This window comes from Vanellus vanellus (genome assembly GCF_965231255.1).
Source record: "Vanellus vanellus genome assembly, chromosome: 19".
Classification (NCBI taxonomy): domain Eukaryota; kingdom Metazoa; phylum Chordata; class Aves; order Charadriiformes; family Charadriidae; genus Vanellus; species Vanellus vanellus.
In genome coordinates, this window is record NC_138924.1 from 3,195,393 (window position 1) to 3,267,481 (window position 72,089).

Consider the following 72,089-nt stretch of genomic DNA (forward strand, 5'->3'; position numbering starts at 1 on the left):
TCAAAAATACTTAAGGGTTAACTGAGATAGAAAGCCTTTAACATTTTGAACTATTTAAATAAAGATGCAAAAAGGAAGAGGGAGACAGGTTTTGCAACTTCCGAAGAATTCTCCACATCTTCTGGTGACTATCTATCTACTTTTACAAGTCTTGCTCTACATTCCCCATTTGCCAGCTACTTGAGGATGTAAGCATCTCCCATTCCAGATGCATTTTGGGGGATGAAGTGCAAAGCAATCAGATATGAGAGCGATGAGGAACATGACTGCCCAAGACATCACAGAAGAGTACTTGCTCAGCAGAGCACCTAAAACGACTGCTTCATATGAACAGACACAGACTGCCCCGAAATATCTTTCTTGATCTCCAAATTGATGCATTATCATTAAAATACTGTTGCCTCTCCTGAGCCCTCTGGGAGCACACAGAGCACAGCAGCACTCAGCCCCATACGGATTGAATGGCACATAGCTTGCCGCCATCAAGGCCTGCACTTCAGCCACCGCTGGGAAGCTGGGAGACCTTCACAGCTGAAGTCCACTCCTGTCTTTTTAGAACTGAATGTCAGAGAAGCCCAAATCACTCACTGCCCCTCAGTCTTCTCCTCAGCTGTCACAGGGGCCTTAGGCTCAAGTTAACAGTGACACAGTTGAACAAGGGCATGCCTGAAGCAGTTTGCATTAGCAACAGAACACTGAACTCCCATCCAACTCTACCTACAGGTCAGCGGTGTTAAAATATGATGCAATCACTAAAAAGCAGAGTGCTATACTTCCAGTAGTGAGATCGCAAATCAGATCATCATTTAGCAACAGAAATTCTTGAATGAGGCAACCACTAGCATCTATTTCTGGATAGTGTGATGCACACAACCCAGCAAGGCTCCAGGTCACCGACTGCTGAATCTGCTAGGGCATACCCAGGAAAGGACCATTCTTTACATCTGCCTCATTTCTTATGCTCCTTCCCTAAGCATCTGCTACTTACCACTCCTGAAGAGATCCTGGGACTTCTGTCTAACCTAACAGAGATACCTGCATGTTCTAAACCAGACCTAGGACAAGAGGGCTGTTGGATTTTTCCATAGGCTCTCAAGCACAAAGATTGAGGACAAATTAGGCAAACCGAGCCAAATACTTTTATTCTGCCTCATACAAAATCTCTTTACACATGATCCAACAACAGAAAACGGCACTTTAAGCTGTTTCACAAAGGAAACTCTTGTAAAATCTCTCTTTCAATATCTTGTCAAAATCAGCATGCTCTGTGACTAGACGACTGTCAGGGTGATCTATAGCCCCTAGCTAGCACTGTAATATAAGCTAAATTGCCCGAGTCACAAGCAATGATAGAGTCATTCCACAGGAAATTGGAAATCAATTCTTGTCATCACTGTACATAACTCCTTTATCAGAGTTCCAGTTCACCAGTGTAATGCAAGGGAAAGAAGCTGGGAACTGACAATCATGACAAGTCGAACAGTCACACACATACATACAAGTGCAGAAGTTCTGTTTCTGGAATAGCACTTTGCATATGGTACGTGAGAGGTGTGAGCAGCCTGACTGGGTAAAATATCAAAGGTTAATGGTGGTCACACACCAGTAAGCAGAAAACCTGTAGGTGTGTTGCATCATGTTACATTAGGAGGATGTACGTACCTAGGGCTCGAGCCTGAAAATTGAGGCCATAGCCAGTAGAGTATTCTTTCTGCGATGGATGAGGTCTGGCAGAAGAGAAGGGACAACCTTCTTCTAAATCTCACACTGGAAGTCTTTCAGACTGGTACTGGGAGATTCCTTCATAACCACAATCAAAATGTTTCAGAAAACAGGGCAGCAATATCAGCATTGGCAAGCTTCTTCACAAGTTTTGCTATCTATAACGCTTTTGGTCAGGAATCAGTTGTTGGAATCGAGTAGTTAAATCAGCTTTTGTTACCAAGAAGGAGATTCTAAAACTAAGGGAGGAACCATTAACTTGATTTTAATAGCCAAGAAGAAAAAAAAAGAAAGAAATCCAACATGCTGTTATTCTTAGAGCATCCAATCACCTTTCTGGCAATGTTGTTATTCTGCATAGATGCTCTACGATGTCTCATTTTACCTAGACTCACCATCTAAACTCATTAAATGAAGTACTAAACTCACACATATTTTGAAGCAAATTAAGAAAATTCTCTGTAAAAACAACACAAACATTTTCTATTTCCACTTCTTAAACTATCCTGAAAAAAGCAAACTTATCAAGCTTCCAAGTACATACAACAAAACTACAGCCATTTCCTTACACAAACTCACTTCCAACTACTTAACACTGAAAATCCAGGATGCAGGAATCCAAGCAGCACATGCAGGGTCCAGCACAGCATGTTTCTCATATTAATGCAAAAGTCCTAACCTAAAATAACAACTCCTTTCAAAATATAAACGCAAATAAAATCTAATACAGAGTGGTCTCTGTAAGTGTCAAGAAATTTTCTTTCTTACTTTCTGACCTATTTGGGAGAAAGTAGTTTCTTCACACAACAAACATTTGTTATTAGACAAACACTGAAGATTCCTTTCCTTGAGAGTTATAGAGCAGCACTCTCCTACTAAGCAGAGCACAGACCATGAAGCAAACCACCCAACCACACCAGCAAGCGACGCACCCATCCCCACCAGAACCCGCAAAGCCTGGAACAGGCACAAAGAGGGGCTGTTCATGCTCTGAAAGCTCTGGTTCAGCGCTGCCTGCAACAGTGTCTGGCATCAATCAGGCAAGTGGTGAGCCAACAGGCTATCAGAAGACAACTGAAAAACTAAATGCAAATAAAACATCATCTTGTGTTAATTAGCTGAATTTAGTTTACATAAGACTGATCTTTTTATCCTTGCAGCCCTACAATTCTGAGTATGATATTGTTTATATTCTTGTAACTGTCTGGACAAAAACTCATTCATAATCAACTTTTGAAGTGTACAAATACTTTTCAGCTCTTCTGTTCCACTATTCAGAAATATGGTTGTTCCGTGCTCATTCTTATATTTTATGTAGACAGTAGATGGGAAATGAATGCATTTTTTGTGGTGGAATAGTTGCAAAATTTAAATAATTTGTGAAGAAAAATACACCCTTTTTTTCTTTTTCTTTAGAAGAAAGTTAAAATCCCCAATATCCCAGAAAGACACCCACTTCCACTGACAAAGTCTTACTTGGGTTTAAATACATTACCCACCCTTAATGATATCCCATTATTCACTAAACTACTAAAAAAATTAATCTGGTAGATAGAAATTTAGTCAGATGTTTGTTTGTTTAACATCATTACACAGTTTTGAACCCATGAACCAAAGGAAAGGGGCTTTTAATTAAAGGCATGCTGAATAAGAAGGGCATGAAAGCGTAACATTTAATTTGCAGAGTATAGTTACACAATGTGTACTCCTTGGTGGCAAAGCCAGCATGAGAAATTCCTGCTCCTTCTTGTCCCCATTAAGATGCTGCAGTTTTCTGCTCTTCCCTTCAGTTGTGCCGATATAACTGAATGTTGTGACAGAAGTTTATCACTGCAATAATCTGGGATACCTTTCACTATCCCTGCAATAGTATTGGAATTCTTGTAATTGCTTCCAGCCCCATAAACATCCCGCTGTGAAGGCAGCAAACGCTGACCTGGAAACAGAAGTGACTTGATATGCATAAAACATAACTCAGTGGTCAGTGTCCATAATGTACCATTGCACTAATGTTGTACTGGTTCATTATGGGCTGGCACATGGTTCTAACAAATTAATCCAATATGATGCAGCTTGTTCACCAGCATTGCACGAGCCACTGGCTTCCTAAAGTTCACATTTGAATACACTGGCTTTGAAAGGGCAAACACAAGTTCGCGCTAGTCCATTACCAGGGTGACACTCCCAGGTTAGAAAGTGTGGGCTGTCATTTTCTCTGATGGTTCACACCTTTTCTTTTGACAGTCTCTGAGTCCGCCTGGAATTCCCAACGAAGATTTCAATCATCAGAGGAACATGTGCAACTTTCACACCACTGAGGAAGAGTGGCAAGTTCAACCTAGAGATTTTGCACCAGCAGATGTTTCATTCTTGACCTGAGCTCTTACACACACAGAAAGAACATCCTCAGGTACCAAAAAGCACCAAGGTTAAAGAATCTGTAAGTGGCGACGACCACAAATGGATTCTGGAAAACCTGCAGAGGTCCATGAAGAATGAAAAATTAGATGCCAACAGCACAAGTAGGTAGAACTGCAATGTTGCAAGCGCCATTACTTAGACTGAATACTTTATTTGCAGAGTCCTTCAAAGTCCACATCATCCTGCAGTATGAAGCCCACCTAGTGTGAATTCATAACAGAAAGGCATCGGCGTATGAGCCAGTGGTACTGACTCAACTGAGAATGCAAAGATTAGCCTCTACCCACTGAGCAAACATACCAGTTGTGCCAGCCAGCAGTTGCAAGCTTATAACCATCTTGCAATAAGACAAAGGCAGAACCGTATTGCTTGCTAGTATGTATTATGCACACAGACGGAAGGTAAGAAGGGATCCAAAAAGCCTAACAGTGTTCGAAACAGCTCAAGCAATAGGGGGTTATTGCTTATGAAAAACTAACTGGAAAAGAAGCCAGTGATCTTAATTATATTCATTATTGGATCCAATCCTCTCTCTTCCTTTCCCTCTCCAAACTGAGCCTTACTTTACAGTATCAGCTAAAGAACCCAGGAGTGAACTATGCCCAACAAAAGTTTTGCAAGTCATGAATCTTTTCCATAGCTGCCATCATAACCATGGGAAAATATTTTACAGCTGCAATAATCCCCTTTAAAGGAGATTACCAAAGTTAACAGCCATGATTGAACAGTAACTGGTCCCAGCTTTGTTTCAGTCCTTAATTTAGACACTTTGTTAACTGCTAGTTATTGCTGAAGAACAGTGAATTTTGCTTGGTAAATCATTTTAAAGAGTGTTTCTCCATATATTAAAAGGCCTGAAAGAGAGGTTAGGAAAACCAATAAACTTAAGAGTATGGAAAAGCTACAGACAGAGAAATCTTTTATCAATGCACAGCATTGTAGTGAGACGCATCCTGACATGAAAAAGTAATTTGCATGTTTACTGATGCATTGTGGATATTTGTTCAAAGCCTTTAACATAAGCTGTTAGTTACGCAGCACTGATTCATTTAAGTTCTGATGATTTCTCAAAGTTTTAATTAGTTCTGAGAAAATGTTTTATGTAGAAGTCACAAGTCACCGTGAAGTAGACCTTCCCCTCCCTTCTTCCTGCGATTCAAAACCTCATGGGAAAAGTCCTGCGTATTAGACTTGGGCAGAGAACAATAACACTCCTTAAACAGAAAGCTGCAGCACTTCCCTGGCTGCCACGCAGCACCCTGCAGTTTTTAGCACCCAAAGTACTTTACAAAGACAGCACATTTATCCGCATTTTACAGATGAACCCAAGCTGCAAAAGAAATAAAGTCATTTCCGTGGACCGATAGCCATGGTAGCATCAAGGAAAAAAAAAAAAAAGGGGGGGGGGGGGCAATCTGCGGCAGAGGTTTCCTGAACAGCTTCCAGAACATCAGAGCAGCATGGCTGTGGCAGTACAGAGTCCGGCAAGATGAACAGGCAAGCTTGCAGGGCCCCTGCTCAAACCTGCACTCCACAGTTCCATCAGCATGGATCCCTGCTACGCAGAAGCAAAGCGGCTCCCGTTCATCCACACACATTGGTACTAACACCTCTAGCGCAGCTGGTTTGCTGCCTGCCTCCATCTCTTTGCGCCTCCCACCCAGAATGCTGAATGCTAATTCTGTGTTCAGTCCCGTGGGATGACTAAGAAAACCCCTGTCTGCTGGAAGTGGACAATTTCCTCTGAAGTTCTACAGTACAGAATCATGGCTGTAGCTTCCTATTTTTTTTTTGCCATCTCACTGCCTTCATTCCAGTGCAGTTCTATGGATGACATTGAAAGCTGGCTTCGGCATGCGTGATTTGCTGCGAAGGTGGACATTTTGCAAGTTTCAGTGTGTTAGTTGTTTTCTTATTCTTTTATTTTGCAAAATAAAGAAATTGGAGTGCATTCTTGTGGCGATTCAAAAGTAAGATAACTTTTGTGAAAATTGCACCTACCAGATGAATTAAGTAGAGCAAACCACTCTCAAATGTTTAAAAGTCTGATAAGTGCACTTTGTACATATGCTTCTATAATCTTCTACAAGACCTCTGACATTTGAGTTACATCTAATTCTTGTTTCTCCATTTGCTTTTGTATTTCCAGTTTCCATTGCCAGATTGTGTTTAAGACTAGAGCAGCAGAAGCAAAGAAAATAGCTCATGTCTTGTTGCCTGTAGCCTGGTGAGAGGGAAACACAGGATCACCTGGCAAGAAAATGCAGTTCTGCAAGAATTCAATTTCTGCATCAAAACAACTAAAATACTGTAAATCTGTATAAGCAAGCACCCACGTTTTCAGACACTTATCCAAGCTGAACTAAACCTCTGTGTTGTGCCTTACTGTTAAAGATGACTATTCTAATAATTCATACATTTTCACAGCTTGGATATTTAATGATATTAGAAAGCTCTGAACAGAAGAAGAGGGTATCCCATGACAGACAGAAAGAGAAAATTGAAGGCTTCTTTAATAAGTGTCTTTAAAACGTTTTTTTTTTGTCTGAAAATGTGCATCTTATGTCAGCCACGGTAGCAATTATTTACAGAGAATTTGCACACTAACTGCATCACTAAATGTATTAGAAAGCTTAGTACACAGGATCAAAACAGAATTCCCCCTTCACCCTCTCTTTTCCCATCCCAGTGCAAAGTTTCTTCAGTTTTTCTTGGGTCTGTCCTGACATGTCTTATTGACTGCTATATAAGATAATTATTACCAATACAATTCTGGTTTTATTTAAACCACCTGCTCTGTAGTTTATTAGGTGATTTGTGGATACTGCATACTAACCAAATATAGATTAGACAAGGCATTTCTGTGGTCCTATTTATTCTTATTACACTATAATAAACAATTTTCTTTGTTTACCAATACTTACACACCACAACAGTGGCACACTTCTTTCATACAGTGATTTCAAGTATGCCATTTAAATGGTGAAAGTCCTTTTTTTTCCTCCCCAGTAAGTGACATAACCCTATGATCACAATGTAATTTTTCTACACATTGTAATCTGAATTAAGTTTTAGTCTATCCTACAATAATCACATCAGTTCAGTCTTTGTTTGGCATATTACTCTTTAGGAACCTGGCATCCCTATGTCTGTCTAAAACAAGACACTACAGTGCTCATAGCCTTTTATAACCAAGCTAAATCAGCATGACTACGCAGACATCTCTTAGCAGGTATCAACTATTGGTTCAAAAGTTTTCTGTAGGTTTTTACCTTAAACCAAATTCTCTTTGCACATTTCCATCATCAGGAAATCATTGCTATGACTTCCAGTATGGAATCACATAAAATATCAATACATTGGTAATATTATTAAAAGTGCTACTGATGTTAAGCATTAGCGGTTTATCCTTTAGGCCTACTCATATGATTGCCAACAGACTAATTATTGTACTTGTTAGTCCTAGGGCTCCAGCAACCACAATGAACTCCAGCTTTGAGGAACATTTCAGCTTATGTTTCTGAAGCTCTGCCAATTTCCACCCAGATTCCACAGGCAATGTATGAACGTAGCAGAGCAGGCTCTCTATCTACTGATACAGAGTGACACTTGTAAAATCATACTCAGCAAATACTGTTTGACTTGCAATGCACTTGCATATATATACGTGTCTTTTTAATCTTAAAGATCACTATTATAATCTGGACTTCATAATTATTTACAGCCCTGCTACTTCTTGGCTGAATCTATGCAAAGAGCCTGCCCTTGGGTTTGTATTCACTAATTTGCATGTGCGCTCAGTGCCATCCTATCTATCTGTTTTCAATAAGACAAGCAACCAAAATAGCGAAAGTCCTAAATCAAAGCGAAAGACAGCAAAGGTATGAAAGACATCACCAGTTTGAAAGAAAACCAGAGAAAACTTCACGTGATGCTTCTTTGTTACCATAAACCACCCAAAATTTCCACAGCTGTACTGTAACTGAGGAAAACCTACCTGGATGAAGCAACTTTTGTCCAAGCCCTGAACTCATTAAGACCGATAGCAAACATGCTCTTAACAGCATGAACTGATAAACCAAAAAGCTAAGCATTCAATAGTTACCCTCTTGGCAGCCTTTCCCTCAGCTATCATAAAGAAAACCCAATTGAACAAAACCATTTGATGGCATACTTAAATGACTGCTACAGTGATACTATGTCTCAAAGAAGAGACTGAAAGTCATTCTGCAACTGTTAAACTATAACCTTCTTAACAATTCCCTGAGCACCAGTTGATTCTTTACAGTCAACTTTGGTTGTGATGTTTTAAACAAGCACTGACTGCTCACAAGTAAACCCCTGAAGACAGTTAAAAGATTTCAGTGGGGATGCAAAAAAAGCTTACTGGGAAATTTAAGTTGCCACTGAGATACCCAAGCACAGTACACAGGGAGACTGCAATATCCTTAATTTATATTCCTCTATCACTGCTCTGTGCTTAAGAATCACCAAAAAGTTAAAAAAAAATAAAATGAAAAAGCCACATGTGTAACTAAGCCTCACCTGCCTGTATATATCAAGTAAAAACAGTTATTTAGGATCTCAGACTGCTTATTCAGCTTTTCACACTGCTCTGCAAAAAGCAATATGATGGCAATTACTGAATGCCATCACAGGGCTCACAAACCACTGAAAAAAATACTATCTACTACAATATAATGACACATGATGGCAGTTAAACCACCCACATTTACCAAGTAGGAGCACACAGATGGTCAATTGTTGAAGTCTGGCTGATGAGTTGCTTGCTAAGCCACTGTAACATAGTCATATAGAGCCCCCACTGGAAAAAAAAAAAAAAAAAAAAAAAAAATCTCGAAGAGGCTCGTGTTCCTAATTGCTTTGGATGCTTTTGATTATCAAGCCTCAGTATGAACTGTGTTGCCCTGTGATGCTTCAAAGAAAAGGTACGGTGTCTTTTCCTAATGCTTCTACACACACTCTTTGACACCATGTGTTACATCCCATTGCCATGCCACAACCATGTTGTGATGTTTATCTACTTCTGTGGTATTTATTAGTATCTGACTTGGACACAGCACACTGAGGTTTGCAGAGATTAAAGAAAGAGTACCAAACTGTTTTACAGGACACTTTCCCTCTCCCTGTACTGGAGCTGACTGCATGCGTACACCACAGTAGGACAGAGCACTCAAAAGGTTGAGATTATCCCAAATTTCCCCAAAGAACTGAAGCTGCAGCGCCAGCCATTCTTCTCTGTGGGTCTCGCTCTGTGGAGCGGGAAGCAGTTTTCTTTCCACATCACTGCAAGTCCCAGCCAGGAGTCCCAAGTGACACAGCACTGCAGGGCTAACATTGCTGATGTATCTGGCTAGAACGAAAGCTCAATAATAGCCACGTCAAAAAATTTTATTTACTACAGTAGTGACAATTTTTGTGAAACCACAGCACCATCATCTGGTAGAATGCCTGCACTGCTTTTTGCCCTTACATTAACACCAGATTATTTTGAGCATAAACATTTTAATACCTGTCTCACAGGGTTTTGCACTATATTATAACACATTTCATGTAATTATGTTTAGAATGAAAAAAGTAATTCTCTCAGTATTCTCTTTACCATTTCACCACTGTTTTCCCCATCTTTCTAGTGCCAGTTCCATTAATTCTTCCTTTTCCTTAAGTCTCACAGGAGGGGATTTTCAAAAGCAATAGATCTTCAAGGGAGTTCTGGAAAAATCCCTCATCCAGAAAAATACAAATAAATCCCTAACCAGCTTTGCTAGTACAGTGAGAAAGATAAGCATAAATCCGACTATGGCTCAAATTCAGTCTTTTTACAACCTAAGAAGTCTATTGGAAAGGAAGACTGATGGTTGCTTTACTGCACGTTACCTGTACTATTATTTTAAAATATTTCTTAACTGTTAAATTAGAGAGACATTCCTGCCCAGTGAAGGTTTAACTCTGCCTCCCTTGCAATCAAGTAGGATGTGATGACTCCATCTACTACCTCATTCTCTGAGGCACCCTGTAAGCCTGCTACGGGAGAACAGCAGAACAGAGCTCCTGCCAAAGAGGAGAGAGCTGAAAGCAGGCATTGTTAGCTAGAAGCTGGGAAATCAGATGATGAAACCCCTCAAGACCCGTTGCCCTGAGCACCCTGAGGGACGGGACACAGCACTCTACTTACAAATTCTACTGCTTGATCTGCCACTCCAGCCCCTCAGCCCTCCCTCCCCTCTTTCCCATCCCAACATACAACGGTTCCCATATCCATATCACGGGACAGAGAAGCAACCAGGGAATTTTCTCATCCTGCACTAACAGAACTCAGAGGAACTACTACAACCCACCCTCCTATCCTCAGCTTTAATACCACTTATTCACACTGTATATTCATCATACCCTTACGCTGGCATTGAAGAGTTAATCTAGATCAGAGCTGACTGCACCAGGCACAGTGCATACAGCTACTGGTAATCACTCACAGTCCTTTACAGTTTGGAACCCAAATACACAAGAGAGGGAGAGAAACACCTGCACAGGCAGCATGTCCGGGTCTCCCACATGCATCGCGAAGGCTGCCTCCTGCTTCCATTCTTGACATCCACCAGGTTGCCCAGCTGCTCCCAGCACTGAAGTGCAGAATGTGCTGGATGGATTTAGTAGCCCAGGTCACCACTAGCTTAATGACCTCCTTACAATGCTGAATTCAGTATACACTTACTGTGCAGTACCCTTATGATTCACATAAAGCACTGGGGCCCAAAACAGGCACACATGAAACAAGACCACCAACAGTACTAAGTCCCCTCCGCTGATATCAAAAAAAACAAATAACACAACCCTTTGAAACTGTGCAATCTGACACAGGCTTTTTAAAGTCATCCAAAGGATTTAGACATAAGCGTCATTTAAGTTAAACTTACTAGCTACTAAACAGGTAGTACTTTTAACAGGGCAAAATACAATTTTAGTGCTGAACAATAGCAAGATTCAGACTTTAGAACATCCTTGTAACCACATTTAAAAAAAAATAAAACTATTCACATTTTCAAGAGTTTGGCAATAGCATTCATTTTGAACTGCAAGTCCACCTAGATGCATCCATTCTCTGACTAAAGCACATGAACTAAACGATGCGTCTTCTGTACTCATGACTTCCGTTGCCACCCACCACCACTCCACCTAAAAAAAGTTAGGTTAGCCAATACCTGAACTTTGCATGCTACTGCGCAAAAGAAGGGGATACACAGGGTCAGCACTGTACAGAGCTGGAGACAACATGAGAGGAAGTAATTTTTATACACGTGGGGCAGGTTAGAAGTAGTCTGGCCTTTCAGTTGTCCAGCAGCCCAGAAGCAATTGAACAACCTGCAATACAACGAATCCAAACCACGCAGCAGGCTTTTGCTATCCGTCTGTTGAAATATCAGATCATCCTACTTCATGTGTGCTTCTAAAGGCCTGATGAGGACTTTAACCTGTTCAAACTTCCTTTGCTTCCTTACTTGTCATGCTACCAGAACTCCTGCAGAGCAGGGGACGCAGCACGGTGCAGTATACCTTGCTGTACTGAATTGCTGGAAAACTCAGTCCAGGCATCAGAGTTTGATGAGCCTTAATCACAGAGGACTTGGACTAATGAGCAGGGACTGCATAGCTTTGAGTGGCTAATGAAGTTGCAGTGGGGCATTTACCAAGTGATTTTTAAAGTAAACATTATTGATTTCCTTGCTGCAAAATGTAGCACTTCAACGACAAATTCAGAAGTGGCTCAGCTGCCTGGTCCCTGGGGAGCAGGGAGGTGCTGAGCACAGTAGCCTTGTCAGTCACTGCAAGCACTGCTGTCTCTGTTGTCCATCCAGCTGTTGCCTCCAGCTGGATTTTAAGGACCATTTAAATGAAGCAAAGCAAGGACTTGAGGATGTCAGTCTTCCATCCTGGGTGAGTGCTCTACAACCAGGCTTTTGAACTGTTACAGGGGTGCATCTCTCATGTTCAGAAGACTCATACTAGGAACCCGCCTTAAAAGTTTTAAATAAAGCCAGTATGTTTAAGACAACATTTTTCTCATTTTGAGAAGCCAGCATTTTCTAGTTAAAAAAAAGTAACTGAAAAGTTCACAACCAGCTCAGATTATTATCCTAAATTATTTATCCTATCCCTCTTGACACCTCGGGGGAAAGTAATTTCATTGTGTTTTGCAAACACGTTCAAACAAACTCGTTCTACCCTTTCTTTTACCTGGCCGCTCTGCTTTTACGCAGCCTGCTCAGTCGGCAGCAGCTCAGTTCTTCCATGGCAAAGGAAGGAGAGAACTGGCTGTATTTGCTAACTGTGGGAGGTAACACACGCTCCCCTGCCTTGGGAGACTGCGCTGCTCTCAGCAACTGAAGACAGTTTGCAGTTCCCCAGCCACAGTAAGTGTTTGCAGCCATTTACAAACTCACTCCCTTTTCTCAACGGAAACGAGCTACAGAACTGTTTCTCCCTGCAACTGCCAAATGGTTCAGTCTCTTCTGAACCCTTGCACAAGTGGGACACAAAGGCCAGCCTACGCAGCAGTTTTTCAGTATGGGTTTTCTATTACTTCTCGTCTCACCTGAAATTATGTCAAAACGGTCTCAACTGAATTATGGCAGTCACAAATGGGGCCAGTGGAAACAAACAATAGCTGCACGGAAATCACACCCAAACCAGACCCAGAACACAGGCTAAGGTTACAAAAGACAAATTGCTGCAGACCATTAGCTTAAAAACTAGAAGTTGCACAATAACAAAGTCAGTTAAGCCCCTTGAGAGTAAACCCACTGATGGAAAAGACCATAAAAATACAGTGCCAAAACGTAACAGCTGCATGCGCGGGTATTTCAATAGATGAACACTCTACAGTATCTCAAAGATTTGTTACTGCTATTCAGTAACCAAAACACATTTAGTAATTGAACACAGTTAGCAATGCAGCTAGGAACATGCACACAGAAGACTATGCTGGCACTGCACAGCTCATTGTTTTAGGTCACAATTGACAAGACTCCACTGATGCAGATTAAATGCAGCTGCAAGACCCAAGTGGACAAGATGGACAAAGTGCTGGGGAAAAGAAACAGAAGAATGTGAAATTCAGCAGTCATATGTTATTCATGAAAGGCTATTCAGTGAATATTTCAACATGCGTCTTTGGTTATTAAAGGAAAAACAGAAAGTACGTCTAAGATTTAAATAAAAATTCATTAAAAATAAAGAAAGTTTTGCAAAAGAGGAGCTACATATCTGCACTAATGGCTACTAAGAGACCGTCTGTATCAGGCACTTGTATTAAGAAACAGCCACAGTCACGATACTTTGACAATAAACAAAGGATCACTGAAAACTCTGAGTTGCAGTGCTTCTCCTAGACAGATTTTGGAGTCTGCAGGCATTTATCTCAACTCACTAAAGCAAGTACAACTGTCTTTTGCTGTATCAAAAACTGAAAAGCTGCCAGCAACACTTATGCATACTACAGAAAACATTCTGCATGACTTCCATCTGGTATTCATCAGTCTAACTGGATGTAAGGATGGCATGTTAGTGTTCTCCCACAGTCTAGAGAAAGTAATCATCTTGCCCTCCTTGATGCAAACATCACACTTTTTTGCATCAAATAGATATTTTTATTTAGTAGTTTTTAACATGCTGCAGAGACTTCTATCTAGGAGAAGGCTTTCTGGCATTCCCACTGGAAGTACCAGACCACTGGATGGTGTTTCATGTAGTTTTTCCAAAGCAGAAGTTTATCTATAAGCAAATCAAGGAATCAAGCTACAGAGAAAGCACCAGGTGGTTTGCACCACTGAAAGCACAAGTGGGGCTGTTGCTTTGCCCACAGAGTAGAAGTTACCTTCTATCTGAACAAAAACCAAAATTCAAACACACTTTGTTTTCCATCATTAGCAATGTTAAATTTGCTGCAAGCCTTAAAACTACATGGACAGCTAAATTTTTCAAAGATTAAGGTAATAAAATCCCAAGCAGATTTTTATGTCTCTTTGTTAACCAATATTTTCTGCTATTGCTGATGGTATAGACCTTCCAGCCAGCTTTGTTACAGAAGGAAACTAGTTCTATCTGTGAAGTTAACTGCAGAGATGTATTACTTGCTAAAATATGGACCGAAGGTTTAAAGAATTAACACGGTTGCATTTCTAAGTGCAAAGCAAATGGATGAGCTAGCAGAACTCTTAAAAAAAAAAAATAAATAATTCCCACAAGGGTTCAAATTTCTGACTGGTAAACCACTGCTACAGACACAGTGTGAAGTAAAGCCCAGTAAACTCATGGCAAGATTCTCTTCCACGTAAATGGACACCAGATCAAGTCCCAGGCTTGGAGTATGAACACAGAGCCTGCTCAAGTTTCAGCTAACAGATGTGTAGCAGAGCGCTCTCTGCCAAAGAGGCACAAGCTTGGGTTTGGGGGTTGTTTTTTCTCATTTCTTATTGATTTTGAAACTATTGCTATTAAATAAATTAAACAACAAGAAACCCCAGACAATGTTGGGGGAATAGACAAAGGAATTCATCAGCTATTAAAAACCAAAACCAGCAAAAAACTTCTCAGTATTTTAGATTCTATTGAAAACAGTCTTTTTTTCCCCTCACTACTATTTTCTTTGAATCTAATGTCACAATCCCGCTTCTCTACATTCCATGGTATTAAACTCCTTGAAATGAATGAGAAACACACAAACCCGAATAGCAAGCTGGCAGCAAAATTCTACCAACTACAGGGAAATATAATAAAGCTTTCAACATCACCAGCCAAGAACAATCCGGTAAGGATTACTTCTAGTGCTTTGAATTTCACAAGGAAGAATAATTTTTCACCAGCATGGCCAGAAAGCATGGTGTGGAGGGGGCACTGGTGTGGAGGGGGCACTGGTGTGGAGGGGGCACTGGTGTGGAGGGGGCACTGGTGTGGAGGGGGCACTGGTGTGGAGGGGGCACTGGTGTGGAAAACTGGTCCAAATAGCCTTTTCTGGCCTTTCCTGCTTTCCCAGAGTTAGTGGTGTATTTGTCACCGTAGGATATGCTTCAGACACTTAAACACAAATATGGTTTTGAGAAATATGAACTCTGCTGAGAGACTAGACTGGCAAGATAGAAACCAATTTATCTAAGAGTATGCCTACAGAGCACAAGGAAGTGCCACACAGCAGACACCTGAGCTGGCTCATTCTGTCTCCTGTTACAAGCTCCTCTTTCCCCATATCACTCCCATAGCCCTTCTCCCCAGTCCCAGAGTGAATTCATCTTAAATGGCAGCTCAATTTTCCGACTATGTTTCAGATAAGGTCCTACCAGCATGATGGACAATAGTATTATTATGACTGATCTTTGTCCAAGTTCTAAATAACATACAGGAAAAATGTTAAGTATCGGAGTCTTTTCAACAAACAATACAATTGTTTAACAGAAAGTTCTCATACCAAGGGACAAAAGTTGCAGTCAACTCACTGCTTCATTTGGACACAACAAGCCTGCTATCAGCAGATGAAGGTGCTATGCCTCCCAGGAAGAAAAAGCAGAGAAAATGACCTTCAGGCTCCCACCCTCCAGTCTACTCCTTGCTGAAACCATCACTGTAACGGGGGGGGACGGGGGGAATACAGAGCCAGATTTTAAGGACATGACAGAACATAAAGTCCTATCACTTGAAGTGTGACACAGCTTCAGTACTGTATTCCTGCACCAGTAGCATAACTTCTGATTGACCGTGACTCTTTCTTTTCGAAATAAAGTAACTTAAACTCCTCAGTGAAGGCTCTCCCTTGTCTACAGGGATGTTGTTCTAAGGGTTAACTACTTTCAGTGACAAAATGTTACACCAAATTCACAGTTTCAATACAGCAAGGTTCAGATTCTATAGCACTGAAAAGCACAAGATAACAGTGAAAGTTATTTTAGGATAACTGTGGCCATATTAATTACCAGCACCCATATTTTCCTCAGAGGTTTTTTTTTTTTTTTTCCTGTTTTTTTGGTTTGTGGTGGTGTTTGTTGTTTTTTAAAACAGCAAAATCTTCAACCACCTTCAAAAAGCACAGTTATCAAACTGCTGGTTCAGCTCAAAGCAATGCCTCTGAGGGAAGAGCACAACCATCCGCAGAGGTGGGGCTGCACTGCTCAAGTACCCCCCCTCACCTGACCCAGATGATGCAAATCTCAGCTCACCACACTCTCAGGTCCCCAGGAAGTCTTCCTACACGTTCTCGTTTTCTGCATTCTTAAAGACTTACATGCATACGAACTTGAGATAGGGGGTCAAAAGGTATTTAATACCAAGGTAGGAGTCTTTCATACACAGACATCTTCTATAACTGACTTCTCTCATAATTCTGAGAGGAAATCTATATTGTCTATGTTTAGTTTTACTATATTAATGCTTTGGAACAGAAGAAACAATAGCTATTGATTTCAGTTATAACTGCCCATTATTCTGTTTTCAGCAGGACATAGTTCATTAAGATGAAGAGAAATGGAAGCAATGTTTTATAGCAGTATCATATTAATGATTTGGAGACTTATATCTTATCGAGCTGTGAGCATCAGCAAGCCAAAACCAAAAAGTGGAAGATATGTCCCTCAAGCTGCATATTTAGTCGGTCTATTTAACATGTACTTTATTTTCATATTGTAGCACTGTACATGTTCAGTTGTGTACTCTCTAGAAGCAATTAAGTCTTAATAACTTGACACCTCACCGTTACTATCTCCATTTTTGCCATCTACATTTTACATCAAGCAAGTAATATAAAAGTGAATAAAAATCTGTGAAGGTCCTTTTAACCTTGACAGTCTGTCATACTGTGAAAATCAGAGTAGATCAAGAATTGCTCTTCTTTTTCCAGTCTCGCCTCTCATCCAAACACATGGATTTAAACATTTACATGCCTATTCATAATTTATTGGAGCATTTGCAGCTCATATCATAAATACAGGTCTAGCCTGCAGGAAAAACAATGACTAATAGTTGAAAGAAAGCATTCCAATTAGTCATCGTCAAGTACATCCATGCTCACTGCTTGGTCCTCAGGTGCCTGTAAAGTCCAATAGGGAAGCCTGACATCAAATATGTCATCCAGAAAAATATATCACTTTCAAATAGCAGTTAGATCAGAGACCGATTTTTCTCTCCTGGTACATACCAGTAGGAAGACTTATCTTTAGAGAAGTTCCCAAAGATTTGAACCCCATAAGGAGGCTGATGGGGAAAAGCTGTGCTCCGCATTGTGTTTCCACTGCTGGCACATGCTGCATTCTGCTTCAGGGGACCTGTGCCAGCCTATATTTTCTCTTTGTAATTTCAGTCTTAAGCACCAGAGCCAGGAGATGCTGCCTCTCAGAGGAAAGTTGTTGCTTAGCTACCACCTCTTGCTTATGTAAGATGGGGACCCCGCTCTGGCCATGTTTGCAACTCAACAAGACATTGCAATGAGAAGACCCTGTCTCTCAGCTATTTCTCCTGTCACAACATGGCAGCCTTGGCAAATGCCATTCAGAATTTGCTCAGGTGTCATCTTTGGCATCCCTGGCCCAGACTGTTAATCCCTAGATTACCAGGCTAGAAAACACAGGCATCTCCTCACTCAATCAGGAACAGTTTCCAAGTCTCCAAATCAGGCTTACTGAAAAAACCCTTTTGCTCCAAGGTTGTATTCATCTCCATGGTCCTCCTTCCAAGACACTGTGCACCTCTAGCCTAAATCCAGACTTTAGAGATAAATAAAAGACTACAGTTTGCTTACGCTCTGTAGACTTACAGCAACATAAAGCATTTTGCAAATAAAAAAATGCAGAGCCAAACCACAGTGGATGTCGATTTATCTGAGAGCTACAGGAGCCATGATGTCTTTTCTTTCCACTTCCTCCCCCTCATTATTAATAGCTGGCTTAGCGTGTGCTATGTCATGTGCTCCAGCCATTGGCGGAGGCTGTGCAATCATGCTGTTCAGATGAGGACTGCGCCTGCTTCAGTTTCCACTTGCATATGGTTACAATTAACAGCTTGCTTTGGAAAGGCACAGGGACCCCGGAACAGCACCTCTGGAAAGGGTTCCTCATATTAAACCATCTTTCTATTGCATTGAATGAGTTTCACATTAAGAGTTTTGAGTGTCCTCTCTAGTAGTCCAGGTGACATTTTTCTAGGATTTTACTACAGAATTTTTTTACCCTCTTCTGGAGGATCAGGAATTCATGGGATTTGAAATACGGCCCGGTCAGTTTTTAAGTCAAGTCCCTTCCCTCCGGACAAGTGGTTAAGAACAAGGTAAGAGCAGAGAGATTTGATGAATACCAACAGCCGCTTCCGTTCAAATAAAAAGCATGTTGTCTTCCTGAATACATTATGCTAAATTTGCATGTAAATGAGAAATGTATAAATAGAATTGGGCATTAACTGACATTAGATTTTTTTTAAATGGGGAGGAGGCAGGGGATGTTGTTATTAAAGGAGTTAAATTCTAACATCTGTTTTTAATTCTACCAGCTTATTTGTCTGTTTATACCTACAGGCTTTCAAGACATCATTCAACACTGCTAATTAAAGCTGACAAGTTTTGTTCACTGCGATGCTTTCCTGTATCCCTGCAAGCCACTTACTCATGTCAGTGCTGTCATTGCAGGTGACACTGCTTCTTGATGGAGAGATGACAAGGGGCCAGAGTGCCCCCACAAGGGATGAGAAGAGGTTCACCTTGTCCTTTGTCAGACAGAGGAGGGAAGAAGTGATAGATGGCAGCAACTATCGCTCTGTCCGCAAGCCTTTGTCTCATCTCCAGGCTGGGTCAGAATCCTCCAGTTTTCTACTATGGCTGACTTAAAACACAAATCCATGGCAATATTCTCTAGCATTTTTCTAAAATGCCACAGAAATGGGGCTCCAATTTAATAATATGATCCCAATTATATTTGGAGAAGACATGCCATGTTATAGATGCACACAAACACACATTCTGGTTTTCTTAGCAGTAAGGACCCCATCTGCAGTCATGCCCTAAGGAAACTTGCTATTTGTGCTTCAGTAAAAACAGCACAACGCTGATTCAAGAGAGTAGCAGTGCATATGCAAGTAGCCCGTGCCTATGAAAGCATTTGCAGAAGTGGCTGATTTGATTCAGATAAAATGATGCACCTTATGCAAGAAGCCACAAGGACAAATGCCAACAAGCTTATTCATTGCTTCATATTCTGGAATTCAGACTTCATAGATCCAGACATAGATATTATTAGTTAGCCATTTACATGCATTTTTCTTTAAAGTAAACAAACTCTGTGCCACCCAGAGAACACCAGTGGAAGGTCAAGCAAGCAGGCCAGGGACAGCCCGTTATAAAATCCCAGCCTCTGAACTCTTTGCATTGTATGTACTTTCCATTGTCCTAAGCTTGCTATCACTGATGCAACAGGCATATATGCGATTGCTGTGACCCACACCAGACTGAACAGGCTGCGAGACGTGCAAGGAGAAAACCCAGAGAGGTAATCAGTCAATCAGTAGTTGTGCACATCGTGACTCATTCACTTTTTGCCACAGAGATTTTTCTCATTTTTCCCCACATAGGAGTTTCACAATCAGAAGAGACCTTTTTTTTTTTTTTTCTTTTCTCCTTTTTGGAACAACCAACATGCTTTCAAGTGTATTTTTAAAGCTGTTTCAGTCAGAGAGGCCTTTTGTTACATAGACACACACTGTTTAGTACCTGGGGGCCTGGCTCCCTGGGTGAGGTGTCTAGACATCTCTGCAGTGGAAATAACTGCACAGCCTAGCACTGTATTGAATCCACTAGTTTTAGCATTAGGAGTAATTTCATGCCCCAGGTTGCCATAATCAAACACATCTGTTGCATGAAAATTATCCACTGCCAACTTGAATGCAAAGCACAATATGCCCAAATTATCTGTGTTCTCAAGATCAACTTTACCTCCTAAAAGCCTGCATTAAATACCACACATCGCAACATCATCAGCACTGCTTTACTTGCTCCAAAACTCACATGAAATTCAAACAGATATGAAAACCCACTTTGAGGAGAGATGGACTTAAATCAGGAATGGTACCTTTGACAAGTAATATTCCAACAACTACAGCACATCATGCTAGGAATACAAAAATTACGTATTCCAAATACTTTCACAAAAAAGATTAAAGCACTTCTCTCAATCCTCTAAGAAGCAAAAAAAGTCAAAAACAACTATTAATTTAAGCCAGTTTTTAGCTTCATTCGTCTCAGCTACACTTTCATAGTTCAATACACAAAAACATTATGACAGATATGCAAATCTGATATTTTCAGGCAGGAAAGGTGAAATCCCTATATATGAAAGGTTGAAGCCTGATCTTTAAAAGAAGCCTCCAGCTGGTTTCTGTCATCTTTCTTTCTCCCTTGATTCAACAAGCAGACCCACAGCTTAAGGAAAATGATGATTTTGTCCGCACAAGGAAAAGAACAGCAGACCTTCCCAGACCGAGCCAAGAATTCACCTTTTTTTTTTTGTGGGAAAACACTTTGGCACTTCTCAAAGAAAAAAACAAAACAAAACAAAAAGCCACACACACACACCCCCCACAAAGGAGATGAGGCAGAAATAAGAACCAGAGTCTTCAGATTTTTAGATACAAAAATTTGCAAGTAAATAAGAAAAAAAGAAAAGAGTAATCATATACAAGTATTTCCCACTAATTAAAAGACACTTCAATTTGTTTCCTGCTTTCTTTCCTCATCTAGTCTAGTATTGGTACTACTTTTCCATAGTTACTGAACTGAAGTAGAAGATATTTTTGCAACTGCCACTTTTGCTCTGAAGAATAAGAGTAAATATTCTTTTTTCTCACACTCCCTCTTCATACTTATGATTGTTGTATGGTTTTCTCTGGCCTCAGGTCTAAGAGATACCATTACCTATTAATGCTACATTCCTCAGATCTGATTCACATGAATCTTTAAAAAAAAAAAAAAGATATTTTTTTTTTCTTACTCTATTGGTTTGGGATGCTGAGAGCCTGCTTCCCAATTACTCTTTCACAGATAAAACTTTCGATGTCTCAGGGTGTCACACCCTTCATTTGTACAGTTGATAATCATCAGAACACTTCTCTTACTGCGGCTCTGCTCCCTCATATTCCCTCCTCCCAGCCAGTGCAGCTGAAGGGCTCTAACAAAATAACCTCTCCAAGGAACACCAACCAGCAGAGCACCATCAGCAAGCAGAAGCACAGACAAGTGCATCCACTAGGAAAAACTGAGCTCTCCAGCCACCTTGGAAACTCGAGTCATGAGGCTTGCACCACAAAAAACCCAAATGAACAGGGCCTGGAGAATGAAGTCCATGACACAAAACCTCAGGAGCATTGAGAGCTCACACCTACAAAGGTACACAGCACATCCACATAAAAACCTCTGAGCAGCTTGCTATGAGTATATCCATTAAAAAGAGTTAACAGTTGCAGAAAAAGTCCCTTAAAGAAATCTTCTTGAACACTTAAAACTCATCAAAATTAGCAGTAACTACAATTTTATCAAAAAAAATCCTCACAAACAAAACATTCAGGAGGCAAAAGAAAACCAGCAAAACACTTCTTCACTTTAGCAATGCTTTGGGGATGTGAATGCTCTGCATTTTCTTTTTAAATGTTGAGTTGCCTAATTGAAATGCAGCCCATATAGCACCCAGGCTTACTTCTGGATCACTAAGAAATTGGTCCGATTTGAAAATGTCAGGATCTGGTTAGCAATTCAAATGACCGCAGTGGTAATTACGGCTTTTCATGTTCCAGCATGTTGCACTGCATCAAAACTGACATAAATGCCTGGTTTTATAATATCACAGCATGGAAATAAATGTCCAAAATGATATGAAAATGTACTAGTAAAAGATTAATAACTGTTCTTCTAGGAAGAAAGATGTCTCTTTTCAACCCGTATATTTAAAAAAAAAAAAAAAAACCACACACCTTCTCTGATAGCATCTCTCCTTGAGGGAAACTGAATTATATTATCACTCATAAGCTATAATCATTTCTGTCAGCACCAGTCAGAATATTTGAAGGAAAAGATGAGGAGAAACGGGAAGGGGTTGGGGGAAAAATAGTGCAATCGTATAAATAAGTCCAGAGAGATACTACTTAGAGGTTCCCCTCCAGCATTTTGTTCTCTCTCCCACCCAGCAGACTAGAACGTATTTCAAATGTTTTATTTTGATCATAAAGTGGAGGAACTATGTGGATAGGGAGCAATGCATCATGAGCGATGTGCTCAGCTCTACAATCTTTGGTACCAACGTGTCATTTTGAAATATGGGCCTAAAGCAATATGCGTAAGGGAAACTTTTTTCTTTTTCTTTTTTCAGGGAAGGAGGAGGAAGAAAGGTCTTTTGAAGCCTAATGTGCCCCCAGAAGTCTGTTTACAAAATAAAATAAATAAAGCAAGCAACGTCTCTAGTAGTGCTCTTGTGCAGCAGCCAAACCACACACCAGAGTCACTCAACTGCCTTCTAGCTATAGAATGGTTTACACAGAGATCGACACTTGGTACTTTTGCCCTTTCCAACAAGTATATAGGGTGGAGATACCAGTCAGCACATCCCACAGCTTCAGTCCTATTTTGTCAACCGATAGATCAGACAACACAGTCTCTAATCACATACGTGACTAAGAGCACAATGAAAAGCCCGGTGTAATGTCTTCGCAGGTCAACTTCAGCCTCAGAGGAAGGCCCATGCTTTCTCTGCAGTCTCATATCTTCTTTCCACCTGGTTAAAGGGTTGGGTGTCCATCTGTCTATCCATGAAGCTAAGAGGGAGAAAAGTTGTGTTGGACAACACCCTCCCCCTCCCCACTTCCCCCCCCTCCAACAGTGTTGCTGTTTTGTGGGGTTTGTTTGTTTGTTCTTAACAATATCTACGTTTCCCATAACTCAGCAAATGATGAATGATAAACAGATCAGATGAACGAGGAGGGAAGCTCCTCGGGGGTATAACACAGCTGGCCCAGGGAAAAATCAGAGAGGTCTGAAGCAGAACGTTTCCTCCTGTAACAGTGCTAGTTTAAACCAGAGTAAAACATAACAAAAGTGAAGCAGACAAACCAACAGTCAGTTCCTAGTCTCAGGAAGGTGTCATGGCCACTTTGGGAAAAACACACTCAAGCACATAAGTTTCTGCCTTGCAGAGGGAAGAACCACTCTGCAAGAGATAGTCACATGCTCCCTACCGTGAGTCACACAATCATACACTGATGCACTAGCAGCCACAATAAGCACAGGAAAAACCCTAAAGGAAAGTGAATGCCTAGGTTCTCACCTTATCATATGAGGCCCTTTAAGCACTAGATTAAGCATCAGAGACATGTACTCATCTCTGCCGTTGTCTTTTGCATACCCCAACTCAATTTCTCCAATTCAAAAATAACTGAATGCATATTTTTCTGTCTTATTGACTTACTTTAAGAGAAACAAGTGCCAAATCTTCTCTTACAACAGAAGACTAAAGTATTTTCTCTACTGATCATTTGTGAAGTATAGCTGCCACCAAGACAAACAGTAGTCATCAAATTTAGTGGTTTGCCAACGCATAGGAAAATCACACCTAGAGAAGCCCCCCCCCCCATGTCACTTCTACTGGGCAAACATGCCAAGAACTTGAATCCTTAGGTGAGCAGACATGATTTTAAGACACTGTCAAGCTACCAACAGATATCAATCTACCAGCCCTCCTACTGAGTTCATCCTACACCAATTCATTTCCCTGTCTCAAGTACAAGTGGAAGACTTCAAGGAATGCAAATTGCACTAAGGAGTTCAAAATTGTATCCTTACAGAAATATGGCTTTTACTATTGGAGGTGCAATAATCTTATACCCTTTGCTTAATTAAACCAATGCAGCTTAAGAAAGATTTTGCAGAAACCAGCACTTCATCTAGCTCATTATCTGGTGAAATTTATTAGGCACATCTTAACTTTTAAACACGCGTGCATATTTTATCTGTAGTTTCTGTAAAATTTCACATACACGTGAGGTGCAAGCAATTTGCCAACGCATACCGATGACCTGATCAAAACTTTCAAACCATCGTTTTGTGGTTTGACTGGACTATCGATTGGACTACAAAGGGCTCTAAAGCCATTAAGAAGTGAAAGGTATTTGCGCGCTGGGGGCAGATTGCAGCACACTGTAAGCAAGCCCAGATGCTAAAGGCTTCCTCAAGCTTCAAAAGTCCTCTGTCACTAGACACTACATAAACTCAGCTGGCATCTTTTTTCCTCAAACTTATTTACTGCAAATGCCACATCTTACAGTGTTTTGAATCCAACTTCTATGTCATTGAAAAAATAACCAAATTCAAACCTCTCATTTACATTTATTGAGAACATTACAAGAAACAACACATACTGAAACCATTCAAGACTAAGTGCCATACAAAGCATGAATCGATTTAGAGCAGCAAGAGCAATTGGCTGCCTACCTTATTTCTCCCCAACTAAAGAGGTGTTAATGCTCACTATCACCCCACAAGAATGTTTTCCAACATTTTCAGAAGGGAAGTAAGTTTTGCAGAGAACTGACTGTGAAGTTTACAGCTCCTTCCAGACTTGGGAAGAACTATAGCCAAGACTGCAAACTAGAGCTCCAGCCTAGCAAGGTACAGCATTATTGCTATGCTCAGCCAATCCTTTCATACCATCTCAGCAAGAAAATAATATCTTACTATGGTATGACAAACTGCCATGAAAACTTAACCTTCTCTGTTGCTTTAAAAAAAAAAAAAAAAAAAACAAACATCAAAAATATGCTAACCAGTGACTACACAGGAGAACTAATGAATTACTATTCCACCACAGTCAACCCCCCCAAGACTTTCATCGATATGAAAATCACATCTTGCACACTCTGCAAACATATTTCTTACTCTGCAAACAGGCTGCTTCTGTCCAAAAATCAAGGCCTTATTCTACAGCTGGAATACCACAATATATTGATTGAAGACAAAAACAGGTAACTGGCGAACCAATGGGACCATGTAGGAGGAGGCATGCTCATCTCGCACGAGATTTAGAGCATTTCTTGTCTTTAAAGCATGGGAAGTAATAAAAAAAAAAAAAAAATACAGACTCATTTGGAATCTATTTCCGCTAGGAACATTTTGGCGAAGAAAGGAGCTCAAATTCATATTCAGACAGTGAGCTAGTACACAGAATTTTACAATAGATTACGAGGTATCTACATGCTCTCTAATTCTTCTTCCACATTTATTTTTAGATGTAGAAGTAAAAATATTTAATCTCAGTTTTAAAAAAATATTCTCAAAGTATTAAAAAGTGGAGATTCTCTGCCAGGTTAACTTTTAAAAAAAAAAATCACAGTAGTTTTCATTTATTTCTGTTATAGTTCACTCAATATGAGCAAACAGCGCGCTGCAGCAGCAAAGAAAACCAACAGGATGCTGTGTTGCATCTACAAGGGCATCACCAGCAGAGATAAAGAGTCATTATCCCACTCAACTCAGTGCTTGTCAGGCCATACCTGGAATACTGTGTTCAGTTTTGGTCCCTGCTATACAAAAAAAAGATGTGGACAGGCTGGAGAGGGTCCAGAGAAGGGCCACCAAGAGGATTCAAGGACTGGGAAGCCTGCGAGAACTGGGTTTGTTCAGCCTTGAAAAAAGAAGGCTTAGGGGAGACCTTATCACCACATTCCAGTATTTAAAGGGTGGCTACAAAGAAGATGGAGACTCTCTTTTCACATGGAGTCACATGGAAAAGATGAGGAGCGATGGGTACAAGTTACTCCTGGAGAGATTCCAATTGGACATGAGGAAAAATTTTCACAATGAGAACAATCAGCCATTGGAAAAGTCTCCCCAGGGAAGTGGTAGATTCCCCAACATTGACCATTTTTAAGATTCAGCTGGCCAGGGTGCTGGGGCACCTTGTCTAGACCGTGCTTTTGCCAAAAAAGATTGGAGCAGATGATCCCTGAGGTCCTTTCCAACCTGGTACTCCATGACAAACTGTCACAATCAGAATCATACAATTATTTCTCCCAATTTCAGTTCTTGGAAAGAGTAAGCAGAATATATTTTTCAATTACCTGGGAAGGCTGGTTGCAGATCAATGCCTGATGTCTCGGCAGTTTCTAAGACTTCTGCTTGGGAAAGGAGACTGAACAGGACAGATGCAGAAAAACCTAAGCAACAGAAACTACCTCTGAGAACGCAACTTTAAAATGGATCTCTTTGCATCAGTATTGAGATACAAACGTCTCACAAAGATGTTCAAGCAGGCAAGGCATGAGAAAAACAGGAGCACAAATTTATAAAGGAGAGGTGACCTGGTCATGAATGGTCTTGTTCTGATCCTCCTGTCTTAGGCCCATCTAGGTGCACTACACTCAGTGAACTGCTAAAGCTTTACATAGAGGCCACTACCTCTGTACTGACAAAATTATCTTCAGTCCTTCCCTATTAAAAAAAAAAAAAAAAAACAAACAACAAACCAGCCACACAAAAACCCCCAAAAACTTGTCCCAGCCTAATAGTGACTTAAATAACTACAGAGTTAGCAACGGATCCTTTCAGCTTTGTATGAACCTGAATATACACAGTACTATAATAATATTATCACATTTGTTGGTCTATATGACATTACAGATTTAACTATGGAAAAAGACACATATTGCTTACGTAAAAGATTCTCTTTCTATTGCAGAGTGCCAAAAGCACTCCTTCCTCCAAGCAAACTGCCACACTCAAGACTGGACCTCAAAGCTAACAGCTGTGCACAGCAGGTGAACGTAGTACTCCCCTTCTAATTTGTTAGAATATATTCAGATGGCTATCACCATTATTTTGTCACCAGAACAGAAAAATAAAAAATAAAAATTGTAATTTTAAATAAAAATAAAATATCTCCTTTAAAGAAGTTAGTCTTGTGTAAGAAAAAAACAAGTGAGAAATCCTGATGTTTAAATTATAAACTGTTGGAACAGAGACTTTTTCCATACAGGTCTCGGCATAAAAAGGGCCCACCACATGGGATAGGCTCCTAGGTGTCACTTAGTAATAGGAGTAGTAATTAAAAAAAAAAAAAAAAAGGCAAATAGGCAGATTTGATTCCCAGTAGATGAACACAGTCTAACAATTTACAATGAACACATGTTTGAAGTCAACTTCAAGTAATATGCTAACAAGAATTATGTGCATCTGTTTCATGCTCCCTGAGAATAATGCCATCAAAACTGAATTCAAATGTTTCAAAGCTACAGAGAGCCCGAGCATGTCTTTGACTAATTAAAATTAACCACTTTACTGAGGTCACAAGCGTACCCCTTTGGACATTAGCAACTTCTGGCTAAGGTCACTTCATCAAGCAAAATAATGAATGTCTGTGTTCAAAAGGCATGAACAATACATTTTTTTAATTAACATATTACTGGATTGAGGAAAATTTATGAGTTATTTGAATTTTGGAAGGCCCACAATAGCACTTTTCAGTCATAATACTACAGAGGCATAACAATATGCAATAAAATTAGAAAAAAAAAAGTCAACACTAGAACCTTAGCTGAATTATTAATAAGGCTAAAATAGTGTTTGATATGAAAACAACCTATTTTTACTAAAGAATGTCAATTAGCTTTCATTTTCTTTAAAATTCAAATAAACAGAAAAATGTGTTTTGAACAAGTATTACTGAGGCTATTGCATCTTCCAAGTTCCTTATGCAAATTATGGACACCCTTTTCCTTGGTCAAATGTAAAAGGGGAGCTTTTTCCAGTCTTCATTTTTCTATAATAGAATATGAAATGGGAAAGTTAATATCACAATACAGATAATAAAGATTAGGATTCTCAGACTGCACTATGCAGAAAACCAGGTTAGCATACTGATAATGGATTAAAATTCTGAGTCTACTAGTAACACTGCTGTACCAAACAGGAGGTGGTGGGAAAGCTTAGCCAGGGTGTGCAATTATCATCAATTGTCCCTGCACCAGCAGCTCCGCTTCTCAGTGCAATGGGTTTCCTACCCGAAGGGGCCTCTGGGTATCACTGCAATATAAATAAACGTTTAGGTGAGAAACTGACAGTTTTAAAGACCATTATTTCCTTTGCAAAGCATGGAAATCCATGCTAAAGCATTCCCCATGGGATCCATTCCTGTCTGAACACAGATTTACTCACTGTGTTCAAACTGTCCCACATAACTATAGGCAATTTATTTTATTTTTTTTTAAGCATATTGGCACTAACAAACTCCGAAACCCACTAAATGAAAATATTCTTCTTGTGTCACAAAATAAAAAGACCCTCATTTTACCAGACACTGATCTGATTATTGTATGAATAAAGCTAATCAGCGTAATTACACAGTTTAAAAGTGCCTGCTGTGGACCCACAGATCATCACAGACAATACCTCTCTAGGTACCAGCTGTGTTTCAGATTTGCTAAACAAGAGTTTTCTGTGAAGTTCTTTAAAAAAAATAAAATACATTGGTTTCAAATTACTCTTTCAAATTCAATTATGTGAAGAGAATTGGAAGAAATTTCCTACCATTTGCTTTCCAAATCAGAACACTTTGTCAAAAGCTTACAATTTTGAAGATGAAACACAATTATTTCATGCATTGTGGTGCTCCATCAGCAAAGGGCTGGATTTAGAAATCCAGAGTCCCACTCAATTGCCCTGAGAAAGCCAATCAGCAGTTTACTAGATTACTACAACATGGACATTATCTCCACCACATAATTTTTTAGCATTAATATGTAAGGCTGCCAAAGGATTCTGACCACAGAAATACTGTTCAGGTTAAAGAATAAAAAATCCAAAAACAAACCACAAAGCCATAACCCATGAGGTACCCAGCAGCTTTACCTAGTTAACCAGAAACAGATCAGGATGTACTACTGTCACTTCTACAGAGAGCATTTTGAGAGAGAAAAATGGAAGGGTCAGTGTGACAGCCTTTTCCCTTTTATGCCCTCTGGCAGGCAGGCTTTCCAGAAATTCATCATCGATGATCGGGGGATTGCAGCTTTACCTTTACCCATTTAATCCAGCTGAATCTGAGCTGAAGTATCAATGACATTCTCTTGCGCACAGGTTCAGCAGCTCTGGGTTGAAAACCACTTTGACATTTCTGGCTTGGTATCCTGCCCTCAACAAATACATTTGATGCTCATGTATAGCCTCTTGGCTGCTTGCTTCCACAGCCATCTGTCAGCATGGCACTCTGCCTGCTTACTAGGTGACGTGCCAGTTTTACTAGGGCAGAGATGCCAAGAATAGGTGGTTTTAAATGCACAGCCAGCACATTAATTCACTGTCATCTTGTCTTAATGCCCCTCCTCCACCATCTCAATGAAGGCAAGAGTAGCCATACAAGAAGAGGCCAGAAGTCCATCCAGAGTCTTCTCCGATTCCTGACACAGGTCATTAACACATGCCTTAAAACAAAACAAGAGCATCAAGAGCCGAACAATTACAAAATAACCTGCTCATCAGAAGGCTGGAAACATTTCAGCTGAAAACATGCATATGGGCTTCTCTGTAGAAAGTGCTATAAACCCTGCAGTGAACCCTCTCATTTAAAAATGAGAATGACTCAATGCCATTTAACATGTAAAGCAAATTAAAGCCATTCCAGCTCCGACACAGTGCCTGTATAGAGAGGTTTAACACATTTAATTTAATACACAGTTGAAATTAATTTGAAACAACTTTTCTATGTTTTCTGTGTTTTTGTATCTCCACAATGGAGACAAGCTTTAAACTGAACTATTTTATTGCCTGCATACGATTAACAGGGATGTAAATACAACTAGTTCTTCTGTAGCTTCATTCCTGTGAAGGTTAAAATCCTGAAGAACAAACGGTAGTGCTGAGTTTTCATGCCTGTCCCCGTATATCTTTCCATGTCTCCCTCATCCTAATACAAAACACTGAATAGAGAAACTGTCTGTGAGACTGAAGACTTCACTGTAAGTCATGTGTAGGGAACCTTTTTGAGCAGGGAGGACACGCAGCCCACGGTGAGGATAAGCGCATGCTCCCACAACTCCCCCAGCATGTGACAGAAGCCAATTCCACTTGGTAGTGAGGTAGGTGAACTTTCATGGAATCGGGAAGTACTGTAAATCACTTCCCACTCATGTTTAAGGAATCAGTGAGGAAGAGAGCAGTGAAGAAGAGGTTGCAGACTGTAGGAACTGTAGTGAGAGGACTTGCCCTTGTGCCAAGTTTCATGCCACCGCTGTAGCTGAAGCAGTGAGCAGCCAGGTAGAGCGTGTTATGCATTGAGCGCCTGCCTAGCCTCAAAGCCATCTGACAGACAGGCTCTACAGTGCTGGCACAGGCAAAGCACATATTAAAAATTAGCCTCAAGGCTAACAGCAACAACACAGGACAGATCAAATCATACAACATTAAAAAGCAAAGCTGATAGAGTTCCAATCCACACACGGGGTTCCTCTGAGGAGGTGAGATCCAGCCAGCACACATAAATACAACTGACCTTTTTTGGCAGAGAAGAGATTTTTGTAAATACGTTTGATTTCCCCAGTTATATGGCACACAAAAGGTGCCAATTTTGAAACACATTTGAACACAGAGTACAAAACAAATGCTTTCCAGGCCTGAATTAGGAGTTCTATCCTATTTGGACAAAGCCCATTTGGAAAAAAACATAACAAAACAAGAAATCCAAACACCTCATCGTTACTCTGCTCAGACACCAAAAATGACTTACCTTCTTTCCACTTTTCCTTAGGACTTCATCTTTGTTTCCCTCTCTCCAGATCTTTCCTCCACCCTTCCCACCCCAAACTCCTGTCCAGCTCTCAGATAACCTAAGACCAGAATTCCCGAATACAGCCACCTACAGCAAGCTCCCACACAGACCTCCATCTGCTGCACCAAACAGAAGTGCTGATTTGAGCCCCCAAAGGCAGAAACACCAGCTATCGTAAGTTCACTGACCTCCGTGACACTCTAAGAGGATTTACCACCAGAACAGAACAATGCTGATTTCCAGCAGCTGAGCCCATCTTTTTCCGACAAGAGGGGCCGGCACTTCAAATCAGAGGATTTCATGTTAAATAGTATCAGACTACTCAGCATTTGCATTATTAGGTGCAAGAGCAAACTATATGCACACAGCAGATTTCTTTGTTCTATGCAGTAGTTGCCATTATTTTATGGGTGCATTTCAGCTCCTGTAATTGGCAGTGGTGAGGCCCCACCTCAAATACTGTGTTCAGTTTTGGGCCCTTCACTACAAGACACTGAGGTGCTGGAGCATGTCCAGAGAAGGGCAACAAAGCTGGTGAGGGCTCTGGAGGACAAGTCTTATGCAGAGCAGCTGAAGGAACTGGGGTTGTTCAGCCTGGAGAAAAGGAGGCTGAGGGAAGACCTTATTGGTCTCTACAACTGCCTGAAAGGAGGGTGTAGCCAGGTGGGGGTCAGCCTCTTCTCACTAGTAGCAAGCGATAGGACAAGAGGAAATGGCCTCAAATTATGCCAGGGCAGGTTTAGGATGGATATTAGGACACCGAAAGTGTTGTCAAGCATTGGCACAGGTTGCCCAGGGAAGTGGTGGAGTCGCCATCTCTGGAGATGTTTAAAAGGCGGGTAGACATGCTGCTGAGGGACATGGTTTAGTGGTGGGTTTGGCAGTGTTAGGTTGATGGAAAGGACCTTGAAGATCATCAGATCCAACCAACCTAGACAATTCTGTGAGTCTATAGCTAAGCGTTATTAACTAACACCACTCAAATGTTTCAATAGAAAGGCAACTCCTATCATAATTCATTTGTGAAAGATACAAGAACTGTGAAGAATGCCTTTATATTTGTAGTTCTAACCATGAAAAAGCATTTAAAGTCTTGCCACAATCGTTTATGCTTTTGGGCAGCAAGCCAAGTATACTAACTTACGCCAGCCATTTTTAACACCCTCACACTTCCATAGCATCACCTAGACTCTCCCCTTCAGGCAGCCAGAGGCAGGCCCTCCACAAGATCCCTTGCAAGTGGCCGAAGAGGGATGTACACATGCCCTTACTGAGCAACCAAGTTCTTTAACAGGGCAAGGGAAGGAGAGGTCCCCACAAGGCACAGCAGTAGTTCTCTTCACCTGCTTCTGACTGGTGCATTAGAGCAGAGAGCAGGGGAAGATCTCTGGGCCTTTCCCAGGCAGTTCAATAGCTAACCAGGGCCATTGGCAGATACCTCAAAACCAGTGAGTCTCATCTAAAGTGCAGCCAGTACAAAACTGTGCTCTTGAGCCCTAGGATAAGGAACGCAAAACATGGCTTTTTCCCCCCCAGCCTTCCTCTCAGCTTTGCTCACGGTTCTTTGATGGGACACACATACGTGACCTCAACCCACCTCTGACAAGAAGTCACTGACAGGATCTTCACTTACCTCTTAAAAAGAGGCAGCAAAACTCCACAATGCATTCCTTCCAGTGCTGCCTGCTCAGGAAGAAGTCAGCACACTCTCCAGACCAGGATATGTTTTTCATTCAGTGTATGTGTTGCTCAATTTGTGCATAGTTTCCTGCAATATCTGTATTTATCTCCCATTTGAAAACTTGCTGCACATTAAGCTAAATTCCTTCCATTCTTGCTATTTCTACACTATAATTACATTACAGATTTCATAAGCTAAAGCTGTGAAAAGCAACAATCCACTCTATTTGAATGGGAGCAGATTACACTTGCTCAAAATTCTATAGAATTTGTTTATGTTTGCATGATTTGCAAACCGTTGTGGTGAAAGAGGATTACTGTAACCACCATGTTTGTTTGGTTTTTAAAGTGCTTGTTTTTCCATCATGTAGCAGATAACATCTGTAGTCATCATGCCTTAGTACACTGAGCCTCTAAGATAATTATAGCAGAGACAGACAAGATAAGGCTTGTTGGAATATCTCAGCTGATGCATTCCCTTGCAAGCACAAGAGTCTCCAGAGCTACTGTTTATTGGTAGCATGCTCAACTTAGTTTCTCAAGTCCCAGAAAGACAACCTCCCACCATTTTCCTTTGAGACCTTTTAAGTTTTCAGAACATTCCTCTCCCAGCCCCATTCCCTCCTCCCCTCCCCCCCCCCCCCCAAAAAAAAAAAAAACCACAAACCAAAAAAAACAAACCCACAAACCCAAACAACCCCAAGACATTTCAATGACACCTTCCCCCTTTTATGCCCTTATGAGAAGAGAGCATCCCTATTCTGGGAAATAACAGCAGAGTCCCAGGTCAGGCAGGGACTGAGCTGTGCATGCTCACGAGTCAGAATTCCACTTTCTTGCTTGCTGAGGACTTCACAGTCCTCAGCCCTTCACCATCACCTGGGGCACACTGATCTTTAGGTGACTTACTTCTAAACAAAAGCTTCAGAAACCCTGCCTAGCATTCTCCCTTCATGGCACCATACCCTGCCACAGAGCTGGCAAGGCTGCTGCTTGAAGGTTCCATCTGAAAAGGAAATTACATGCATGTACTTAGGATGGGAAAAAATATCTCAATTCCCAGTAGCATAACCCCTTGCAAAGCACTTGCAATCATATTACCCAAACTAGAGACTTAAATGACCGTCAACAAAAAAGCCCACCGAGAACAAATTCCAGAATACTGGACCATTTCTAGACACCTGTTTTCTTCTATGAAAAAGTCAGACTCATTCTGTCATTCTTGTCCTTCAAAAGTTAGTACTGCACACACAAAGAAACCAAGCAACTTTGACAAGCAGAGTTACCAGAAGAAAGCCTCATTGGTGCTGCAAAGTATGCAGAGCTAAGTTACACAGAGCTGCATGTCACAGCCTGATGTGACAGCAACCAAATTTAGAGTGCAGAAGATGCCACCGCACTACACAAAAGCGGACATTAATCCAGGGTATCCATTAACCACAGAAGGGCGAGCGGGAAAAAGTCACTCAAAAAGATGTATAAAGACTCTCTGTTCAAAAGATTTAATAAAGCAATTATTGAAGTATGAATTAAACCCACCTAGTATTAAGAAGTCACTTTTAACTGAACACAAGCAATTTTGAAAAGCTCTGCAAAGCAGGAGCTATGTGCAAGCACCTTATTGTTGTATCTCAATAGGTATCTAAACGTGACACCCACCTAAATAGAACAAGGAATTCCCGGTAGAAACAGAAACATGCGTTTCATCTCACTCCAAAAAAATCAGAGAACAACTGTAAAAGTGAATAGCTCTGTTGCTGTTCAGACCTGTTTGCAACAGTATTGCAAATAGGACTGTCAAGAGGCACTGTGACATAAGGCATTGTGCTGCAGATGTGTATTTTGAGAGACCAGAAAGGACCCCAAACCACAGCACTGTGATAGTATGCTGTAACACAGATAGCAGCAGTTTCAACACTACCCCCTGGAACACCTGTGGGTCCGTGACTGCAGCAAATTCATGCTAACAACAGTATCTTTTCAGTCAGGTATGAGGCTCCTGTCATCTATGCTTTTAAACACCTTTGTTCTTACTTTTACTCCTTAGAAATTATAAACAATGATTTGCACCTTCCTGGACATAACTGACAGCATAAAATGTAATAAAAATACAATAAAATCTAAAACTTCCACCTAGCATTAATGGAAGCAACCCAGGAGAAAGCCCCATTACTTAGCATGGTAACCTGCTACAGCTCATACCTCTTATTCCATTCATGTCTTATTATGACGATTTGGATTTTGCAGTCTTTTCTCCAAGGAAATTCTTAATATGAAGGGTAGAAAGCTAGTGAAAATAAAGATTAATGTATAACTCACACAGAAAATGTACCTTCTAAGTAATATCTCTGAGGACTACATTTTCACTTAGACACCTCATTCTTTCCTGTAGAGAACCTGAAAACTTTGCCTAAGTATATCCAGCCTCACTGGATATATTTGGGCTTGGAAATACCATTTCGGTAATCATAAAATCATTAATATGCGAGAAGAACTGGTATTACTACAATAATACCATCCTGCCAGAAGTAATTGCACATTAGTCAGCATATAGCCCTTGTAAGGAATGTCCATATTACTATACAAATTGCCTTTTTAAAAGAAAAATTAAGCTTTTATTCCTCCTTATAATACCAACAGTACAGGTCCTTGGTGCATTTAAAATGGTTTAAAAATCAACTCAAATTTCCCAGACTTTTAAATTACTTGAAGCTTGACCCAGCAGCTGGGCAAGAAAGCAGAAGTTTAGCAGCTATAATTACAAGCAACTTTGTTAAAACATATGCATGTACCTGGAAAAATCTAGTGTCTTTTAAGAAACATCAGCTTTGAGGAGTCAGTCCAGCTACCCCCAATACCTAGCAATAGTCAAAGAGGCCGTAATTGAGAGCAATTTATTGTGCCAAAGTGTCTCTTAAAAATGTAATCCCAAAATCATTCTGCATATAAAAATAGCAGCACTGAAAAAAAAAAGTACCCATGAACGCATAGGGTGAAAATTACCTCTATTTCTAAAAAGAAATTAAAGAAGGGAGATGACCATTAGGATTGAAGGTAAGATCAAAGTATAACAACTATAACCACCTCTGAATATTACTAAAGGCAGCATATTTTCAATTCATAGCTAATACATAAACTATTTTGTGGGCAAAAGCAAACAATAAAATACTTATCTAGAACACATTCACTCCCAGACTCAGGTCTGCTACATTCAAGACATCTGCTGCTGGACAGAAGTCAACTATGAAAGTAATCATGTTAATTTTTATCACTTCCATATACTCAGCTCACTTCAAAACCACTTTTCCAAACTACCTAAATGTCAATCAGCACAGAAATGAACAAGTCCTTCCATCTGACTGATAGCCAGTACTGCCATAAAAATCAGAACTTTTTCTTCTTTCTGTAGTAGTCACTATTTTCAAAATTAAAATCCTGTACGAAGGAAATAACATCTCTGGTTAACAGAACAAACTAAGGGGATGTGGGGTGGAAAAATCATTAACAAAACAGTACAAGGTGAGATGGGGAGATAAGGAAAGCTGGCTTGCTGGCTGGGGGGTGTTTGCACTGTTTTTTTGGTGAAACAAAATGCCAAAAAAGCCACAATGTTAAGGTGAAAAAAATAAATTTCAGGTGCTAGCTCACATTTTAACACACCCCTAATCTAAATCCAGGTGACATTCAAGATAGCAAAAAGTTTCAATTCTCTTATTCTTTCACTGAAACAATTCACAGAAGCTGGCACAAATTTTTCCAGACTTTGGTCTAAGATTGTACTGTTTTAGAAAATAAATAATCTTTGTTCTGCCACTGCTACAGTTTCTTAGCTATTCCTTCCTAATATTACCTCCATTTAAAATACACCCCTCTAACTGGCTTTGTTCCCAAAATGATGACCAAAAAGTCAATTAAAAATTCTGAATTATTGTGACAGGGATTAACACATACATATGATTAAAACGAATTTGTCTGTTCTGTGAGACATGGCACCAATTTATTGCACATTGACTCCTAAATTCAAAGGAAATGTTCTAATTCATATGACAGAAGCAGAAAAAAACCTATCCAAGCAGAAATTACCAGCTGAGTTTCTTAAACAAAATCCTTTACTGTTTCTGCCGTGGCCTCCCTCCAGTTGCCCATCAGCTTAGTTTCTTGTTTTAACCAGTCCATTTTCCAAAGTTGTTTTTTGGGTTGGTTTCCTTCTCCCCCATCTATGTTTACCGTAAGTAAACGTAATACATGCTACCATTAAATGACAGCAGCATCCCCAAATGACAGCCTCATTTATCATTAGAACTCAGGGATCCTTGAATCAATCTAGAGAGAATAAATCATTAGGCTTTCCTACTCTAAAGGAGCTAAACAAAGCCATTCTCAGCTCAGAAAACAGGAGAGACCCATGAGTGTTATTATAGATATTCAGGATATCAGCAGGAATGGCCCCAAAAGTCAGAAGATCTACAGGTTCCCAGGGTCCATATCGCTGGTTGTTCTGGGGAATCAAGGTCTGTCTCTTATCACAGGAAATGCTCAGTGAATCACCAGACACTGGTCCCACACAGCCACAACCTTTTCTGCACACATAGTTCCATTCTTTATCTATCTTTCTCATTTCTGCATCTCAGATTCTCCTCCTTCAAGAATGTTAAGCTCTTCCAAGCAAAACATGGTTTAACTCTTCTAAAGCAGAGTATTTCATACCTATGTACCTGAACAGATTCCTTAATAATCCTGTATAGATAAAGGAAAGTCAAAATGCCAGATGATATTCAGCATTTCACAGAATCACAGAGTTTTCAGAGTTGGAAGGGACCTCTAGAGATCATCTAGCCCAACTCCCCTGCTAAACCAGGATTACCCAGAGCACACTACTCAGGACTGCATCCAGGCAGGGCTTGAAAATCTCCAGAGAAGGGGACTCCACCACCTCCCTGGGCAGCCTGTGCCAGTGCTCTGTCACCCTCACTGTAAAGAAGTGTTTCCGTGTATTTGAACGGAACTTCCTATGTTCCAACTTGTGCCCATTACCCCTTGTTCTGTCACTTGGAACCATTGAGAAGAGCCTGGCTCCATCCTCCTTCAACCCACCCTTTAGATACTTGTACGCCATAATAAGGTCTCCCCTCAGCCTTCTCTTCTCCAGGCTAAAGAGTCCCAGCGCTCTCAGCTTTTTGTCATTTGCAATAAAAATTCTCATGCTACATTCAGCCTAACTCATATTGGGCTACAGGCCAGCACATAAATGGCTTTCATGTCTTTTAGTTATAAAAGAAAGACTACATCTATTGCAATGATCTTCTATCAAGTTTTCAGGCCTTCCTTGCTCAGACTGCAAAAGTTGCAAAGGAATAGATGAAGTAAAATGATAAATGCTTTTAATCCAGCTGCACAAACACCAAACCCCACAATCCCCAAGGACTCCTTCATATCTAGTATTTCACATAAAAATAGAAATTTAAATATAGAACAAGAACTTTCAACATTATAAAGGTGAGAAAAGTAATTCTTCAAGGAGCAAAACAAAAAAATCAGTCCCTAACAATAAGCTATTAGGGAAAGAAATTTATTTTACACCTTATATTGTAAGGATAGCCGCACACTCCCCTGTGAGCAGGCCCCAAGTTTGCTCTGGCCATGCTCCAAGGTAGCTGGAAAGCGTGTAACAGTATTAGCCTAGCACTGAGCACAATCTAATAGTCCTTGCCTTCGAGCGAGAACTATCAGCTCAGTTTCAATGTGAACTAACTCGGTAAGACAGTTTCCAACTCAAGAGTTCATCCCACCTATGGTTGTCTAATCTCAACTGTCCCTAGACAGAGCTCTGATCCAGATGACCAATAGGAATTCCTGGACAGAATCTTTTGACAGGAGCCAAACTTGCTGCCAGCATACATATTTGTGATGGACAAGAACCATCTCACAAACTGCACATGCCCTGTGCCTACTCCTTGGATGCTGCCAGCATCTAGAAATATAGGACAAGTGTATTGTGGCAGGGGATACTCCTGCATGGCAAATCTCTCCTCAACCTCCCCAGTAAAACTATGCCTGAAACATGCAGCCAGAGTAGAAGGCATTAGGAACTGGCCACAGGTCTAATTCTGTCGTCACTCCTGTTCTTTAAATCTGAACCCTCTCTCTCAACTTACATAACAAGATAAAATTGTGAGCTCAGGAAAAGCACAGTTCCAGACTATTGGCTGCAGTGCCAGGAAAGGTCATTCTGCACTTCAGAGAAACAGCTTGGAGCATTTTGATTGTCTCCTGCATCCTGCAGGGTAGATAGAAATGAAGGCTGCTCCCTTTTAACAGTTATTTTTTACTCTATTAGGATACCTTCTTGGCACCTTTTTTCTTTTCACAGTTTTCTTTTCAGGAAGAAACAGGTACCTGAAAGACCCACAAAGGCTGCTAAGTTTAAGATACCATTCTTTTGTATCCATGTTGCCACTAAGTAGCTTCCCGTACCATAACCTTCTCGCCATCAGGAAAGCAGTTATCACCATAGATGTCAGTGCAAGGGAAGGCCAGCTGGTCTTCAAAGCCCCAATATGATGCAATGCACTACCAGTTCAACAGTGTAGTTTAAAAGGAGGCTCCTACATTTTGATTAAACATCCTGGATAGTCAACCAACAGATTTAGAAAAAGAATATAGGATGGAACAACCCAAAATGTTGAGCTATTCTTCTTGCCAGGGATGGTGTAGGGCTTACATGTAGCAGCTGAGGATGGGGAACTACTACCTCTACAGACAGCAGCAACCAAAGTTATTTACACACTACAGGGAGGGAAGGGGGGCGGGGGGGGGGGGGGGGCAGGGGAAGAATTGTGCACTGCACAAGACTTCAAGAGAACAACATGGCAATGGAGATGCTAAAGAGCCCTGCAGAAATCCTGGCAGTTCTAACAAAAAACCCCAACAGGAAACCTGCTGGGAGGATGTACATTTAACTCCTTCCACAATGCAGATTTTGCAGCCCTAAGGAAAGGACAGTATGGTTTCCAAACTTACTCCATTCAAATAAGTGACAGTAGTAATTTTTGACATAACATTGACATACTCAAAAGACTGAAAGCACAAGCTTGCTAGATATACTTATTTCCTGAGCTATATGGAAACACCAGTCAAAACACTTTCTCCTAACTGCAGTGACCTGTTATCTATGCTCAGTTACTTGTTTGCTCCCTGGAATAAAAGCCCTGTTTGTCAACCCCAGTTTCTAACAGTTACACTCACTGTAAGCAATGGTTCCTATCATCTTAGCATCAGGATCAGAACGGAGATAGTCCTAGTCCGCACACACAAATGCGGGCAGACTATAAAGAAGCCACACTTACCACTAGCACATAGTAGAGCATGGAAATAATAAATGACACATCAAAGAGTTTCCCAGCTGTAAGAGATTCTCCTTTTTAATTCATCAGCTCATTCAACTGCCACATTACTTCGTTACAGTTCATATTCAATACAAAGTAATCACAAGTGTTTTACTGGACTAAATATGGAATAATTTGTAGCAATTTGATCCAGAAGACAATAATAAAGGCCTAATATTGCCTTTTCTGTTATTAGAAAGCACTTTTATGATAAAAAACAGTTTCTTGACTTTCAGTAATTCACCATTTGGTCCTAATGTACTTAAATGGAAAAAATCCTTAGAGGTTTCAAAAAGCCTAAAATAGAGAAACATCTGCTAAAATTTAGGTGCAGCTGTTCAGTGAAGAGGTCCAATGCTAGAAAAGCCAGTATTTAAAGCTCCCTCTGCAATCAATAAAAATTCCATTAAAAATGTCATGGAATAGGGTGAAGCATTTGCCCAGGTTCAAAGTGATTTTTTTGTTTGTTTGTTTTGGTTTGTTGGGATTTTTTTAAAGCACAGACATCTTTTGGTCATCAAAACTTGGAGGGATTTTTTAATTTAGTGTCACACAGGTGTTTCAGCCAAAGTCCAGCAAGGCCAAATTCTAACCAGGCCATAGCTTGCTGCTTTTCCAAAGCAGTCCAAGTTGTCCAACTTGTTTCAGTTATAAGAATAAAGATTCCCAAAGCAGTTTCGGTTTTAGTACAGGACGCCTTCTGCTTTTTTTGCTTAGTAACTGCACTTCAGTAGTGAACAAAACGACTCTGTTAAGCCTATTACCAGCTTTAAGTTCTTTTTAACAACTCTATACAGGTTTGTGTGCAAAGCATCTTACGTGGCATCACTACATTGTTTCCCTATTGGGGGGAAACCTGAATGATATTTATGTAAAAGACTAACCCATATGACACCAGCATAATTTTGGGCCAGGGGACTCAAAGGGACAGACAAATTCCAGTTTTTCAGCAATAGCATTAATCACTAAACCTATACCAGGCAGGTAACATTCCTGTTGAAGAGACACAGGAATGTTGTCTATTTGTTACTGTACCCCAGAGCAATTTAAGCATACAAAAAAAACAAACACAACAGTGAAAACAAAATATGAGACACTCAAACATGAAGCTTACACCTGTCTGCCTAATACTATCTAGTGCCTGTGAATACAATGCATATAAACTACATTATATAAATTGGAGAATAGAGCTAAAGGGCTGGTTTAACAAGGAAAAAGAAGAATAAGAAATATTACACCCTTTCCAGTTACCCAAATCAACATGACTTCAGCAAACTTCTAGAGATTGTCACATTTCAGAAACTGTAAAAACCAATATTTCCTGTAGAGTCTGTACAGCTCCAAACACTTCACCAACATAATCTAAATAAACAATACTACTGCGTTATTCTCATTAAGAACATGACAAAACTTGAGTAGTCCTTTATGTTTCTGCTGGAAGAAGAACAGCAAGGATTAGAAATGTCATTCACAACCATAATGTTCGTATGTGGAACCACAAGCTGCCCGAAAGATTTAGGTGGTTTTGTTTCACAATTCTTGGGTTTAATATCCTGGTTGATTGTACTACATCAAAAAAAAAACCCAAACCATGCTTTTATCCTTCTCAGTTAGGAAACTGGATTCGTGCACAAGACTACCAAGAATCTATAGCAGTAAATAAAATAATGCATAACAAAGCAAACTGCAAGCTAGTTGTAAAGAAACTGTTTCCAAGTTGACAGAGACTTCATATTTTCTGATCAGTCCCTATGCCTTCCCTGACAGAGCCACAGACACAGCCTCTGTCTTCCATCTTCGTTGGATATGGGTTAGAAGCAGTTTGTAATATTAAGAAATATTTAAGTTGCCTTCCTGTATTTGAGGAAAATGTTGACCTACAGCATTAAGTGCATTTTGGGAACAGACATGTACTTTTTATTGATCCTTCGTAAAATGTTTGTGCTTCCTATCAGATCTCCTCAAAGAAGCTGTTCAAGCATTAAAGTGAAAGAGCTAAACTTTGAAACATATTCCCTCCCACAAGAGACCCAAACCCAAGAATAAATCCCACACTCTCGATGTTTTATGGAATTTACTAGTGTCTTCATCAGAGCACAAGCAGTTCCTTTAATCAAAATAGAATTTTCCAAAAGATAAAATGTTTGTCAGAGATGTATAGATATCAATACCTTTTGCTTTACATACTCACTTGAAATATAGGCCTTCCTGGTTAATGCAGGGTATGAGGAAGAACAAGAGTTTTCTCATCTCAAGAGCTACATTTTCAGGCCAGAGATGTTATAAAACTGAACTCCAGACAGCTCTCCTCCAAAACACCCATTTTCCTTTTACCACAAAAGCTTCATAAGCAGGTAGTTTAGATACCTAAACAGAATAACTTATGTATAAGGAACAACTTAAGTACATGAGGACTTCTCTGGTGGGAAAGGAGACAGCAGGGGAAGATGGGAGATTTGAAATCACATGAGGCATAAAGGGAAGGGTCAGCTCCTGTGAATTCCCCAGCATAAGAACTAGGGAACACCAAATGAAACTTCAGAGGAAGCACTAAACACAACATAGAAGTGGTAATTAACTACACACATGTAATTGACCTCTAGAACTTCTTGCTACAAGGCCTTGTGGATACTCATAGCTTACAGAAGTTCAAAAACCAAGTAGATAAATTAGCACGGCTCAGGAAGGCTCTGAGCCACAGACAGCTGATGGTGACATTCTTCAGAATCGTCTCTATGTGCTTGCCCTGTTCCTATACTCACCCAGGTATCCATCACTGGCCTGCACTGGAGGCGGCACACAAGCTCAAGGGACCTTTCATCTCTTCTAGTCCCATGCTGATGGTTGTCCTTCAGGGAAAACCAGTGGAAAATGCAGAAAGCTGAAGATATTCAGGATAAAATATGTACTTCTTTGCTGACTTTTCAGATTAAACAGCAGTGGAGTGAGGTAAAAATTTTATTTTTTTAATTAGTTGGGTCAAAAGAAAATGGCCCATCACAGTTAACCTTACTGCTGCACAATGCACGTCTGTGAGCACAAACACTACCCAGAATATCCAAGTGACTTTTAAAAGACTTTTATGGATATTCCACTCTCAAAGGATGCTGGGCGAGATCAATGGACGCCAACCGAGATCATTATGTATGACTTACCTTGCCCATTTCCTTCCCTTTCTGCCTTTGAGGCTCTTTTAGTGCACTGAATGTCTTTCTGGGGAATTTCATTTAATATCTTGGCAGCATACTCAATTCCTCCTGTCAGATCCTTGAGGCAGTCCTATAAATAAAGGGCAGAATGCTTTATTACTAGAGTCAGCAAAAGAATTGTGCACAATGATGTCCTTACTCATACCACAACGTTATTAAAATGTGCATACTGTTTCTGTGGTTCAGAGGCAAAGGGAGTCAAGCAATTGTGACTTAATGGCTTCAGCTCCCTCTTCTCCTAGATATATGTGTAACATTTTGTATTTTGAATTCTGCTCCACATGAGCTGCCATCTCTACCGCCCCTACTTCTGTTCACTCACACAGGCCCACATCTCACTGCTCTTGCGTGAACACATACTTCATTTGTGTTTAATACTGATATGTAATTAGCATCAACTGCAAACTGTGCACTTCAAGTTTTAGGAAACGGCAGCCTGCTAGGACAGATAGTGCTATGTTGAAGGTTAAAGCTCAGGACTCCTAATCGACCTTTGTATTTCCAGCTGCCCCTAGCATGCAAGAGACCTGGAAGAAGTCACATAGGGTCCCCATTCCACATCCACTGAAACTTCTATAGCCTGTTGCTGCAGAACAGAGGCCTCAAAACTTTGATCCAAAGTAAAAAAGGAAGCAGGTCATGCTAAATATACTAATTTAAAAGTAGTCTACTTCAAAATTCTTAAAAGGAATGATCTCTCCTCCATTTACACTCAGTGTCTGTGTGGATTTTAGTATAGTTGCTCCTCTTAGGCTGAGATGACTCATTTCCACATTCCTTGCACACAATGAGGCCATGAAAGACAGAATATTAGTATGACTTTCACTTTGGTCCACATCCAGCAATACAGTTACCAGTCAGTTCTTACTGCAAATCTAACAAATAAAACTTATTTCTCAAATCTGATATTAAAGTAGACTTCCTATATTATTAAAATGCTCATGTAAGGAAGAACAAAGGTGTCAAATAGCGAAAATATTGCTGCTCTAGGGTCTTAGCTGGTGCATATCAGTGTGACTCCACTAGGCCTTATTCACTGTTTATTCAATAAAACTCATTCTGTTCAGATCAGTCATTGACTTTCTCAGTACACACCACAACATTCAAATCCTGAATTTTTAAGAGTACGTTTCCATGATGACTTCAGTTTTAATAGAACTTCATTAAAGTGTTGTAATACAGTTCAAGTTGGCTTCACTTACACACGGGCAATTTTTGTTACACAGAGCCATGGTGAACACTAACAGTAGTAAGCACTATGACCAGGAATATGATTTCATCCATACTAACACCAGAATCAAAAGAATTTGTGATTATTTTAGTAATACAAATAGCAGCTGCCATCCATTAACACAAATCAAAGTGTGGGAAAACAAAAAGCACCATTACACATGGTTTCTAATTATTACAAGCCACACAGTAAACCTGCATAAAATGACATCATTATTTGAACCGCATCTGGATTAGTTTCATGTCTCTTACGTAGCTCTGTGGCAAAAAAGGAATGAACTGTATACTTCAGAGCAAAAAGAAAGATCTTTTGACTGGCCATCTGTTGATGGCACATGGAAGCTCCGATTTCCTTTTATCTTGACAACAGCTACAGAAAGAATGTCTAAGGTCTCAAGAAAAAAAGTTTGTAAAAGCACTTCTTCAGATTCGTTTGAAAAGCCAGAACATAGATGCATCAAAAAAATTCAAAGATTCATTTAGCAACTGACAAATGCAGATATTAAACATGAAAGAGTAGGATGTTCACACAGTTTTAGTATGTATTTTTTTCTTATATACACACACAATTCATATAGAGAGAGAGCTTCATAGCCAAGAATTAAACCATAAGTGTGGGGTGGGCTGCCTTTCAAACGTATTAAGTAAAAAAGAAAGCCTTTTAAAATTATATGCATGTATTTTTAAACTCAAGCATGCAAAATATTCCTCCCTGCCTTTGGAACAAGTATCAATGTCAAACTTGGGGTGGGAATGTCATCACTGCTGGCAGGGCACTACTGCGAGGACACTCATGTATGCAGTGGTCCCACTGACACCATCAGGTGTTGTTTATGCATGATCCAAGTCTAGATGTCAAGGCAAAACAGACGGAGCCAGCAGGGAATATACCACAGAAGAAAGCAATAAGAAAAGGATTAGCTACATAGATACCAATAAAAATGAAAACATGTTTTCCCTTCTTTTTCAAAGAGGAAGTGACCCAAAAATCTAGATTCTACTGTAAATGGGAATGATCCCGACATGAAAGAATTGACCTTTAGGCCTTAAGCACACTTAAGAGAAATGTAAAATTAGACACACTTTCCTACAATATTCATATTTGGAATATATTAAAAAAAAAATCTTAACTCCTGTGTTTAAATCAGATTTTGCTATATTCTGCTAAAACATGGGTCCTTTTTGCAAGAGAAAGCCAACAGAAAAATATAAATTTAAATAATTCTCATTTTTTTAAAGCGAGCTTATCTACATGTTACTTTTACTTTCAAAAATATGTATCCACTTTTGATTTGAACCACAGAACAGCTTTAAGGAGAAAAGTAACTCATTAAAAAAGCCTTGATATCTCTGAAACCATTCTCAGAAACATTTGAGTACTTTCCCAGAAGTTTATTCTTTCCCTGCACAAAGCAGCTAAACCCACAGTGCCACAACACTCTGCTTTTTGGACTAGATGCATCGATGTGCATAGTTCTGCTGCTGGGGAATCAGACCACATTTCAGGAGATCTGGATTCCAATTTCCTATTATCCCTAGACTTGTCCTCCCAAGTGAGCTACAGTAAATTACTTGATTTCTCCTGGACTTAGCTTCCCATGCACAGATAACAAATGTATTTCTTTGCTTCACCGCTGTACCTGGTGATTTAGATTTCAATGTGTGCAGATTTTAAGACTACATTTGTTCAGCACTCTGGCATCCTGATCCTGTTTGATTCCCATTCATATATACTAATAGCAAAGTGTATAAGAAGCCCTACCAGTTAACAGAAAACTGTTAGACACGCATCTGGGTTTACACCTGCGACAGAACTAGCACTGTTTAGATCCAGATGTAAAACCAGAGAGCTTGGGATGGCATACTATAGCTAAAACAACAGGATCATACTGCAGGCACAGCTTTCCTTCTCCTCCGAATCTGCAGGATATAGAACAAGGAAGCAGAGTGCTAGACCTCTGCAAAAAGGTTACAAAATTGTTTAATCATAAAAGTTACTCTACTAGATTAAGCCAAAGAATAAATATAGATTCACTGGCCTAGTGGAGTTCACCACATCAAATTTCCATGAAGATTCAAGTCGCAAGATTGCCGCAAACATCCTTCAATCTTAGGTAAAACACTGCAATACATTTAACTTGACTAATTTCTGCTTACCAAGTCCAAATTAACCTTCCATAATTATGAGATATACATTGACAAACATAAGAGACAAAACTAGACTCAGTGCAGGACATGCGTTCATTGGAATCAAACCAGGTAAGTACTATCAGCCACTGAATCTGGCCAGAGAACAACTGGTTGAATTATTTGTGCAAAACCAGTGCCATCTTGGGACACTTTCAGCTCCCCCTTTGTTAAAATTCACAAGAGTCCTCATTAAAGAGATGAGGGTGCATTAAATGAAGGCAGACATTAGAGCTAATTTTAAATATGCACTGGTTTAATAGAACCTTGTAATCTGCTCAGGTGCATTACACTTGTGATTTCCTTAATGTTTCTTTAATGATTTTGGAAGGTAATTCTCTGTTGCATTGCAAACCAGTTTTGTTCAGACACATTCAAGTTTTCCCACAGTGGAGTAAGCAAGTTATCAAGAGAACTAATTAGCTTGACCTTCTGTTTGCCCAGTAATGAGAAATGCATCAAACAGGTCTCTCCTTTCATGTCTGAGTCTGTCAATTAAAGCTCAGGCTTTCTATTCATTGCATTGTCCTCAGGAATATTTACCACAAGCACAGCCAATATAAGCAATGCCCTATCCACTCACCTCTTCACACTACCAGGTAACAGCTTTGAATTTTCTTCAGTGGAGGAAAACAACAGCCATAAACGAAGCTTCCATTGCAAAAGCCAGATAAAATCCTTCTGAGTTCAAAGCTCCTTAGGCAAATCACAAGCTACAGACCCTGACACTAACGGGCCTTACAAGCAAGAACCACTCTTAAAAGACTAACCATATCCTGATTTTTTAGGAAATTCAGGAATTGCTACGTTTGAATAAACTATAGATCCTGATTTCTCTAGCACTCTAATAGCACGTTTTTGCACATATAAGCCCTTAGTTCATACATCCAACCTCCTTTTACAAATAAAGGAAGTCAGGAGATAAACCATCAAAATGAAAGGCAAAGCTCTGAGGACTAACAGGAGCAGGGAACTCTGATGTAAATTATCCCTTGTGTCACTCAGATGATCTCCTAACAGTTAAGGTTCTTCTGCTTAAGGAAACTTCTAGGTCTGCTGGATTCAAAATTCTCTTCCCATTTCATACTGGATATGCAAAACACTCCTGTTTCGCAGCCCTGGTTACTCTCTTCATAAGCATGCAACTGAACTGCAGAGAAGCCAAGAACCAGCTCTCCAAAGAGACTTGTTTCTTGCAATGAAGAGCACCACAGATACCTAACGCATTTTCACCAGTGCCATCCGTCACTGTGAATAAGACTCAAGCTCACCAAGTGTGCCATGGAGAAAGTCAGCACATTCAAGTGGTGTTCACAGCAACCCCCACACTGAGCTAAATGCATTCTAAATTGCCTTTTTCAGAAGGAGGTGTATCTTGCTTCTCCTGCAGGGCTCCATCTTCCTCTTAGAGTTCATACACCTGACAACACCTTTGCGAGCTGTCCACTTGAAGATCTTTCAACTGAAAACCAGCCAGCTATATGGGATGTAGTGACATTCTTCTTTCACCCAATGCCCTAGTGATCCGAGCATGTTGCCAAGATGTAGGCAGTCCAATTTCAGTTTCCTCCTCAGTTTGAGGAATGTTCAAACTTGCACCTTTCACTGCCCTGTCACAGCTAGGACACCTCAGAGCCACGGAACTCAGTCAGTCAGTTCAGCAGAAGATGCAGATTTAATTCGGAGGCAGGCAGGTGGGGGAAATGAATTTTGAGTTTTCCATATGCATGAGACTGCCCTAAATGCTAAGCCACACATAAGGGTATCACCATCTTTTCACCCCTCATTTTTCTACAGTTTTGAACTGACTTTTGACTGATCTTGTAGTATGCATTAATATGTTTAAAACATATCCTACAAGATGTCCCTTGGAAATGGAAAAGCTGCAAGCTTAGTGGAGGACTCATGAGGCAGAGAAGAAAGGCACTGTGCTATTCTCAAGGCAGTCCCGAGCACATACCCAAGTGGGGCCTTGTGGAAACTCCCTGATGGAAACAGATGCCTGCAGGCTAACGGAGTGGATATTAAGGACTGTGCTTCCAGGCTTAGATACCTGAATTCTGCCTACATCCCAGTATCAGCACCTTAAAGCTTTCGGGGACTGCTTCTCAAGCAACTCCTAACAGATCTAAGAGACCAAAACTCAATGCTCCAAGTTCCAACCTCAATCCTATTCTACTGACAAAACTAGTCCACTTCTAGAAATTTGCATGAACGTTGCTTCCTGAAAGAAACAGGGTTGATCATAAATCAGCTAAGACTGCTGCCAAAAGCTGCTGGAAGCTGAAGTGATCAGACATTATTTGCCACGCAGTAAGAATACACCAAACTTCGAACAATATCAGGCATCAGAATTCAACTGGTGTCCAACCAGCTGAATTAGGAGCGATGCCTCGTGGGTAAAGCACTGCCTGCAAACTGAGAGTCTCTCCTAATTCTGCCCTAGAACATGCTTTTAAACCTCAGGGAGGCCATCAGCTCCTCTTTATCTGAACATTTCACCAGCTGATAAACAGAGATAAATATAATCTCTGTTACAGCATGCTTTGAGAACTACAAAATAGTAAGATTATGTTAGTACTAAGGCGTAATCAGCACCTCACAGTAGATGACACTCCTTCAAAGCATTGGCAAAGAACCACTGCACTTCAATTTTAAAACAAAACAAAGACAGGTAATTAGCAATAAGAGTAGCTGCTAGCCAGCATCTTGTTTTCTCAGTCAGTTTTATATAACCATCATGAAATCTGTTAATCCAAGTTCCCTGTTCTCCAATTTCCAAAATGAGAGCAGACTCCATCATTTGCACTCTTGGGCATTGTGCCACCCGAGAGCTGATGCTGACTGCTCAGGGTCCACAGCAGAACATACGACAAAGTCAGAAGCAATCCTAAGCCCTTAAACTTTTTTTTTTTTTTTTTGCTCATGTCAAAATATGAAAACCAGAATTCCTTTACCTTACAAAAGAAAAAAGTCACTAGACAGGGAAAACACAACACAGAAGAATGTTCTAGTTTTATAATTAGAAGGTAATATCTTAGAGAAACATGTTACAAGGGCAACTGTCAACATGAAGCAGCCTTCTCCCTCATGGACATTATCCACATCATCTAATGAGAACAGACAACCAAGGCGGCTAGGTCGGCATGCTGGGAGCTGACGTGTTTGACAGGCAACTGCATTCACGTGGCATTGTGCAAGTTAACATGAGAAAGACTAAAGGGAAGTGTTCCTTTCACAGTACTCACCCATTTTAAACTAGAAACTGCTTTGAAGTATTTATATGATGTGGGAAGGAAACAAAATAGAAACTGGAAACAACTTTAAGATTATAGTACCCATAATGTTAGCTGCATAATCGAATGGCAAAACTAACTCATTTATTACATCAGTATTTCTTTCTTGGTGCCATAAATTAAGTATATTTTTTGGTAGTTCTCCCTTGCCTGGAACAATTCTTTTATTCATGAACCTGCTCATTTTAAGGGCTGAGTCTTTAGAGCCCATTAGAAAAACATCATCAACACATTTGTTTTTTTTTAATGCAAGGAAAGAAACATTAAGTGAGCTGCTGTTCCCATTTTTCAAAATAAATCTGTTCTTCTCTCCAATAGTTATATACCAGTACATAAAACATTGATTTCAGCAGAGTTACTTCTGATTTACATGGCTGTGGAAGCAGAGTCACAAACCCATAGCATAAGTAAAGATATTTCTGTAGTGTCTCCTTATGTTGCTGAGTCAGCATGCATCTAACCTAGGACAGCAGAGGAATTTAAAGTGCTATTATGCCGCAAAAGGAAAACGTGCCTTGCTTCCTAGGCTAAGAATTATTATTCATATTGCCACAGTGCCCTGAGAGCAAGACCCTATGTGCTAGTTGTTGTACATATCTCAAGACAGAGCATCTTCTGAATATTTACAACCTAAACAGATAACAGCAAAATTAGAGCTAGGAAGCCAAGACAGAAACCCCCACCAGGGCTTCCTCAAGGTCTCCCAGAATGCATGTGACAGGCATAAGTGCAGCTCACGGCCACAGTACCGTATTTCTTCTCCACTTAGAGTCCCTCTGAACAGGACAGTGCTTTCTGCTACAACTTGTTGTCACCCTTCTGAACTACAACACAAATACAGCCTTAATTTTTTAGCATGACACATTAAAACATCTCATATTTTAATCTTTCCACATATTTGATACGAAATGGCCTTAATGAAAAAAAAAAAAAGTCTTTACCTTTGGAAGTACATTCATATGAGTACTTGCTAGTATTTTAGCTCTCTCCTTCTAATGACAAACAGAGAAGGAGGGTGGAAATCAAAGACATTCATACTATCATTTGAAGGTCTGGATTAAAAAAAGGGGGAGGGGGATGTCTCCATGGTGATTTCACAATCTTTGTGTATGTAAGTGGCTTTCCTGTAGACAGGAATTATTCCTCTGCAAGTCCTTGGGTCAAACGGATTCAAGGAGGCATTACAATTTATCAAGTATTTTTAAAAAGCAATTTTCTAGGTATTCATGCAGTTCTTGCCTAAAAACACACACACTCCAGTTGTTAAGGTGCATTATTAAAACATTTAGCTCCAGTGCTTCAGCCAGTTATTGACTTCACACAAACAAAATTTATTATCACTATTTGTTCATGACTTACATGTCTTTACCAAAAAAATACAAGTATAAATAATTCAGTTCTCATTTCACACTAACAGTACATTAATTTATTCATCAATTAGTCACAGATGAAAAGCAGAAGAAAAATATTCCTTAGCACTCCCATTGCCAGATTTCAACCTGAACTAAAACAGTTCTCAGTCATCTCAGAGGCTACATATTTTAACAGACACCATCATTTTTGCCAGCAGCCTTAGCATCAAAGATGGCACCTGCATTCATACTGCCCAGCGCAATCCAAATTCTGTATTTCCACTTCCAATAATACAATAAAGAGCTATCCTCTCACCTCCTCCTCTTTCCCTCTTTATTGTGCAGGCAGAGTCTGGTTTGTCTTGCATAAAGCTAAGAGCAAAGTGAGTATGGAAATGCCAGATGGCTTAGTACTTGCACCAAGAACACAGGATGCTTAAAAACAGACCTTCCCTTCAAGTCTAGCAAATACATAGCATCGGGGCACTGGCAACCTATCTTCTGTTGCCCTATTGTCATTGTATGACAATTTTTTCATGGGTCAATGGCTGTATTAAACACAAATATTTCAATGCACTCCACTCCGTGAGATGTTGGACTTAGGGATCTGTGTCCAGCTGGACATCTGATCAGCTATAGGGTCCAATCCTTTCCTTATCTTGAACATTGGACTACAGTTCTTTAGTGGCCATTTATCTCTGTGTATATTCTGCACAGCGCTCAGGGCAATGAACATCCAAGTTCCACTGGAATCTCTAAGTACAAGCATCACACAAATAAAATACAGTTTAAGCTGGGAACAGTCTATTAAACAATGAATTTTATACAGCAGTTTGTAGGTGAGAGACTGCCTTTCCTAATACTGTTAGATGACACATAAAACACTTTAGCTTTGTGTTCCACAACTTTTATTCTTTAAAAAAAGTCAAACATGAAGAGCTTGCAGCTGGATCCACTGATATCCCCCCCCACCAAAGGAGGGATGTCACATGAACTCAGTTAAACCAGACTGACTATAAGACTGACTGCTCTATAAGCACTAGCTGAACACACATGAGAGAGGGGAGTCCGATTCACACCTCTGTCTACCACCTGATTCAGGTCACAGGAGGCAGGTCTGACTTTTTCCATGTCTGATGCAAGAAGCTCAACAGACAAACATGCTGTAGCTCCCAAGGATGAGACACCCAGCAAACGTAGTACAGAAGTTCATCAGTCATTGCTATCTAGTTCTCTTTCCTGTTTTGCTGCCTGACTTGGACAAAGAATATTTTTTCATTATCTCCTGCCTGATTTATGTTTACATATATGTACAACAGAAACCCATGTTACCCTTTTGTAATTAGACACTGTGCAGCCACCTGCCAGACTGTCTGTGCTCCAACAACTCAGCATGTGCTTGTATAACCGAGGTACAGAAATCACTGGAATGCTGCACAGGGTGACAAACTGCAGTAAATATCTTACAGGGAAGCAGTCTGTTTACTTATATCTAGGATATAAAACTCTACATGCACCTCAAAAAACAATACCTAGTGGCAAAGAAGAGGAGATGAACAGAGACAGGCAACATTATTCTTCCTTGGTATTTTCTAGACTTGTTTTCTACCTTATTTTACCTAGGATACAACTGCTTAAAAAAAAAAAAAAAAAAAATCTATATTTCAGTCTGTGGGCACTGTGAATGTATCATCACTCTGTGTGGGTGTTTACATCCATATTTTATAAATAATAAACAGTGAAAACAAATACAATTTTCCAAACCGGTCCTTAATATGGAAGTGCTCATCTTGAGGAGTATTAGAGAGGTCTTATTTTCAGCATACCTGGAGGCAGGGGCAGAAATCAGGCCCTCTCATAAGCATGTTCAAAAAGCCCAGAAATCACTAACTGTCCTGAAAGTGGGCTTGTATATTATGTCCACCAAGGCATTACTGAAACTTTACTTTTTGCCAAGAAAGGTTGGACCAAATGATCCTTGAGGTCCCTTCCAACCTGGTAGTCTATGAAACATCAATGAGAGCACTTGTGTGCTTAATGAGGCGTTTTCTGATCTGGAGCAAGAGCTAGAACTGCTGAAACCACCTCACTCCTACTGAAATCAATGAATCCTGAAGAAATCAAGATGATTTGAGCACCCAAACAACATTAAAGCTTTGGCCTAAATGCCACAATTTTGCACAGAGCTAAGGTGGCAGCCTGTGCAAGTGTTGCATAATCAGATGACCCTTATAACTTTTTTTTTTTTTAAAAAAGCATATTCAGTATTTTCATCATATATACAAGCACATATCCTTTCTCTATTTCGGGACAGCAAACAGAGAGCAAGTACAAGCTGAACTCACAGATTCCCATTCCCCAACATAACACTTATTTTCCCAGTACATTGCATATTTGTTCCCACTAGCTCCCTAGGCCAAAAGCACAGGAATTTCATTGGAAACTGGGTCAGATCCTTAATACCAAATGTGGCCTTCACTGAAAGGTGCACATCACTACTGGCTGGCAACATCTGGTCCTAAACAGCACCATTTACAAAATGTTAGAGATTCATTCTTCAAGAAAGGACATTAGATTTCACTCTGCATCAGAGCAAAAGCTAAAAGCACAAGAAAAAGCAGAAAAGAAGTTTCTCTCTAAATCCTCCTGAATAAGACACTGACCTGGAAGAGAGGAAATCCAAGTTCACTTGCTGCTTTCACCCACCTGAAGCAGGGTCTTGAACAAGCTTTCCTCAGGGTTTGAGCAAGAGCACTGGCTTAGCAGCTATCGCTCTAGGTTGGATGCTCTTGTTTCAACAGGAAAAAAACCAAACAAACAAGCAAAAAAACCCACAAAACAACAAAAACAAATCCACACCACTCAAGCTTTAACCCAGCCCCTCACCTAAATCTCTTATCAGACTAGTGACCATTTAGCTTTAAAATTACCACCATGTTCAAGTGACAGTTAGGCCCCATATGCAAACACATATTCACTACACCCCTCCAACTACTGTACTTCCACATGAGGGATCTTATCAGCCCTGTAGCAAAAAATGCATTGTCCTTTGTCACATCCATTTTCATTATTTATCTATTGATCCAGTCAAAGACTGAGTTCCTTCTATAGATGAAAATAGCCTCTTTTTCCTGGCTGAAGAATAGATAGCCTAGCTAGGACACTAACAGAAAAATTCCAATTCATCTATCATATGAAAGTGGTTTGTCTTCATAAAACAGTCCTGGTGCAATGGATAGCCCCAACATTCATTTTCTCTATCCTGCTTCTAACTGGTCAAGTCAGAGGGCATGAAGCACATGTGAATGTGGCAAGCAACAAGCAGCAAAGCCCGGAGAGGAGGCTAAGACAGATTGCACTCTTACAAGAAAAATAAAGAAGAAACAGCTATTTACAATACCTCCTGTACAATAATTGCAACTACAGTGCATTTGACAAAAAAAAAAAAAAAAAAAAAAAAAGGCAACCTGCAACAACTGCCAGTCACATACACATTCCCATGAGTAACTGCTGTTTCCCAATGCAGCTTCAACAGCTTTCAGTACTGGCTTCTAAGCTCCTAGCATCTCCTTCCCTAGCTACGCAAACCCCAGCCCAAATAGCACTTCAGCTCTTCCATGTGGATCCAATGATTTCCCCTCATCATCAGTATTTCCATATTCTTTAGCACAAAAGTATGGATAAATAATGAATTGGAAAAGAAAAATTTGTTACAGAAGAGATAGGCCTGTATATAACCTCACCAACAAGTGCTTGGATCATACATTATTTGTAAATTACATGCTACTCCAAGACAGTCTTTGTAATAAAGATACATGCATGACAAAAGCAAAAGCTCTCTCCTGTGAGAAGGGTCATGAAAGCTCACCCTCTCCTTTGAAAAAAAAAAAAAAAAACAAAAACAAACAAACAAACAAAAAAACCACCACAACCAAACAACTAAACAGGCTAAACAGGCATGGAAGAAGGTGATCAGCACCTCATCCAGCACATGTGAAGAGTCCATTTCAGTTTGCTTACATAAACCCTGAAGGACTGCAAGTACTTGCAGTGTCACCACAGGCAATGGAAAGTTCACAGGTTTTTAAGAGACAACCATGCAGGCAGGACATCAGTTACAGGATATTGTTAAAACTTGAGTAATAAGCTCCAGGAAGATGACAAGCTCAAAGGTATTAAGATGACAGTTTTAGACACAGCCATTATTCAAATAGCTTTTTGCCACTGAAGGAAATTTATTAGAACTTCCAGTGTGATCATAGCAATATGTAAATTGGACTGCTCGAATGAGGATATATGGTGTCGATGTGTGGTATGAGTCACCAACTAAGGATTGGAAGTAGGGATGAAAAAATGATGCGATTACTGTGCTCAGGCAATCTGAAGGCCTCGGTTTAACAGATTGAGCAAGATGTACTACATCAAAAAAAACCCTCTAGAATATAGTTGCTCAATAATAATAAAGTGTCTGTCTTAAGTACTGAACTGTGGAATATAGTATATCAAAAACAGGTTATTATAGAGACAGAGACAAAAAAAAGATAGGAAAAATAGGCGAGTCTTATGGTCAACAACATACAGATTTTGCAAGCAGTAAAGTTTAGACAGGAAAATTTATGAAATTATCAGATTCATGTTCCTAAATGGTTTCAACAGTATTGCTGTTCAGATGTGAAGAACCATTTAAGAAGAGCAAGTAATCATACACTTGAGAAAAACAGGCAGGTGATGTTAGCCAGCACTATACTACCAGACAGATCATTGGGCTCCTCTTTTAAAACACCTTTTTTTTTTTTTTTAAATATTCCTTGAGGAAAAAGAGCAGAGGTCTCTTACAAAGCAAATTCACTTTCATGTTACTAAGAGTTAAGGTCTACAGCATGAGAAAACATGTTTAATGTCCTTCAAACTTTAATGGGGATGAAATACATGGAGTCATACCCACCTAGGGACTACCAGATCCTCTCCTGTTATTAGTCAGACACTTTAACAAACCTCTATTTTCATAAAGTGCCAAGTATTCTTGCCTTCAGAACAGCCTCAAAAACCACCTCTGAGATCTCATCCCTGTATCAGCATCTGAACTTACACACAAGATGAGGGCTGACCACCACTGTTGTGCCTGTATATGAACACGGGTCACAGTGAACACAAGCTGCCACAAAGCTACATGCTGAATGGGCCAAGTACTTAACTCATAGGTACTTAAAGACACCCAACCACCAGGCAACTTGTAGTTACCTACAAGGAAAATGCATTGCCAAAATTCAATGGGAGGTGCAAAACAGATATTGTACAGATTACGAAACACAGTTCATATCTTGCAAAAACTGTCACTTTACAGGCAAGAACAAATCTTAAAACAGTGGAAGAGGCATGCTGGAGTACTCTCAAGTCACCTCAGTCAAGAAAAGAACCACCAGATATTAAGCTACAGTGAGAAAATACAGACACATCTCACCAGTTATTCCATTACTATAGTCATGTCTTCTGGATGCTTCCCTCATCATCTAGGTCACATATCAGCTGGCAGCTTTCAACCCATGTATGTGTGTCAACAGCACATGGATCCAGCAAATTAAACCAAGTGGAGTTTTGCAGCATCCGAATACACTGCTGTTCAGATCACTTGATAGCCTTGAGCAACAGGGATGCCAACACAGGTTTCTATCCTACCACAGGAGAGTTAACCCTCAAGGCAGATGAGCAACCACGTAGAAACTTTCAAGTTCTCAAAGAATGAATAACAGATACACTTGAGGGCATCTAACCTATCCTTGCCATGACCCAACAGACAAATCCCTTTCCTGTCACTGGCACCGAGATCAAGGCTGCAGGCTGAGAATCAGCATTGACACTTGGTCTGTGTCCACAGCAGACAAGGGAATATGCACCACAAACCTCTCTGGCAAGCTTAGCATCCACCTGGATTCACTACAGAAGCTTGAATAATCTACCCGCAGTGGCTCACTGAGCAGATATTCATGATAACTGGCAGTGACAATGGCCATTGTGCAGTAAATAACAGGTATCTTTCCTTAAGATGAGAGGGACTAGATATCTTTTGGAGTAAAGTTGGCACTGCACTTTTAAATGCTGTGTCTAAACATACAAAGATATTGAGACTTTTGAATGACTGTGCGATAAAAAATATCCTGTGTAACAGGGAAGTATTCATTTCAGTCTAACATTTTAAGCTGGAAAATAGGTGATATAGTTTTAGCATCTGTGTATTCTTTGAACTGCAGCTAGCAAATACTGAAATCTGGTATTCAGTCATCTGGTATCTAGTTCCACCTTCCAGAGGGTTTATTCTGGATATGTACCAGATTCAGTCCTCAATGGCTTTACACTCACAGAAGCATGAAAGAGCAGTAATAATATAGAAAGGCTCCCAAGAAAGATCAGGCAGGATCTCATATGGCCCAGAAATAGAAACTGCTGTCTTGGAAGAGAAAAAATTATCAGCCAGAGTATCTGTTTGTATCCCTACAAAAAGAGGAAGACTTCAAGATGTAAAAAAACCCACATTTTTCCAAGTGGTTTTCAACCCTGTTTTCCTGCTTTAACAAGAAAGGGTGCTATTAAGGTACCTCCTACAAAGCTGACTAAAAGAAAACTTTGCCAGAATAAATCAATTACAGTAGTGAACTACCTTCCAGGTCATCTTCAGACAGACGTAAGAGAATTTAATCCAGACTAGGAAATTCTGATATAAGAAAGCTATTCCTGGGTTTGGTATTCTATAGTGACATTTGGCATAACTAACCTCAGCATGATGCAGGGTGATCACGAAGGTGACTTGTTCTATGAACATGTTCCTCTGAGGGCCATATTCACACAGCCTAAACTACACTCAAGTCCCTGTACTTTGTATTTTCTAAAAGTGGACCGTGGTTTAATGACATATTTCAGTCCCATGAGTTGTTTTTTTCAGTGGTTGCTCCGTCAGTGACTCTGTCACCACTGACAAAACACAAGGAACTTCATTTAAGTTACATGATGGGATGTCTGGGATCATCTTCCAAACACAATGGGCAATGGCTACTACTGCACTACTGCCTGCCTTGCTACAGTCTTCAACAAATGCCTTTTTGATGACAGGGATTCAGAGAAAACAAAAAGAAAGATGCATAAATACATATTCCCCTTAGAACACAATTAAGCAGAGCCTGTACCCTCTTGATGCTGAGATCTCAGCAGTGAATCTCCAGAAATATCACAGTAGAGGCTTATCTGTTGCATCCTAGGGCTGAATGGGGGGAAAATAATAATAATAAGCAGCACCTTCAGCTTCAATCAGCAGTACATTCCAAGATGGCAAATTGCTACTGTGTATGAAGAAGGATGAGAAATGCAAATGATCAAGAGGCCATTAAAGATTTAGCAGACCTCTGTTCATCCTGTTTTTATTGGGGGGGGGGGGGGAGGGGGGGGGAAATAAGAGTCATAGAGTCATTCATTCCAAAGAAATAGATAATGAAATAGTTACCATATTCAGACTTTCACAAAGTAGTTGTGTGTCATTAGAAGCACACTTACTGTCCAGTCTTTAATGTTTCATATGGGGAAAAAATATTAAAAATAAATATTCACCATTCAGCTCTAACTTTAATGACTGTTATTTACATCAATAACTTTGCTTATTGGATAACTTCTTATAGGATGGAAAGCTACCCCAGACTTGTCTCACTACAGGCTAACCTTGAAACGACCTTCCATTCAACTTGGACTGGCTATACACTCTCCTCAGAGAGAAAGAGCCTCTGAGATTCCTTTGCTGCCTACACTAACACAGCATCATGACTGAACAGGTGATCATGCAATATGGATCTTGCAATTTAAATTCTCCAAAGCAAAAGGAGGATCTAAACCTATTCCTCTTCAAAGGGCATTCCTGACATTTACTGCTGCAAAGACACAAAAATAATCTTTATTCATAAAGCCATCCAACAAATACCTATTCATGTGTGTGAACAACTGCAAGAATTTTCTTGGGATTCCTTTAATTTCCGTATCTAGTCATCTTTATGATCAGTGTCATAAAGGTTAAAAACCCTACTTTTCAACTAAAATTGGACCTAGAAGCTTCTATTTTCAGTCCGCAGGCTTTGGAACTGTATTATTGTCACAGTCACATCATGTTATTTCCACCAAAACAGCTGGAGGTTTCCAGTGTAGGAAGCAATTATTATGAAAAGTGTCAATGTGTCATTCTCCCCAAGTCAAATGTTTAACTTCACGTTATAGCATTTGACAAGTATCCAGCTCTTAGTCTCCACCAAGAAAAATGAAAAAGGAGAGAGAGCACACGCATGAGTCACAAGAGAAAAGAACAGTTTACCCACTGCTATGCAAGCAGATTTTGACATTGCTGACTGATGCCACGGTTGTGGTGCATTTCTAAAATTTAATTGCTTTGGCAGAAGGCAGGCTTAGGTCTGTATGCATGAACGAACACACTGTTTGCCTTGACACAACAATGCGTGTACAAAAGGTGTCAGTCTAAAACAACATGCTAAATAATGACATGGTCAATAAGTGGTGCAAGCATTTTAGGAGGTGATAGTCACAACTGGGAAGTGGGTGGGAGCAGACAGGACACACACAAGAGAAAACATCCTGCCTGTCAAATGCACAACAAAGAAACAGAGTTACTCTGTGGTACCTTTCAGGCCTAAAAGACTCAACTTAGCCACCCTGCTAGGTACAAAGGACCACACACATGCCTGAAGCTTCCTGGCACAGTGTCTTCCCAGGGTATGCCCACAGAGAAACAAAGGTCTGGTTGTAACCTCAAGCAGGTATATCTATTAGCATATGGTATATCTACTAGCTTAACCCACCTAGTCTTAACAGTTGCATTAGTAAACAATAAAGCACAAACCAAAATAGGTAATAACAAGCCAGCAACCTGGCTACACATCCCCAAGAGCAAGCAGTAGTGCCCTCCTCCCTATATTTGCTGACTAGTAGGTACATTCAGAGCACACAGCAGTCTGACCCTCCTTCAAAGGCACAGGCACAACGTTGGTGCTTTTTCCTCCAGAGAAAGCAGGCCAGCCAGCACTGTGTGACCAGGGAAGCCTTGGCTCATGCCAAAGTCAGTACATCCCTATGAACAGTTCTCTGGTTCATAATCTTAAACTATTGACTCACACCGCCCACACAGATCCTGGCCCACAACACAAAGCTCTGAGGACGCCCTTCCTTTCAGGAACATGCACAAGTCAGACTGCCTACCAAAGAATGAAGCCCATAGGTAGCAAAAACCACTCCAACAGCTTGAAGTGCCATTTTCTCCCATTACACTTTGGCACCACAAGGACGATGCTATTAATTTTGAAGCTAACAACTTGTGAAAGTATTTGGAGGGGAAGCAAAAAAAAAAAAAAAAAAAAAAAGGGGGGGGGTGAAGAGGAACTTTACTAAAAAGCACTTCAGTACTTTTAAACTGGAGTCAAGACAAGGAAGCGATACAAAACGTATGAGGTCTCAAACCCCAATTCTGTTTAGAGTGGGAATCTCCTGTTAGTGCAGTATATTCTCCAGCTACGCATGGTATATTAAATTAATGGAAACTCTGAGCTTTAGCATATGTTTAATAGCTACAGTCTGCTTTTTGAGCAATGATACAACTTTCTTACTGTACACAAACAACTACATATTGATGCATTTATATATGTCAAAAATACCCATGCAGGCTTTGATATTACTTAACAACACATATTGTCCATGGTCAAACAGTGCTTTAGGCTGTATTAAGCAACACAAGAGTAAGCTGGTAAGAGAAGTGTCCCAGTTCCTCAGAACTTAGCAAAATCTTAAAGTTTTAAAAAAAAAAAAAAAAAAAACAACAACCATCAGTCAGGAGAAAGATGTTCTTCCACAATCAGCCTGAGTCCAAAAAGCCTTTGCTCCTCCCACAACAGGGTCAAAATATCATCTTGTAACACAGACCCCTCTGGGATACAGCAGGACAAGGGACAATTTTTCAGCTGTGTTTCAGTCTACAAACTGTCACTAAGTAGCTACGGCACGTTTGGCTAAGCCTTGGTGACAAGGCAAAATAACTGTGGAAATATAATTGCTTACTCAGAAAATTAATCAGACAGATACAGGGAAATCACAGATGCTTTCTAAGTCATGGCATGCTGTTGCACGGACACTGCGTGGATGTCTCTGAAACAGCTATCTCCATAAACTGTGCTAAATTTGTCTTCCCAAAAGCTGGGCAGTCACGTGTTGCACACTCAGCCATCCTCTTTTCCTCTCATGATACACGCAGCTGAAGCAAAACACTGTACGAGAACACAAGACAACCACACCAACGTTGTGTCACAGCAGCGTGCAAAGGGACAAGCCGTTCTCCAGACAACGGGGGTTTTCTCCACACACAGCTCTCTCCTGCGAGCCAAGAGTGACATCTGCCGGGACTCGGACTGCTGCACATGGGGCTTTCTTCACCTGAAGGAATGAGATGAGCCCAGCCCGAGCCCCCTCACTGCACTGCCAACACACCCAGGGCTTTGATATGGACAGCCCTTTGTGCAAACACACACACAACTACCAACACTGCAGAGGGATGCTCACACACTCAAGAGGCTTCCAGACAAACTGTTGGTACACCATATCAAAACTGTCCAGCAGAAAAGCAGCAATTATGCTTGTGTCAGGAAGAAAGGATAACTGTGGCCACTTCAGAGCGACAAAGGAGACAAAAAGCAGGGATGTGAAAGGGCAAAAGCATTCACTGTAATCCTTTCCAACTGTGTCCCACAAGACTTACAGGGACAGTAATACCACCCTAGAAGTGGAACAGAAAACATGGCCACAAAGGAAAAAAGAAAACCACACCAAAATAAAAACCCCTCAAAGCTTAATACCTTCAAACATTGCTGTCTTAGCAATACAGACAAAAAAAGATGCCTCATATCTGGGCTTTAGACCCAATATTGGACTGCAGCTTGGAAAGAAAACAATGGGTAATGTTGTTGCAGTCAGATGTATGCCACCTACCTGCCCAAAATTGCCAAGAGGATATGAAATTGTCCCAAGATAAGGGCTTGTACCACAGTGTCTAATGGCTGACTGTGAACAAGCTTCATCACTCTAGTACTTTTTCCCCCCTCTCTATATAATATGCAGTTATTTTTAAAGTAATCCCAGATCTACTCACAAGAGGACTGAAAATAATATCTTTGAATGAATGAAAGCCTTTTTTCTGTGAAATTATAATTTGAAACAGGTATTTTACAGTATTGACAAATTCAGGAAGGGAGCCATACTGGAAATAATTAATGAGTCATTAGCAGGAAAGGCCAACACAAGGCATCAGGGCAGGAGAGCAACTCCACAATGACACAGAGCTGGCATTCACCCACTGAGACTAAACTTCTGCACGTCAGCTGAAAACAATGGTGTTTATGGCCAGCACAGTGCCACTCCTGAGCAAAGCCTACAAGAGGTCAATATCTGTTCTGAAGATCTCTAGAGAGCTTCACAGAGAAAAAAATACCCATTTTGTGCAGTAAGTAACAGAGAATTAGATCTACACCATAGCATGACTGAGTGTTCCTTGCACTTAGCTCTCAGTATGTGCCGTCACTCCTGTGTGGCTCTGTGGACCCTGTAGGTAGCACAGGTTTCACAGCAACAGGAGGATTGGTAAGCACATTTTTAGCTAATCCTAGGAACTCACTCCCAGCCATTTTTCTACAGCATCAACCTCAAATGGATTCAGTTCTGTGCATTTTTGAGGAAGCAGGCTCAGGACTGAGACTTGGTTCACACACATCTCCCGCTCTGTCCCACCCTGAACATCAGGGAAAAATAGGAAGAATCAGTGGGGAGCTAAGGGAGAATCTCCAAGGAAATAAAAATCTCAGCTTTGCATTCTGCAGCTCTAATTTCATGTCTGTTCAACTGCAGGAGGGTAAATGCAAAAATAGTAGAGCATTACTGCCACCTTGTGCTACATGAAATCTCTACAATCAAGGCTTTTCTTTTTGCCTTCCTATTTTTTTAAACTACAAAACCAGAATCTAGATTTGTATTAGCCTGTTCAGAACAGAGGGTGAGCAAAACACTCCCATCTCATCCCGCAAAGGGCCTGCCATTGCCTTTCAGCTGAGTACCCAGGCCAGAAAGCGCAGCTGGCTCTGCTCTCCCCCAAGGCCTGGGGCACAGCCCCCCATAGCCCCCCAGCAGAGCAGAGGGGCCCAGTGCTCCCAGGGGCCTCTTCAGCCAGGCAGGGCCGCAGGCACAGCATCTCGAGGTACCAGCTCTCCCCACTCCCCTTTAACCAAAGGCATCGATGATTTGGCAGGTTTATCACTATTCAGTGGTGTAAGTTGCCCATGCCTTTTATTCGTGAAATTAAGCTCTTCACAAATACTTAAAACATGGGAGGGAGGCAAACAGCCTACATAACCATTTTTCATTGACAGTAATCAGAGGTTTTGATTCCGGCTGAAACCAAACCAGCCCACTAAACACCAGAGCTTACTTTACAAGGAACTGCTGGTCTGGCAAGGTTTGTGTTTGTTTCCATGCTCAAGCACAGTTTGAATAAAAGCCATGTTCTTATGGAGGGATTTTTGCTACATTGATTTCTCAGAAAGGTGTTTAAAGGGGACTGCACGATACTCCAGCTCTTTGGCAGTCACATACAGATCCTTTATGGAGCAGACCCGTACAATTTATTACGGATGAAATTGAATAGTTTCTTCATAAATGACATACAAAAGCCTATAAAGTTATAATAGAAAGTGATAGATATTCTACAGCATGTTTGAAAAATCCATGAAAGCTTAAGAGAGGAAGATTAGAAAATTCTGAAGGAGAGAAAAGTCTTTCACAAGAACACCACCCTAAAGAAAGGATATCTGAACACAACATTAATACATTTTAACTGAACCATTTGTCTCACTGATATTTTTGACATTTTTTTTTTTATGTTGCTTGTGTCATGGTTTGGCCTCAGCCAGCGACAAAGAACCACGCAGCCGCTCGCTCGACTCCCACAGCCGTGGGAAAAATCAGCAGAAAAGGGCAAAACTCGTGGGTTGAAATAGTGTAATTTAACAAAACAGACAAAGGGAAGAAGAAAGAAAAACAATAACACCGATAAAGGAATACAAGAACGCTATTACAGTACCGCCGCGCAGCGCACCGACCGGCCCCGCACCGCCGCAGCCCGCCCCCAAGTGGCGACTGCCTCCCTCTCCCCGGCTAGCGCCTCTTATCGCTGGGCATGGGTCACGTGGGATGGAATAATTGCCTCCCCTCCCGGCTCCTTGGGGAAGTTAACCCCATCCTTGCCGGAACCAGGACAGCTTGTCATCTACTTTTATCCCTTGTTTCTGAGACCAATCTCAACTAAAAGCATTTTTAAAAATTATATAATTGTGATTGTTCTCCCCCAGAAGCTTAGCATTGACACAAAAACTACACCTTTGTCCCAAAAAATGCCAAAATGTTTTCTCATATTTTAAATCTTAAACAAATGCTATCACCGAGCTAGAAAGACAGGCAACTGGTGAACAAGAAATTCTCAGAGAGAGAAGAGCCTTCATTGCTCACCCCTAGAGGCCTGCCACAGGAGGGTCTCCAGATTTTCTTGACTCCCAGCAGGTATTGGAAAGCACCTTCAACAGCTAGCTTTATGGCTGTCCTCTATGGTTCTCACATCAGAAAATCTTTCACTATCGGAAAAGAAACCCTGAAGGCTCCTCTGCCCGTTGCCACAGAAGCTTCACAGAATTGGAAGTCTCCTCATATAAAATTCTCTTTGTCTTATCTGACCAAAGCATTGGCTCTAGCCAGATTTGTTCCTTATCCAAACCAGATCCTGGGATGCTCTGCTACCTCTTCTTTCATAATAGTATGAAAAAAACTAGAAACCATTACAGAATTAAATGTTTGATGTTTTCCTTCCCTCCATTCCCCTTTTTGTTCTGTGCTAGATACTGACATTAAGCAAGATTGTATGTATATAACAAATATCTGTACAAAACAGTAGTTTTACTTCAATTATTACTTGTAACTTTTTACCTAGTAATTCATCAATATTTTTTCTATTGCTATTCTCTCCCCTCACCCCTCAGCACTGTCTTTTCTCTTTTCCTCCACCATATGCTGATTCTATACTTCAGAAAAACAGCGTTTAGGCACGTGAAGTTGGGCAAAATGGATTGGCGTGTACTGACCAAGGAGACTCTCATTCTAGTCCCTGCTCAGCCTTATTTGAAATAATGCAGGATGAGAAAAACTCCACTCTGAATCAGTGAGAACAGAAACTAAACATGGAGCATTCCACACCCAAGTCAGTCATGCTGTGGCTAGGAACTACAACCAAAGGGACACACATATCCACACCTCTCCCCAGTGCAAATCCATTTTCACAAAATCTTTTCCAAAGCAGCATGAAAAATGCAAAGCTTCATTCTGCTCCAGCAAGACTTTGTCTCAAATGCCCAAGGTAACCAAAAGCTGTTTAAATGTTTCCAGTCATAGGATAAGGTTAGCGTTCAGGCAAGCGAGTTGTGCAATTAAGTGCATAACTGTTGTGCTTTTCTTTTCTCTGTACAATGCCGCAGCTCTGCTGTAGAGACAAGCAGCCATTTTGCATTCACTTCAATTAAAGGCAGTCACCAGCGTGACTCTTCCACAGCATGCTCACTGACAAAGATCCCGCGGTTGTTTCCAATCCAGAAGTAATTCTGACAGAGCCCACAGACGGCCTTTGTGTATGGAGAAAAACACAGCATTACTGTTCATGTCCATCCTCTAGTGAACACGTAAAGCATATGTGTTGTGACAGCCACCCACGACAGGAGCTTGGCTCTTTTGCTGAAGCTGTCGGCACCCATTGTTTTAGCTCTGGAGTCCTCCAGTTCAGTCCTGGAGCGCGAGCCAAAACTGTGGCTGCAACAGACATTGTGGGAATACCAGCAGACAGTCAATGGTCTGAAAGACTAATGCCTAACTCGGACATATCCAGGGAAGACCCAGTGGTTGGACCTCTCCAACATATACCACAGTGCAACTTTTAAAGAAAGAAATTACAATTTTATCCTTGCCAGCTGCAGAGGAGCAACTCTCCAACAAGCCGTGACACCTCTGACACAGCTGCCTCCTATCTGACACATAATTTTGCTGTATTACAAGCTCCAGCTAATCCTTCTCATTATGGACTTCAATTTTATAATGCAACTACATGGGTCTTATTCAGAAAGGTCATTCTCAGCTTAAATAAAACATTTGTCTCCTAAAATAGGATAGGAGTAATGAATATTATTTTAGTTATGGATTAAGTGTGTTAATAGAATACTTCACCCTAATCCTGTTTTCTGAGCAGCATGGCTACTTACAATCTCAAAATGAACTGTGTAATGAGAGCAATTTCATACAGCATCAGGCTCCTACAGGTTTTACACAAACATCACAGATGTTGCGGTTAACATCCACAACTGATGATCTGATTAAGCCTGCACTGAGTGGTATTGGAACATACTATGAATTAATTACCATCAGAAGGGTGAAGGGTTGAAGGTGGTTAGAATTTAAATTTGTCATGTTTATGCCAATAAATCAGAGATAAACAAATACATCAAAATACTTTAGTGTTTAATAATCTATTTTTTTCTGTAGAAAAGAAATCAAATTCTGGATGCAAAGCAGTAAGTTCTAACATACATGATGCAGATTTTCATTGCAAGACAGACAACTTCCACTTTCCAGTTTCAGTTATTGTCATAAATTCATGAGCAACTACTTGAACACAACCCTTAACTCCTGTTCAGTGGAATTATGGGATACAGGAGCACACACCGTACCAGTTGGTGTTACTGTGTCTGCAGAGCCTTTGTTTGTATGAATTGCCCCCAAATGGCATGGGTCATACCGCGATCCTTGTAACTGTAGTGTACCACTCCATTTCTGCCACAGAGAAATGGTGAAAAATTATTCATCTCTTTCTCTGCGTGCTTTGGGATGGGCAAACTGCAACTACTTGAGTGACCCCAGTTGACATAGAGATTACAGGGTAGTCACACTTGCTTCTGTGAAGCTGGATTCCCTTGAGTTTCAGCCAGCAACATGGAGTCAAAGCCACCCTCATGCAGTGAAGGCAGGGAGGCAGTTTATTGTGAGAATGGGTCTTGTCCCTAGGCACTGGAAATCCTCCTATTCTTCACTCCTAAGAGTGAAGAACCAAGTCCAGATTTTCCAACAGGAGCATGTTGAACTAAGAGGCCACCATGCTTTGCTAGCAAATCTACTTCCTCCCATCATCAAACTTGGAACTGAAAGAACAGTGAATAACTATGGTTTTCTCAACCATGATCTTGCATATTGTACTTTGGGGAGAGGATCCACCAAGATCCCAGTAACTTATACCTGCCAGGCTGCCATTCTCTACACAATACACACGAAAGAAGCTGATCAGGGCACCTGAGGTGGCTACACTTCTAACATTATTTCATCAGCTGCTATACAATCCAGTCATTTTCCGGTATGCTCCATCTTCTGCAGAGGAGAGAACTGTCAAACTGTGGGATATAGAAAACCTCAAAGGCATATTCAAACAAACTGTTTTTAAAGCTCTGATTCCTGGCAGTCTGGGACTGGCTTAGCTCAACTTTGTTGTTTAAAAGTGTTGAGGTTAGCTTACACTATGCACTGCAACGCTGCCTGGAAACCCTAGAGCTAGAACAGGTACTCGGGTCAGGGCAGTCCCGCTCAGATACCAGCTCTGCTAAAGCATTGTGACACAGATAACACATTGATGGGCTTAGCTTCCTGCCCTGGGACCAGCACGGATACCACCAAGGAAGAGCTCTGTGCTGGCTAGGTATAGTGTGGTCATTGAGAATAATGCAATCATGTGAGAGCTTTTTAGGCAAAGTTTTTTCAAGGCATTGCTTGACCAAGACTTCCATCATCTGTGCTCTACACCACTGCAAGTCCCCTGCTATTTAATTCAGGGTAAAGAGAACCAGCTGCAGATAGATAACAACAAGGAACGATTTACTGTTCCCATTTTATATCTGGCCCAAGTTAAGAGTAAATGCACAAACACAGCAGGATCATGCACTCCGGTGCCATTCTTCCATGGACAACCTCTTCATTTCATAACTGGATTAATGTCCCACTGACCTCATCTAAACACACAGAAACAGCCAGCAAGACAGCTACAGTTTCAATGCAATCTCCTAGCCTTACACTCAGGCTATCAAACAATCTGCTAGAAGAGGACAAATCCTACAGAAAAATAAATTGCATTCCAAACAGAGAAAAACAAATACACTCCGGAGCTGCTCCTTACAGCACCAGCATGTATTTGCTTCAACCAGAGCTTTAAAGCCTCACCTCAAAAGCTATTTTCATCTTTCAGAAAATACATTTAAAAGCCGCCATTAATAAAGCCAATGTAGCATTGTCCAGCCCTTCATTCCACAACCCCACAACTCTATATATAGGCTTAAACCCCAGCTCCCAATCCCACACACCATCCCCCAGCCCGTTTTCCTTTAAACCCCACATTCATCATACTTGCCAGGCAGCTTTCTGTCATCACTTCCATGGGGGTGATAATCCCAGCAATGGCCAAGCTTGCTAAAGCTGTTCCTGAGCATAAGCTGTAAACCACTATTGAAGTACCAGGACACTAAGGGGGAGGTCTGCCTGTCCCCATATAAGTTCCAGTTTTGACTCCTGTGCAACAAGCACAGCTGCTCCACATGAAGACCCCCATCCCTGCATCACTTGTGGTCACACAGGTGGCATCCACAAAGAAAAGCTTGAAAACTTCCATTTCTGACCTACCCTGAAGTCAGACATATATGACCAAATTCCACTTAAGCTTTTCCTCCAGCTGCAGCTATCTGAGGAGCAAAGTAGAGCATTAATCTAGCAAGTCCAGACCTGCTTTCAAACACATTTTCCTTCACACTTCAGTCCTTACAGCCTTGGCTAATAACACTCCTACACCAGTAATTTTCATCCTGTGGTTCACACTCCTCTGGGGGGCAGGGAGGGGGACCACAAACTATTCAGGAGAGATCCACAAAAGGCATCTAAGAAAACTGGGCTTGTGCACACCATATGGCAACCTGCATATGGACCCATAAAAAAATTTCATGCAAGTCCCTTGAAATTTGGAGGGGAGGCTACAAGAGCTAAGACTGAAAACTACTGTACACCATGGTATTCCAATGTCATTAGAGAAATCACCGATTTAACACACAAAAAAATACAAGTTATTCTACCAGCTCTGTCCCTCCAGTGTAGCGATAGACAGGACTTGTAACTGTTCTGTGCCTCAGCTTCTCCACCTGTAAAATAAGGAGGAAATTATTGCATCTCTTTTTTGATATTTAAGACCCACCTGAGAATAACTGTTATTTAAAAGGTACGTGTTGCTACTGTTCTGCCTCTTAGGTTCACCTCCATAAACCTCTGCTCAGTACGTCAGTATGTCACCTTGAATTCCTGAGTCTCCTGTAATGAAACTCCAGGATTCAGCACAGGATGCCACAGACCTATAAACCATCCTGTTTGACTGCATATATAAATAATGGTTGTTGAGTTGCTTTGGCATTTACATATTGGAGGACACACAGACACCACAATATACTGTAAATATTAATGTAGCTGGTGACAGTTACACCATTTTGAGTCATATGTTTGCAAACAATTGACACACATACCCCATCAAACGGGATCACATCAAAACAGAGCAGGGACAGAATGCAAAAAGCATTGGTCAAAGAAGCAGAATAAGCCATGCTCCCATTATAACTCCATTAAGACAAAACTTTCCTAGAAGAACTACCTAGTCAACACAAGGGCAGAAAGAGCAGATTTCATATAACCTGCACGCTAACAGAAGTATTTCTGTTGCTCCCAGCTGTTAGGCAGAGATTAGTAATGATCTAAACCCTGCACATTTTCAAGGATGCCCTGTTAGTTCAAACCTTGAAGGATGTTGTTTCTTCAAGTAAATTTGCTAATTTGTTATTAATCATACATAAGGTCTTGTATAAGGACCAACAAGCCTTTTTGCTAGCTACTGTCCAAACACAAATTTGTTAACATTACCCGTTCCAGCAAGCGTACAATCGCTGTTTAATATTTACATGTGCATTTGAGATCTCATACACAATTATCCCATGTTACATGACCTGACCTTCACATGGCTTTGTTTTAAAAGCTTCATCTGTATTCCTACTGCTTCCTGGAGGAATCCCACAGAAAAGCTTTTGTATATCCTTATCACTTTTAAAAATGCATGACTTCATCAGAAGCAGTCTCAGTTCTGCTCTGTAGAAGCATGACCCAAAACCAGTTAAAAATCAGTGGGAACTTCCCTTCAGGTAGCCTGGGCCTTGAGAAGCACTTGTACCTCCCTGATGAGTCATCCAACCTTTGTTATGTTATGCACTAATTTGTACAGCAAATGAATCCTCCTGCCACTCTCCATCCCTTGTATTACATTTCTTCAATTTCTGCCTTCCTGGAAGCTTCTGTTGCTTTTAAAATACATATGTAGACATCTGTTTTGACCTCATTCTCCCTTACTAACATCACAGAAATCAAGGAAACTGGATAGGCTATCAGCACCAATCAGGACTATGTCCTTCCTCTACCCATTGCCTCAGCTGCTACTTCCCACAGTGCAAGCAATTCATTCCCAGGCTTGCTCAAACACGCATGGTTTCAATGTAGAAAGTTCTAGCTGAGCCTCTCGGAGGAAACAGGACACAGGTCACAAGTTGCCTCAGCTATGAGGAGCCCAACTCACAGGTATCACTCACCGTCTGCCCAAGTTTGCTGGGTGTATCTCTGCACAGAGACAAACCCAGCAGGATTCTTTCAGACAGAAATATGCATCCTTAGCAAAACAATGAACAATGGAAGAGAAAGAGGAAGTGCGCCAGGAAAAAACTTTTAAAAACAGTGAGACTACATCTCTCATCCTAAACATTTAGGTTAACTTTGGCACGCTGAGCTGCTGAGTAAGATCTACAGTGGTAGTGTCCGAGCTTTAGAAATAATGCAACACAGCTGTGCCACACCTCCCACGGCTGTGAACAGGGCTACAAAGGTGCTTGGGCTGTTCTAACTAGTCTCTTAAGGGAAACAATTAGGAGAAGTTTTACAATTTGAAAAACAGCAGGCCTGTTATAGTGTTCCCAGGGAATGTTTGCACTTAAGTCCCACATTTGTGTTCATCCTGCTGCAGAACCAGTACTTAAAGTTTCAAGCACTTCATTTAGTACAGAAATTAGAAGCCAATTTCTTTCAAATGCATAACAGTTTGAAGGCCTTCAACCGGCTGCAGCACTGCAAAGCCTACCACATTATGTGAAACCCTCTCTAACTTTAAGCAAAGGGCTTAGTGCCTGGTCAGCATGCTGTTACCTCTGAACATCACTTCCCCCAAGTGCTGTAGCTAGGTTCTCAGGGTCAGCATATTTGAAACATAAAGCTTTAACATCACCCTAGGAAAACACCATTCTGATCATTGTGTCCCCTCTGCCTAAACCAGACCCTTGGATTAAAGTCAGGAGCTGACCTGCAAGCATATCTCCCTTCTCCTCAGAGTACCACCTTCCTAAGAATCCTGTATGTATACTTTACCAACAAATACAAACACCAAGCTAAGCTATGGCTCAGTCAACCAGACAGGTCTTCCTGCCATTACTGAGAATTGCTTCCACATACAAATACCTTGAAGATGAAATCCTAATGGTAACTTGTG